This window comes from Botrytis fragariae, assembly GCF_013461495.1.
Source record: "Botrytis fragariae strain BVB16 chromosome Unknown tig00000000, whole genome shotgun sequence".
In the NCBI taxonomy this organism is placed as follows: domain Eukaryota; kingdom Fungi; phylum Ascomycota; class Leotiomycetes; order Helotiales; family Sclerotiniaceae; genus Botrytis; species Botrytis fragariae.
The window spans coordinates 33,074-94,021 of record NW_023500986.1 but is presented as its reverse complement, the minus strand read 5'-3'; the positions used below and the strand labels follow the sequence as shown (position 1 = coordinate 94,021).

Here is a 60,948-nt window from a genome sequence, read left to right as displayed (position 1 = left end):
GCATCTGGATAGATTTGTACATATATAGTACAATTGCGGTAGGGGAACAAAGCTTGCAAGAGGGGCGAGAGAACTAAAATTGACACCGAACAGGAAAGCAATACGATAATTGATATACAAAATTGATGCCCTCCACTAGAAATGCCTAACTCCTGTCGCTCTCTCGATGGTGTTCCGCCAATAATTACCAGTATTGTAATGCCTATAAATATGAAAATTCGCTCCTCTACTGCCCCTCAGATGATGAGCAAGGCTCTCGGTCATACTGCCGCATAACCTCCCCTACTTCCACCACCTTGTACGGTACTCAAAACTCGCCTGGTCCAGTCCTTCAATAAGTATGGAACGTCACGAATCGTATCTCCGTGAGGGAGAAGATCCCATCCACGAGCGCCATATCTATTGTAGTTGAGCCAAGAACCGAAAATTAAGTATGCGGCCGTTGAAAGGAATGCACTGTCAAAAATTTGTTAGCTACGTTCGCCACTTTTGTACCTGTGATGCAGAATAGAACGACCAGGGGACGGAAACACATACATAATAATGAACCAAGTAAAAAACCCCCAATGTGAACCTTTCTTGTCATCACCATCATCCTTCGGCCCATCCTCACAAGCATACTTTGTGCGCCAAGTCAACCTTAGGATATCTGCATCGCCTTTATCCTTATCCAACCTAACAAACTGAAGACTCGAATCGTTGCCTGGCGCTCCAATCACTTCATCATCATTCCCTTCTTCCTCCCTCTCATTGTGCTTCTCCTCATCCTTTTGCTTGTTTTTCGGCTCTGGTGGTACCCACAGATTTTCCAGTCCAGTTCTGTTCGCATCGCAAATAAACTCCACGATAGCTTTTTGCGGCCTCTTATTCTTCCCTTGCTCGATGAAGCCACCGTTTAGCTCTACACGTAATCCTTCTTTGTCGGCGTCTGAATGAGATTTAGAGTTGCTAAGTCGTTCCACTTTAGCGTCAAGAGGACCTCCGCCATAATTTTGTAATTCGCCTGCAAATGGAACAATTTTTTGCGTTGCATCTGATCCTTCCCCTTCATTGATAACATGTGTTATGCCACAAACTGTTCCATCAAGGATGTTAGTGAACCAAGACCCTTTGAGTAACACACGATGAATTGGCTAGTGGCTAAAATTTAACAAGACCTAGAATAAGGAGAGACATTACCTCTTGTCCCACCTGGACACTCATAGAACCCCTTCTTGACTATAGGGTTACAAAGGTCGATTGTGTATGTTGTATTTGTCCATCCTTTTGCTTCACCAACAGAATCTTTAACACTGTGTAATGCCGACCGTGGCCCACCTAATGCTTCCAAATTGAACGGCTTTTTGTCAACAACTATGTTCGTACAATCTAAGTTTCCGAGCGCGGAAGAAAGGAGTGGAAAGAAGAGGGTTGATAGAAATGCGGTTTCGGTTGGGAGGTTGTGAAGACGCATGATGGTTTGTCAGAATACCGTGGAATACACTGTAGTCCAGATAGATGGACAATAGTCTCAGATGTTTTATTTTATCAAACACGCCCGTAATATGTGTCGAATTGAAAGATACTGATTCTTTATATTGAGATGTATCGAAGGCGAGACGTCAATAAGTAAGACAGTAGGTATTCGTAGTGAGATTATCTTGGTTGCGAATTTTGTGATGCAATTGTTGAAGCTCATAGAGCATTTATTCAGACACGCCGGAAACTGCGAGATGAAAGATGACGGTGATTACCTAAGCTGTTGTTTTATCAATCAATCAATCACATGATGTTTGCGGCAATATTGGTTTCGAGGTCGCTTTCAACTTCCACTCGTGTTCTTTGATTTTTGTAATTTTGATTATATTCATGCTTCATTTACTCACCTGGTATCCCTTTCCACAGTCTTGACCTTCGAAATCTATGATCACTATGAAATCAGATAGAACTAATTAACACCACTTCTTCTTCGTATTGCCTACCAATCGCTCAAAATATTGACTGAAGATATGTCTCTTTCACAATTATTTTGCCTCCACGGCAGCAGTCTTCGCAAAGCCAGCGAAGTGTCAAATGTTGATGAAGCGGTATCGTAGGTTCAAGATCAAAGACCATCTGTTTGCACCGGTAAGATTAGTCTGGTAAATATGGTCGGCCTACCAGATTTCGGAACTTTTGCAGGCTATTGTAGGTCAATTCATGTTCCCATACTACCTCGTAGTCAATAGTGTCATCTTTGATCCCACCGCCGAAAACTTCAAAAGGGATGGTTTTCACTGTCAAGCTACCAATATTACTGGGAAAGAGTAACAAATTTATTATACATGCTTTTACCCTGCGGCCCATACCAGAGCACAAGATAAAGGCATTTTTGGGGGAGGGGGTGAATAGGAGATTTCTGGACATGTTGTCCTTGAAAGATATCTTCAACGCAGATTGAAGGATTGAGAGAAAGTAGCGTTCTATGCCAACGATAATACGTCTTTCATCAAGGCATCATCAATCCTTCAATCAGAGAAATTTTCGGTTGACAGACTTGAGCATGTCAATATCGAACCAAGATTTCAATGGTCAAATATATCAATCTTGGCAGTCTTCTTCCATTTGACCAAGTTACACACTCAGTACATCACGAACCAAGCCAGCCACGTTTCTACATGCAAACCAGTGGGAATGTTCCTTGGTAAGCATTTGAAACGCCAGCACAACTTTTCGACATTACTCACATTTGCTCGATGTGATAAGAAAACTCATTGCTGGAGCCAACATACCTTAGTATGTAAAAGCATGTGGTAAATCACTTATCTATCAAGAGGGGTTTTGCATGCATATATGAGCACGATAATGTTCACAATATTACTTGGCCACCTTGCACTGTTATCTTGTTAGTTGGTCGGTGACCTAAATTGTTCTAAGCCGACAAGAAGCGATTTACCAATTGAAGATCACGGTGGTCCAGATCTCTGCTACGAATCAGAAAAGAACAGGAGGATTGGAAAAGCATGACTTTGGCGTGTTTGACTATCAGCGTGGAGCGAGTTGCGGCTTCGGTCGAATTATGGATCACATCTTTTCGGGTCCAATCCCGTTGAGAACCGCCCCAGAAATACCGCCCAGAGGCAGAGTGGAGCCAAAGAACAATTGTTGGTATTCTAGGTTGGACCTACCGAATGTATTGCGACTAGTGTCAGCCCTTTTTCTCCACTATGTTTTAGGCTTGTTGGAGCGTGGTTGAAATTGTGAATCGTTCTCCTTGCTCCACTGCATAACTGCATAACTGCTTCGTTGGTGAAATTGAGCGGTTTAAGATGAATCTCGGTAGGGCAGATAGCTTCTGTGGAGTAAATGGCCGGTAGTGACCTGTGGAGGTAGTATTTATGTATCCTTTGTCCCTACAATTCCATTCCTTTCGTTTCTTTTGTATCTTTCAATTCCATAGTTTCGTCTGCATACTTAATTGTTGGCAGAGTAACTCACTCATCCGGAGCGCGCTGCGCTGTCTTGCTTTGCCTGGTATACTCTGTCCATCTCGTCATAGACAAATCAACCAACCCCTCCCGCAACCAATCATATCCATTAAGACATCAAGAAACAGACGGAGCCATGGTTGTACATACTTTCACCCCGCATATCGCGAAGTTTGCCAGGTTCTCTCTTGGAAGGTTCACAAACCGTTGGGCTAATGAGGAAGAATTGAAGTTAGTATCATACTCCCTAATGTCCCTCTGGTTCCTCATACTCGAATATGAATTGAGCTAGAAGTAGAGAGAGGAGCAAAAGAAAACTGTGATTGGTAAAGAAATAGTCAAACTGACCAGGCATTTTTTACAGCAAACCTGCGATTTTGAAAGAGAACAAGATACCCAAGAATGTACCAGCCCAGTGGAACGTTCTTAGATGGCAATATCAGAGCGAGTTGTTGATGGAGATTAAGAATAAAGATATGGAAAAGACGAGACGACAGCAAGCACAAGAAGACGGAGTGTTGGGGATGGCGGACACAACCGCCAAGATGAAGGGATTAATGGGCGATAATCACCTCTGGATGTGTGCGGTTTGAAGTGCTAGAATTCGCCTGGGGGGAAATAGACTGGAGTGTCATCGACTCATATTACACAGATGAAAGCGTCTGTTTTATACTTGACGATCGAAATGCATTATATGGCGTTTAATTGCGGATTGGAGGCTTTGTATTATACCAATGGCTTGAGGAAATTCTTTAGTACTCGTCGGATAGCATCGGGAGAGGAAAGGAAAAGAGGCATAAACATAGGCTGCTGGCAGCTTGCTTGGTTTGAAAGATGATTTCTCGATAACGATATAATATACAAATTGTTCTACAAACAGAGAGAGTTATAAACTGCACTTTGTCAAAATTCCTCCTGCTCCGGCCACCAATCGCTGCAATGATAACTGTGAACTCCAAATCCAACACCAAGGGAGTGACAATGCTGTATAAATGCCCATCGTATCACCTTGACGCAACCATAAATATTTCAAACTCGACCTGACCTCCTCGCAGATGAGGGAACTGTGGTTTTCCTAGTTCGTTTAACGATCCGTGGCTCCTAGTCCAAAGACACTTCTTTCTCTTGAATTTGACTTGTAAGCTTCAAACGAGACTCATTTTCTCATAAAATCACCGAAACCATCACGACCATATTATGATTCCGTTTTCTTCATGAGCGTGCCGATGAATCACTTGAAGTCCTTATCTCTATTTCCCGTGGTATCGTAGCACGCAGGTTTTGTAATTTATCTGCATCTCCGTTCGCGTGTGTGAATTGGTCCACATGGTACGTCTGAGGCTTGTTATATCGATCGTCCACGGCTTTCATATCTTGATAGCATCTGTATAATTCATTTGATTGACCTCGAAGCTCTTTGGCGTGAGCTCGACGTTCTTTGAGTCTGAGAGTTAAATTAGCATGATATTCTCACACGTGGAAGAATTGACTGAATCAAAAAAGGCTTATATATGGGCTATGATAAAAGAATATTCATATACTTACTTCTTAAGGCCAGATACAATAGTAGGCATTACCAATTGATTATCAGTTCAATATTCCGAGATTGGAAAGAATAGCTCTTCGTACGTTAAGGTTGTGAAGTCCTCACAATGGTGTGGGGTTTTGTGGGTATGGAAATGAGGGGAAGCTATTAACGTAAAGAGGAGAAAATTCCTATCTGCTTTTGTAAACCACACGAACGAGTACTTTACTTGGGTATAAATATCTACTCCAGTACCGCGTCTTTCAACACAAGTCAACGTCATTTTGAAAGAATTCCAGGTCCCCGGTTTCGCGGCAGTCGAAACTTTACTTGCCATATTTCCACTCCTTCATCCAATGATCATTTGACAAAATGAATGAATTGTCGGGGTTTGTTCGGATACTATGATCACTGCCTCTTTGGTCTATCAAACTTAACTAGATCGATATGAGTAATGTTGAGGCAGTGAAAGATAGTTTGGGTGTTGAAATCTGGAACCCGGTGGACGGAGGCTCGGGAGGCAACGAACAATCTGGACAAATTTTTGGCTCCGGCACTTGAATGGAGATTTTGTATCTCCGGGTGCACATAGATTATTTAGGATTCTCAAGCTATGCAATGAGCTTGGGAAGTATAAAAGCATACTAAGTGGCTCTATTGTAACACTAGTTCTTGTTCTCTGGAGTAGGACGTTATGTCTTGTATGAGATGGGATGGGAGGACTAGGTATGGGTATTTGACATCTGAAGCAACGGAAGAGGTGTCCATTGAAAAGTCATCACATATTTCAAATGCATGAGGATTGACTAGACGCTTTATGCTAGTATTCGATATTCTGAGCTGATCCCAACGCACAAATTGTGAAACCCATTCGACATGCGTTCCTGAACTCGGTTATGTTGGAATCGCCGGTTCGGTTCGGTTGACGAGCAGTGTTCAAGCTGACAATATTTGGGAGGTATGAATACTTGTAGTTTTTTTGACGATGAAGCTTATTGCAATTCAAAAGATTTATTGTTGGCAATCCGATGGGACATGTGTAAAGTGCCAATATTTTTTATGCTCAGGAATTAGGTTACATAGTCTCATTTTGGTGGAGGCAGTGAGAGGCTTCTTTGAAAGCTCGCGTATTGGAATCGAAAAGCATCTCTTGAGACAACTAGTTTTCAAATTTGTGAAATAACGCACTTCTCGGGTTCATATTCGAATTCTGGATTCGATCAGGATGACTCCGTCTAAAGACCGCCACCAGGAGACCATAATAGTGAAGCAATATATATGCCCACATGCTCATGACAAATAAAGGACAAGGACGCTAACTCTTGCAATGAATAGAGATTTGTGGCAATGCGAGATACTCAGAAGGATGGAGGGGAAAATATAAAATAGACACGTGATATACTACAATTACTAACAAATACTCGTGTTGCTCAGCAGGAACGAGGGCGGTGTCCATAAATAGTAAGCGGTGTAGAGATAAATTACGCAAAATATATATACATTTGTTCATTTGTTTGCTAGCTTGAGCCTCGCTTTGAATCAATGATTTCGCAATTCAACATTGATGACAACCTTGCTAATTCGTTAATGATGCCTCCATCACATACTCCTACTGTCAACTACCAGGAGCACTTTAGAATTGATAATAATACTAGGAGAAGACGTACGACCAACCCATTTGATCAAAACAATGTTACTCCCATTCAGGGTATGTTATCATTAGGTGGAGATGCACAAGATGATCTCGATTCAACCACAGGCACAGAAGACTTAAGTGGTGGAGAAGATGAAGAAGAAGACGAATCTGAAGGTGATCCTGTTATTGAAGATTTAGAAAACCTAGACGAAGATATAGGTTTGGACGATGTTGCAGTTGACGGTTCGTTTGACAATTTTATTTTTCCCGCTTCCCCCTTCTTTCCGCACACATCACCAACACATCGGGAGGAAAGAGTGAAGGCAACTGAACTCGTAACTAGAATCAGAACCAGAACCTCTTGAACTTAAAGATGTCTACTCTCACTCCCTCAACTCCAACCGGTCAACCTGCACCAGTACATCTTACAGCACAGCAATCCGATTGTATTTTGCATCCCGTTCCGAATATCAATGCACAACCTCACCACCCATTATGTATAATCGGCTAACTTATCACCTCATCTAGCTACCATGGATAATACACCATTATTCGACCCTGCCGCTCTCGGGCTGAAAGAAATCGGAAATTTGGCTAGCTGGACTGTTTCTAGTAGTAAACCTGGTTGTGGAGTTCTTGCACTCCGGGACGATGACACAAATTTGTTCTGGCAGTAAGGAGATATATGCTTTCTCGTCTCTACTTCTCATCTCTATTCGGTGATAGACTTGCACATTTACTGACATATCCCACCTGCAGATCCGATGGACCCCAGCCTCATTACCTCAACATTCATTTTGCCAAATTCGCAAAGATTCGAGCCATTCGAATATTCCTTGACTTCGAAGCCGATGAGTCTTATACTCCAACACGTATCCAGTTGCTTGGAGGTACAGGCTACCACGATCTAATTCCGTTTTCTGAACTATCGTTTGTTCAACCGAAAGGATGGATTGATGTCAACCTTGATCACGTAGGAGGAGGTTCAGATGGAAAAACGCTACGCGCATTCATTATACAAGTCAAGGTATTGGAGAATCACCAGAATGGCAAGGATACACATGTTCGTGGACTGAAGATATATTCTCATGACGAACGTCATGAATCTCCTCCCCCATCATATCTCGATGAGGAGGAGGATGACACTTGCTCTTCGATCGATCCGAACGAATTTGGAGGGCCTGACGATGATCTGAAGCGCGGAGATGTAGGTAATGATGATCAATTTTGGAAGGATTTTACGCAGGCAAAAATGGGTGGACACAAGATGCCGGACCTAAGTGGTTTGAGTGAGCCTGGGTTTATGTCCGAGCCAGAACTGCGTTGATTGTACTGCGATCGCTTGGTTAATACTATATTACGATTGGTGGTAGTCACATTGGGAGTTATTAGGAGTCATTAAGATACCCTGGGTTTGTATAACAACATTGAATATGTAGCTTCATGATAAGAAGAGTACAGCTCCCTTCCTTATATTCTCAGTCCTGCCCAACAAAAAGATGAACACTTCTCCCAAGGTCAAGAGTCTCCATGTAGCCCAGAGGCAAGTGCCTTCTGCAAAAATGCACCGTATCTTTTCAAAGGCGATTCCGTATCTCTTTGTGGGGTTGCTCATGATTGTTAAATTTTGAGAGTGATATTTCGTCGTATTACATTTGATTTGGTGGAAAGAAACTGTTAACTAGACCACATCAATCAAACTTCTACTGTTCTGGCTTCCTCATGCTTTCATTCGACTAAAGATTCGTCCCGCCTGTACCACACGCATCCAAGTATTTCGAACTTTTATCCATACCACTCAATAGGAGCACTGATGAAGTTACATTCCATTGGATCTTAGCAATCATCGTTAAATCGCCAGATCTGCATTATGAGTCCAACAAAAAGAAACGTCAGGAACGCAATAAAATTTATCACCGTCTTCTGACCATATTCAATATTCTCTCGGGGTCTGTCTCGGGTCGGGCAATGATATTTTCTAACACTTGCCGTCATTCGCTAGCAGTGATCGAAGCGGCAAGTCCCCCAAGGATGTAGAACTTCCAAGCTACGGCAGCCATCACAATTCGACTGCACCTTGGCATGAGAGTTTCCCAGAAATGGCTTTGTTTTCTTATGACAACAACAAACCCATGAAGATTCTTCGATTAATTTCCACATCTATATCTGAGATCATTGTCAATAGTTATGCGATGGAGTTAATCGATACGGAAGAACATCTACACGAGTGCGCACATCCTGTAAATTGGATGGATTTTCAGCTTTGTTCTTTCTGCTTTCACGGCGGACAGCCATCTTTGGTTTGGTGTGACTGACTAAAAGTCATTTTACGCTCGTTCGTGTCAATTTAAATGGCAAGTGTCGTACCAATTTTGTCTTTGACAATCCCGATAGGGAAAGGCAAAAGCTAGCCAGTAAGATCAAGTGAAGGCGCGTGGCCATCAAAGAGATTAGCGAATTACAGAAGAACGATGATAGATCACTTTCAACCCAGAGGTAGAATAAACCTAGAACCTAGGAATGATCGTACCTGAAATTCCATCGTATCGTCGAGTTAAGCCATAATGTGTCTAGCTTTACTATGCCCAAAATTTGCCGTGAGCATTACTTTCCGAGTCATGCATTGCAGTCTGATGCAAGATTCCATGTCCAAGATTCTAACAATAATACTGTCAGCTTCAAATTTTCAGTTCAAATCAATCCAGTAGCCTAATTCTTTTACTTGAAAAGAAAAAATGAATTTTCCGGACCCTTTCATTGCTGAATTACCAAGAAGCTATCGAACACCACTGATCATGAAAGGGACTCGAGAAAGATCTATCTCGGAAAAAAACGCTTCCACGTGAAAGAGACTCGGCAGGTTCATGGTGGAAAATGGTATCTCTGTCAAAGGAACTCCTCATAAAGTAACACTTTGATCAGAAACTATGACTCAAGCATCACAGCTACCAAAGTTTGACTTCGCCAAATACTGATTGTAAGCTTAATGCAACAGCCATATACCTGTGCAATAACTATTTCATTGGGATAAAATATAAGAGTTGTGCATTTCGTGCCTTGAAACGAAGATGAAAGGGATGAATAGTTTCTTTATTACTTGGGAAAAGCACAACAAAACTCAATGCTATAGGCACTGAGTTATATATTTCGCAGATATAACCTCCCGTACTTGAAAAGCTTGCCAAGGAATAGAATATTGAAAAGATGGTATATATATCCAACATTTAAAACCCTACTCCTCGCTTCGCTGCTTGTATTCACATCATCTCATTTTGCTTGCTTAAAAATGCCTACTCCCACCTACTTTGCCAAGTATCCTCCCTTTCCCTCCAATATCCCAGTGGCAGATATGCCCATTTTCTCCTTCGCTAAACTTGCAATCAATGACGGACACGAGTCCTGCGCTCTTTTCGAAGCCAGTCGTCATATAGGCTTGTAAGTAACAGCAAATCCTTCCTTCCAATCCTACGAATATCCTTCGATCTGTCCCCACGCAAAATCTTTGCAATCAAATGCATTATATGATTTGATAAGAAATGCAAATTATACTGTTTAATTGCACCCAAGTTCATTGCACGTATTGATCATGTGGTTCATCTATTTGTCTTTCAATAACTCTTCTCGAACAACATTCGTGCTTTTTCTTAGAAGCATTATTCGCGGCAAATTACTAATTCTCAATACCGTAGCTTCCAGCTTGACTTCACTGGGTGTTTGTTTGGTGATCAATTTCTCAAGAATACCGAGAAAATGTTCGACTTGAATGCAGAATTATATGCACTCCCTAAATTTGAGCTTAATGAATACGCCTACAATCCCCCAATTTCTCTCTTTCGGTACCCCCGCCTTCATAATTCATCACTTCTTATTCCAAATTTGTACGACCTTTCGAAAGTCTCGACTAACTTGGTCTCTTATCATTTTTAGCTACAAGCCCTTAGGTTATCACAAGATTGGCAAAGTCGGAGATCGAGTCGAGCTCTACGGAATCAGCCGCGATGATATAACTGGGGCTTCTGAGCCCCTTGCTAACCCGAGCTGTATCGAACGTTCTCGCCCGCAATTGAAGACATATATTGAACAGGCCAACAGAATTGTTAATGTCATTCTCGGGCATTTAGAAAAACATCTGAAACTTCCCCTGGGTACTTTCGCACAGTTGCAACCGATGACGGAGCCAAGCGGTAGTGTTTTACGGATGTTAAAGTATGAGCCTCAGGTGAGCTCGAAATCTCCTGTGTTTCCCATTATTCCACGTGTGTCATCATAGAATTGCATCTCGAAACTATCCTAATTATTGATAGCCAGCTGATGATCGCCGTACTTCCATGATGGGACATACCGATATCACTGCACTAACCCTTCTTTTTAGTACAACTGGAGGTCTCCAAATTCTTAACGATGACGCAGGTACGCAACTCCAATCTATAATTCCAAAGTTTCGTCTTAATAATTAATTAATTTTCATCATTTAGATCCTCATCTCGAGTCTTCTTGGACTCACATTAAACCTCGGCCATCCACCTGTATAGTCAACCTTGGCGACGCAATGGTTGAATGGACTGGTGGGATCCTTCGCTCAGCTATGCATCGTGTCACCTCTCCCCCCGGCGATCAGTCATCTATGACCCGCTATGTAGTTGGTTACTTCGCCCGCCCTGCTGGTGATTCCCTCATGAAACGACTAGCACCTCCCCAGTATCCTTCTTCCCTCATACCACCAGTCGAGGAAGGAGAGAACTCTGAAAATGATATGAACGCGAGAGACTGGGAGTGGCATAAACTTTCCTCGGTTAAGGCGGGTAATATAGGGGGAAGCTTAGGTGGTAAACCATTTGAGCCGAAGAGAAATTTAAATGATTTGTTCCCCGCTATTGTTGATGCGGTTTGAAGTATTGGTTCCTGTATTTGAGATTTGAAGATTTTATATTGTATCCAATTTTGGAATCGTCAATGGACATAGAGTTTTATTTCACCTGTTACTTGTCTCCGTCTCCACTTTGCCGCTCAGCACCCGAAAAGTTTTTGCATGTATCTTCGGTTTTGGCACCATCAGAAGTAATTGGATTGAACCCTATTATTGCTGGTGTGAGGAGTCTTTTTTACTCGATCCTATGTGAAAGATGAGGATACTGTATTCGCGAAATGCGTGAGTGAAACTGCTCTTTTGGTAAAGCCCAATGCTCAAAAAATTGTTGAATCATTAGCCTTCTAAGCAGTGCTGTAATTGACATTTTCCGTATTTTGGATACCCCTCACTTCAGTGGTGCGTATCGAATTTTTGAAATATATTTCAATAATTATTATCAAATTGAATATCACTAATAGTATTCAATATTGTTAAAATATTGAATATCACTAGTAACATTCCGAAATATGGGAATTTACATATTTTAAATAATCTCTTTTTTCATTAGGTTTAAATTCATTGAAAATATGTGAATTCCTGTATTTCAGTACATCTTCAGTATTACACCTTTTGGAAATACCTACGGCCGTAGATATCGTTGATTATGATACGTACTACAGTGCGTATCCTAACTGCAATATCAGCCACAGTATTACCACCGTATACTAATTTCAGCACTGCTTCTAAGTCTTAATGGCAAATTTGTGATTGATCAAATCAAAAGTCAAGCACTCGACACTTCCAGATCAAAAAGTGCACCATTTCGTCCACAAGCTATCTCCTTACCTCACTACAAGTATCCCAGTATAGGAAAAAATCACGCGTTCTTCCCTGCTCAGCTCAGCAAGCTGCCTCTCTTCGATTTCCGAGGCCATTCAGGTTTTCCATATCCTCTCTTCTCGCCACCAAAATCTCTGTTTCGGGTTTTTACTGTGCCCAGGAGATTCCGGCCTTTCTTTGGCACCAGCCATCTAACGACTAGAATTAGTATCAGAATTGGGCGTTCATACCCCGTCCTGCTTTGGTTCTTAAAGCTTTTAGAGTATTAAGTCTATTCTATCAAATAAAGCTGTATATTAAATCAACAGATGAAAACCCCGGGTTGACCTCAGAGAGTACTTCATCATTCCACATGACTTTAAAAAAGCACTACCCACTACTGATTACGCATTTTAGATGATTTGTGAGGCACTTTTGTGAAGAGGGTTTCCTTGACAGCAATCGAATTTTTTAAAGTACTAATTAGTATACTAATGTCGTTGCACTGCCAATTAACACTGATCACACAAGTATGGGTGGGTTCTTACATCCGTTTATCATCCAGGATTGATGCAATGCCAAATCAATATATTTGGATCCTGAAAGAATAATCAATAGCTCAAACCACGAGGATCTACAAATCTAAAGGCGGGAAGAAACTTCTAGACAAGTATTGCAAAGAAAAATCACTCAAGGACTCTCTAGGCTTATCTAAGTGCAACTTTGGACACCTTAAGGCATTCATTAACCTATGGAAATGCTTCACGGATGCTAAACGTCGCGTAGGATTTTGTGAACAGAAGATATGATCAAAGGGAGTACGTTTGAGCTTCTGGAAATAAAGTCAAGTCGAATACTCGTTTCTCGTGCCCACAAGAGATAATTCTCCTTTTTGAGCCTGAAAATGCGGTATCGTAGTTGTGATTTGATGCTTATACGCTTCTACCGCTGGTCAAATCCTCGACAAAAATATTGAATAGAACAAAGACTACTCACTGTTGAGGATGTCAAGCAAATCTAAACATATAAGAGCGAGCAAACCAAGTGGCAGAATTTGCCCAAACCCCCAAGTGTCCTCATCTCCAATTATCAAGCTTCGATTAGACAATTTCGTGTCAATAACGTCGAAAGTATTCCATGCTGCTAGTCCAATATATCCAATAACTATCAGTACCGATCCGTTGTCTCCCCAAGCCCATAGTGCCAGAATCCGCCAAAGTACATGCCAGATCATGTAGATTATGGTTTCTACAACTTGTAATAAGATACGTAAGAGAACTGGCCAACGACAGGTGCGCAGTTTCACCGCCGACCATAAATTTAAAGCGCGTTGCTGGCCCCCATTGGATACATCGTTTGACGTATCTGCAATGAAGTTCACTAAGCCCTTCAACCATCGCCATTTGCAAGACAATGACTGTACAAATTGTTGCATGGAATACAATAACATATATACAACTTCAAAGGAAATTCCCACAATCCAGAAATATTGCGCATTGGTTGGTGATGGTTCGTGGGAAAGATAACATTGACCACTTCCTTCAGAGTCCCAGTGGTTTTCAGCCTCCAGTGTGGTAACAATCTGGTAATAGATTGAGAGCAGATCACTGATAAGTATGAAAACCCAGCGCGTCCAGAAATAAAAGCTCCTGTCATGACCATAGTGTTCCGAGTTGAGATATCCAGCTCTAGCAGCCCAAAACGAATTTAGTGTGAGCAGCCAATAGCTTGTAATGAGAGATTGGTGATAGAATGACATGTCATGAACTTCAGCTATACCTGCAATGATGATCGCGGTTCCTGTAACAAGCTGAAGATCACACAATCGATCTAAAGCCATTTGAGAGAATAACTGAAGTCGCGGTTGGGAATTGCGAAAGAGACTTAAAAACATAGCTAACGAACATCGGATGACATAAAAGCTGAGATGAACGCCTTTGATTATGAGTCTTGGGATGTTTCGTTCGATAGATGATGGGATGGAAATTCTTGTTAGCTTGACTGTGTATTTGCCAATATGTTCAGCTGTGGTTCCCGACACAGAAGAAAGAAGTTGGAGACGGAATCGAGATGACACGACACAATATAGTTGGATACATGCAACAAAACATGTGACCCACGCGGTAATCAGGAAACTTGTCATAACCTTTGGAATTTGTTAGGAAGGGGGGATTGTCATGGAAATTCATTGAGCTACTTACCCCAGGACCTGCGATGTCCGGATCCGCATCGAAAGAGGCGGCACATACCCATTGATCACGAAGTCTGCTCGCCATGATGCTTTAGATTGAGAAAGATAGAGAAATGAATATTGAATGTTGTTTTGAATGAACCATTGAGGCTAGTTGGCTAATAACAACACCCATTGGAATGTACCAAGCCACACAACGGATTAAGATGAAAGAAAGGTAAGATCTTACTTTTATGAAAGAGCTCTACCGTGCATAGCTGAAGTATCCTTTAAGAAAATTATTCTGATCAACTTCATTGTTATTGTATTACCTGGCTTGTGTATCTTGAATCAGAAATTCGATCCTGGAGACGCTCTAAAAGATATGTAGAAAAGACCGAAAGCACGAGTAAATTGCGCAGCCTGGAGTTAGGATATGAGCTGACATATAACAGCGGGAACAATCAGCAAAGACCATACTCCATCTCATAGCAGAAAAGCCCATCTCTGAAATTGTTGATCAGATATTGTGTCAAGGCCCTTGAGCTCGAGCGTAGTGTACAAAATTCATTTCAAGTGATTTGTGCGTGCTTTCAATCGCAAAAATGTTCAATGTTATCAACAATCGGTGGCATCGTAGATTGATAGATGCTTCAATTAGCCAGATATATACTACTCGTGAAATGCGTTCTTGATGTGGCAGAAGTAACGATGGAGAACAGGGATGGTTGGATCTACCAACTTACTGAAAGAATTATCTGTGAAGTGACTAATAACATTAAAATAAGAGAAATGAACAAGCTATTGAAAGAGCCCCCAATGATGGTATCCAGAAAGAAATCAAACAACATAGTATTGTAACGCCGTATGCTACACATTTTTCGCGTTCAAGCTTGAATCAGCTGTCATATGTACTCATTATGATCGTTCATTAAGGCATCTCTTATACCAAAAACTCTACAGAAAGAATATAAGCTTTTTTACTCTTAAACTTTCTCCGCGATTCCCGCATTTGGGCGATGCTCTTCCACCAATTTGTCTCTTTGCAAGTTCTCCAACTCTTTGATTTTTCGTTCTTTAAGCTCCCGACAGAATACGCTCCCTTCCCTGATACGATCGCCTTTCCATGTGAATAATACCGGAATACCGCACATTAATAGGCTCAAGAGTGCAAGCAGGCTACTTGCCCATGGCACGCCCAGTTTTGTATACATGGGTTTCGCTGCAAACGGCAACACCGCCCCAGCTAAGCTTCTACAACAGCTCGATGCAGCCATGGCGCTAGCGGCGAAGACCTCATAAGCATCCGTCAAATAGTTGAGTAGAGCAATGAAGATTAATATAAAGCCCATTCCAAATGGTATACCGGCCAACATGGGAACATAAAAAGGAATAGAGGCGCGGGATGTCCAGCCTAACCAGAAAAGCGAAATAACGTAGAGTGGCCCCCCAAAATAGCAAGTGGTAGCCGCCGAGATTCTTCTTTTTGCGCCCAAGCTTTCTTAGATGCTTGAGCTTTGCGTAAAAACGTATCCCACCAGAGAAATACGATGATAGCTAGAATTGCACCACCACCAATGGGGAGGAACATAAGTCCAGACACGCCAGGCGATTGACCATATATTCCTTCGAATATAATCGGATAAGCTTCAAAGTACATATAGAATATCCCATATGCGAAGGCGAGGTAGGTGCAAGCGGCCAAGACGATGAGCTCGAAGAAGAACATGCGGATAGGTCGAGTAAGTGTCACAGTCATCATTTGTTTTAAATCTTGCTTTTCCAATTCGATCGGCGCGATTATTTCGGAATCGCCTGTTTCTTTTCGCAAATGTTTTGCGCGTTTGAGAAGTAGAACTGGACCGTAGGTTTCTGGAAGAAATATAAGAGGGGCCCAAGATGCACCAGCAACAATCAAGCCAATCCAGAAAGACCAACGCCAGCCAAGAACGGGAGATATAAAGCCCGAAATTATTGGAGCCACTAGAGGACCTACACAAGTGCCTGCAGTGAAGACCGCCATTGCTCTTCCTCTTGTTACTGGATCCTTGTATATATCTGCATAGATACCTCCACTGACGGATATAGGACTACTTGCGTTGATACCTGCCAGGATTCGAAATGCTAAGAGTCCACCCCACGTTGGTGTTAAGGCACAACCTAATGTAAAGGCGGTATAGCAGAAAAAGGTTGCCAGCATGATCGTTCTTCGTCCAAATTGTTCCGATAGTGGACAAAATACTAAAGGTCCAAGCACATATCCAAGGAGATACATCGATATTGGTAGAATTTCCGCGGATTCTGATGTTATGTGGAAATGCGGAGCGATGAATGGCATCGCGTTCGAAGGCAGAGAAGAACCCATGGTACTGTTGATCACCACAAGCATTCCAATGAGAACAATGTAACATTTCCACCTCTATGGTTCCAAATTAGACTCATCCTTCGTTACGATCAATTGAATACCCATCTAAACATTACCCAGGGGAAGAGATATGACGTACGGAGGACCAATTATATGGATTTTCTGGATCGCCCTCCTCCCAATGTATTACGGTTTTCGGCGTACCCAACACGCTGGATGCAGAGGAATCCGGAAGAGATACATGATTATCTCTCGCCTCAAGATCATATCGTCTTTTCGCATCGTCGTGATCAGTTTCAGAGACCATTCGAGAAAGTCTAGTTTGATACCTTTCTATATGTCCATTAGTATATCTGCAGCTCTACCCATGGAATGCTGCAACTACCAATTGATGTAGAGCCTGCTTCTGAATTACGCCCATATATCACGTCGTCGCTGACTCCCCGTGAGGCGATTGCATGTCCATGATCTGCGCTGGGCATGTTTACTTTGTCGGCTATCCTTACAAGCAATTGAATCTTCCTTGCTCCTCTCTGTGATGTCCTAGGAAATCTGGATGAAGTTGAAACCCATGAATGGGTTTGAATTTTGTATAGAGCTGGGGCAAAAGCAGAATAGGATTACAATGAAATAGAATTGTAGTAAAATATATGCAGTAAAAGAAATAAACTTAGCTTGTGATATACTTACCTGGAGATAAGAATACATTGGGCATGGAAATTTCTATGTGCCCACAATTACATGGCCCTTTTGAAAAACGAAGGATCATTGCTAGTTTGTAAATGGTAAATTCTACAACGTAGTGTGAAGCTCTCTCCACTGTCAAACTTCGGTGCGGGTCCACTGCATGCCATCGAGTCCGATTCATTGGTTGCAAGGAACGATGGTGCCGACGCAACCGTAGGGATGACTGCCTTTTTCAGAAATGTCATGGCAAACGGCAGATCTCTAAGGGAATTCGTCAAGTTGGTGTATCTGGTGAAAATGTCCCAAGTCTTATGTAAAGTCTTGCTTCCAGAAGAGGGAACGAAGACCGAACAAGTGTGAATTTAATACTCCAAGGCAGGAGGAACCAACCTCAACATCTGTTATTTAATATAAATTGACGGACTGACCAGGATCATTCGGTAGATAAGGGTGGTTCTGAAAAATGTGGAAGCTGGTTCTTGTCGGTAGATGTTGTCGGATGAGCTGATCGAGTAAGGAGTCTATGTGATATGACATATGCCATTCAACTCTCCCGAGCCATTTGTTGTAATTGGGTCACCGCGTGGAATATGTAGATGGAGCTTTGATGGATCCTTTGGATGTTCCTATGAAGATTATTTCGATACTCTATGTTTCCAGATTGATACTTCGACCAAATCTAGCATATAATTCCACCTTCAGTTGTGTCATCTCCTCCCTAATTATGCTAAGCTTTTCTTCGACCATTGTTACTTCCTCCTCAATGTTCTCAGTTGACTTCGTGAGGAGGTCTTGGACTTCGGGTAGTGGTAATGAAATAAATGAATCTCCGATTTTGTAACTTCAAGATATCAAGTCAGTATGCTTCGACGCATGGTAATTCTGTCAATAAGGGAGGTGGCATTTCATACGGTATCATGTCATCTTCATCTGCCAACTCAAGTTCCCCCGATACGTCGTCGAGGTCTTCCTTTTCTTTCTGTATAACAGGAGAATTAGAAAAGCATTCATCGCAGATTACTAATCGCAGTATTTTGGTCGCGGTCGCGCGAGACTCGACTGTACTGACATGTTTTGACTTCAACTCATCTTCCAGTCCAATTTCCCGTTGATGTAAACGACTGAACCGATTGATTTTGTCTTGATCCTCTCTTCTTACTTCGACCTCATCTGCGCCAACTGCTGCTTCGTCTTCTTTTGATAACTGAGCTATAAAGTCAGAAGATGTGCTCATGGAAACAATTTATGATGAGGAAATATTACCATACGGCGTTGCATGTTTGCGGTTGTAATGTTGTGGAAAATATTCTGGGAGATATCTGAGTGTGAATTGTCGATAGGTAAAGGGTACCGGGTAGCCTTCCCACTTTCCTTCAAGCGTGGTGGGGTGGAGGGTGGAAGAACGCGCCTCTCGCAGCCAGCCTCAAATGCGAACCTTAAACCTTAGGCGTCAACATTGGCATTTTCAACAGCAATGCAATCAATTTATCTATCCATACCATTCGCTTCACTTTTCTGCCTCTTTTATTATCCTTGCCTACATCGCATACTTATTACTCAGTAACTTGTCCAGATTTTATGTCATGTTGAGAATATTGCCCATGAAACATAGGTAGTGACAGCACTATTCAATAACAAAAAAACATACCAAGTGGTATGGACACATCCAACGTCAATCACCTCGGTATGAATCAGCTACCGGCGACTCTTGATGATCGTTTTGCATCTCGTCTCTCAATTTTACTCATTCTTTTGTATCTGGGTTCCGTTGTTGTTGGTTCAATTTTGGGACCCCTTTGCTCTGTTATCCCTGCCGCTGTCTCTGTGTTGATCTGTCTCGCTTTTTGTAAGCAATGCTTCGCTTGAGGTACGCCAACCTTCTGTCAAGTATCCTGAGACTGTATAGGTTTGTTCCTGGCCCATTTTACACTGGAGATATCATAACCTAGTGACAGCTTGGACGTCAATTGTGTTTTTAGTTCATGCGCTGTCTTGATCAGGTTGCCTAGTGTATGACCGAACCCGACACCCGACACCCGCAAGCGTGAATCATGATATTGAATGTTAGTGGAGAATGAGAAGAAACATCAAATCTTTAACAAGAATTAATCATCCCATTTGCTTCTCCATCAGTTTCTTTTTAGACAGTTGTTACTTCTTTCAGTTCGTGATCAGACCATGAGTCTTGACTTGATATTAGCGTTTCGCACCCCATACCACAATGCCCAACCCTAGGGAATATTTCACAAGTATAAACATGTGCATAGTTGACGGCATTTTCAGCAACGCGATTCCTCAACGACAAGTCTGATTGAAAATTTCAACAAAAATTTCAACAGTTGATAATAGCCGGAGATGAGAATCATGTCTCTGCACACAGGTCTCAAAACATTGTCTTAGATCTGTTCTCATCAAGCTTCTATTCTGTGAAAGAATTGTCTCAAGCTTGCGAAATCTTTGTAGCTGAACGTCACACATCTGTCTTTCATTTAGTAGGTCGGGTGCTAATTTAGAATGACTTATAATGGGAATACCTTAAAAAGTTGTATTATGTTCTGCTTTTTAACTGATGTATGATATCTTTTCCTCGCCGTTTTGTAACAGTCTTTTCCAAAATCAAAATCAAAAGTAAGGATTATCTGCGAAAGAGTCATACAGCTTCAGGATACACTTATTTTTCTCTCTTCCCAGATCATATTCCTGCTTTTGACATGACGAGACCAACTTCTCAATTGTTCCAACAGGTGCGCATCAGGCCAGAGGCTGAGAGTCATCAGTCTGTTCAAGAGTGTCCCATCGAAGGAAGTACCTATGTCCAAGAGCAAGCAAAGTTTGAAAGCAGCTTACTGCAGAGATGTCCTAGTCATAAATGGCCTGGGCAAACCTACCAGAAAGCGTGTCCCCGGCCGATTCTAATCAACAATAAGCACCAAAAACAGCTAGAAGGCTTGCATCAGGCATTAGTTCTAGCAATCACGGATATTGTCGAGAGATGGTGGACCGACCAAGATGCGCACTTTCCTGATCGTATGCCACTCGAACCACGAGAAGAACACCTTTTACGCGTGAGTTGACAAGCTTTCCATGCCAGCCAATAGGATTTTGAGTCATCTCACAGCTTTCTAACATTTACTCTCTCTTCTGAATAGTGGATGGAAGCTCAAATTGCTGACAATAAAATCCCGTTATACCGCGACCGTCGGGGTTCGTGGAGACCAGACTTCCTTGTTGAGGATGTGATTGACGAGAATGGTATGACCGTGGAAAATTATCGCATTACGGAAATCAATGCGCGCTTCTCCTTCAATGGTTTTATTCTGTCAGCTATCGCATATGAAAGCTTGCAAGATATGGGTATTGGAAGAAATGGATTGAGGTATGCGGCAGATCCAACAAAGGTAAGGACTTCTGAGATTCTCAAAGGACCGAATGACAAGTGAATTGCTTTTTAACATTAAGCAGATACTTGATGGGATCACCAGTCTATTTCAGACAGGAGTTCCATTGCATCTTCTCAAGGGCAAAGAATTAGGGATGGATATTAATATGTTCCTTCATGTTGTTCAACAGCGGCTCGGCCTCAAACCCAGGATCATCACCCCAGCACAGCTCAGGCTTTTCCCTCTCGCTGATGGTAGTGGATACAAGCTTTGCTGTCTGTTGGGAAAGAATGAAGAGCCCTCACCTTTGGCCTGGCGGACCGATGTGGGCGAAGTCGTGGAAGAAATTTACCAAGTCGGCCTTGAGTTACATCAATCGGAGCTACTACTCCTAGAGCCGGAAATGTTGTGTCAAATCAGTCTTCGTTGTTTCAATGATTTCAGATCAATCTTTCTTACACATGACAAACGAATGCTCGGTATATTGAAGCAGGAATTAAGTTCTCTGGTTTCACGCAGTGTAATAACCCAGACCCAGGCACAGATTCTTGATCAAGGGATTGCGGATACATTCCTTCCCGGATCAAAAGAACTAGAACGAATCTTTTGTCTCGCACAAGAATTTCCGAGCCTTCGGACAGATTTTATCTTGAAGCCCATTCGTAGTGGCAAAGGAGCAGGAATCGTGTTTGGTGAAGAATTTACACCTGAAGAATGGGTTTCTGCACTGCAGCTTCTAAGAAGCAGTCAGATTGTCTCTGGAGTTACCTGTGTAGTACAGCGTCGCATCAACCCAAGACTGTATAACCTTGCTTTAGAATCATCTGGCACTTTTGTTCAGCATCCCCTTGTCGGAACATATTTTGTCATACACGGAAAATTGCTCGGTTTCGGGATATGGCGGAGCAGTCCTGATAAAGTCTGTGCTATTAGTACTGGAGGATCTTGGATTAGCTCAGTTATTTCTCAAGATGACATTTAGCACCTGTATATATGCAATATCTCAATTATTGGAGCAATAAAAGCGCTGAAATCTGTTCGGCTTGTTCTAGAAACTGTCTACTATTCGCACAAATTCCAACTCCTCATAAACAAAAAGACTCTGCGAATTAAATATAGATAGGAAGAATGAATGCCAACCTTCCATTCAATCCAGACTCTGCTGTGTGGGATAAGGTGCGACTATTTGAATTCATACGCCAGTCATAACCATTTGATGGCATTGTCGATTTATTGAAATCAGCTCCGAGGAGAGAAACATCAGAAGTCGCGTTGACAATTTTCCACGGCTGAGCCTTGGAATCACAAGAGATAACTGTAATCCACGTCACTACCGTTTAGTCGCAGACAGGCTATGGAGAGTGTGATGACATAAACTACCCATCTTGAGTAGCTAAGTTGTTACTTGCGTAATCTGCTGAGGATAAACAAGCAGCAGATCACCAGTGGTTTAATTAGATTACTGCTAGTAAAACTTGATATTAAAAGTTTAAAGACAAAACACGCGTACGAAACAGAACAATCAACCGCTTCCTAAGAGTATATTGAAATTCCGAGAACTATATATATTTCGAATTTCAAACTTCTCTTGGATGAATATAATGCTATTCATAATATCATAGTAGTATGAGTGGTTTTATTTGAATTAATAAGTAGTAGTAAGATAGCTGAGATAAACAGAGCTTTACTTTCCTATCCTCTTCCGCTTTTTATCGATCTTTCGAACCAATACAGCCGATAACAATCAAAGGCATCAAATTCATAAAAAGGCTTTCAAATTGTTACAAACTTACTTTAAGATATATAATTTAATACAGTACTAGGCCACTTATACTTGGAGGACCCCACCTTTATACTGAAATATATACATTTCACCTCAATACATTGATAGAGGTATAAAGTTCATAAGAAATTCTAATTAAATTATTGAAGATCCGGATACAGGACTTTATATACTTAATATTTGAGGTATATATTAAAGGATATAGTTCGTGTAGTACTAAAACAGAGGGGTTTGGTTTAGATCCGCTCTAGCAGAAGCTCTGATATAGGTCAGAGTTCTTCTTCTTATAGTCAGCCACTATACTTAATTCAATCGATCTCCCTATATCTTCATATTCTAGTTTGTACTTTCTTGCCTTGCCCTATAGAGAGCCATCCTTGAAACGGTACATCGTTCTTTGTATATTTTCTTATACGATTTTTGTATTATATTATTATTAATCACTGCTCTTATTGTTATACCGTATCATTATATACGAAGTAAGATGGGCTACAATTTTTTTATTATAAAATCTCTACCGAGGCAGAAAAACATGTTAATTGTTATATTTTGGAGGTATTTAAATTTGACAAGTGAGAGTTTGAAGAAAACGAAAGGACTGGTGAATCTGAAGCATGATTCAAGGGTCCGAGGAAGACATGAATAGTGTTGAGAAACTTGTCAAATTGTCTTCAATAGTTTAGATTCCAGGATAGAATAGTGGATTAATAATACAGCAAGAACATTATGGTTTCAAGGATCCAAACGGACTTGCATCCCATCGAACTCGCCGGAGATGACGATTGGGGTCTTTAACCTCATTTCGTGAATGTAGCCAGCGCCGATTATCCATCATAATGATCGATCCCCTGGGGAGACTTTGGGGGGTCAAATGAAGAGTCCATTCTTGGACTCGTTTATCCAAAAGTGTCTTTTTCAGTTCCTCCAATGCCGCAGCAGCCTCTAAAGTCAACGGTGTTGTGATATCTTCCCGAAATCGTATTTGACTCCCACCACCTCCTGATCTCATCAGTAAGTTTCCCACGATGCACTGTTCACCGGTTTTCTTATTGAATTCAGGAGGAACGGCAATCATGTAATTGGGGCTAGAGAGCCACGTCTGTGTGCGAGGTGAAAGTAAGGCGAGGAGCCGATCAACGCCCAATAGCGATAACGTTCCACCCCCGTAGCGATCTGGTTGAAGGACTTGAAGCGCAAAATATCGAGGTGGATGACTTTCATAACTGCAATCCGTATGCCAGTCAAAGCAAGACATCGTCTCTGAACGGGCTTGATGTCCATGATTTTGGAGACTGCCTACAGAGGGCCGAACATCCCAAAACCATCCCCGCTCGGCACTATGGGTGATCGGAAGACCATGATTATGGTTTTTGTTGAGGTTGTGAATTAGGCTCTGGAGGTAAGTACTTTTTTCATCCTGAAATCCTAACTGCAATTGCAGTACCCCTCTCGTTTCCAAAACATCGTGGACGGCTCTCAAATGAGATGGTTGAAAAGCTGAATCCGGCTGGGGAACTTCAATCCAAGGGATGAGGCTCGAAACTTCATGGTGTCCTTCCTCAAGTTAGTATTGCGAAATGAAAAGCGAATCAAGAGGGAAAATTCAATTCATACTGATAGGTGAGGCTCGGGCAAAATGGCTGTCTGTTGCCTGTGTTGCTGTATGACCAACACGAAGAAGTCGGTGCATGATGTGAAAACAAGAACTACTGCGTCAACAAGTTTAAGTATACGAGGTAGCCACTGGGAGAATAGTTCACATTTTGATTATGTTTAAAGACGGACCGACTCATCATCTTTAATGCTGACGATTTGCCAACTCAATTTTATTATCAATTGCAAATTATTGAACGTTTCACAACAAAGGTTGTCAAGTGAATGAGATGTTGCTAGGATTGAATATAGCCAGCCATCATTTAGAAGATCTTGTTACATGATACTATCCACTTCATGACTCAAAATTTCTTTTTGGAAGGAATAGCATGGTCTCCATTAATCACCAAGACATAATGGTTGTTCCGGTCCATCAGAAAGATACATGCACTGTTTTCAGCTGTTAACATGATGTATTAGTAGCTCGAGGCTTGTACAAATCCTCCAAGCCTAAGCTTAATATTGAACAGGCACGTGACAGCATGGTTCCAACGAAGAAATTTGCATGACTCAGACATATGAGTCAGGGTAGTAATAATGAAGCCACTAATGCAGTAAGTAGAAACAGCGGGAAGTGGTGAGCACATGTATCGTCAGTAATGTCTTGCTCGATACTTATTGTGCCCTGTGTTTTTCATCCACATGTGAATCAACTTACTCATCTGGAGTACAATATGCTTTGACGTTGTACAGAATCTGTTTCAACCACAATGCATCATCAATACATTCTTCGGCTGTGAAATGTGATATCCGGGCACTATCAATTATCGAGTCTTATTTATAAGTAGTAACCCACAATGCACCCGACTTTGATGTTCGACAAGTATGTAGCGTTCTGGTCAATGGAACTGGTCTATTGTCAAGAACATCAACTTCCGTTATCCCCTATGCGTTATCTGATTATTTTCAAATAGATTTCGAACAGTTACTTCGAAATGTCTTTACCCAAGGGTTATAAATGGCGTTCGTCTAATTGGTTCATCCTCTTGACTATCGCAATTGCGTTGTTCGCCGGTTTGTTTATCCGACCTGTTGTTGTCACATTCAAGGAAATATTAATATTGAATAGAAAATTTTCTGTATGGATTCCTAGTCCCAATCTTGGGCTATATGCTTCGGGAGCGTCTCCATATAGACCCTCTCAAACTCAGATGTTCACATCTGCCGTGCTTGCCCTCCACGGCGCGCTTGCTATGCTTTCTAGCCCTATAATTGGCCATTTTGCCGATAAGAGCCCAAACCGCAAATCTTGGTTGTTATCTTCTCTTATATTGTGCATCATCGGCACTTGCCTGGTTGCTGTCGCTCATTCAGTCGGAATTTTAATCATAGGCCGCGCAATGCAAGGAGTTGCGGGCTCCGCCGTGTGGATCATTGGCTTTTCAACAGTCGCAAGCATCTTTGAGGAGAACGAGCGAGGTTTTGGGCTGGGCATGATGACATCATTGGCTAACACGGGGACAATTATTGGACCTGCTGTATCTGGTTTACTTCTAGAGGCTGCAGGTTATTGGGTGACATGGTCCATCCACTTGTGATTTTAACCATCGACCTTCTAGCACGTGTAATCATGATCGAACTTGTGGATACAAATGCTCCTTTATCTCTGGATGACAATTCACGGAGAACAGGTTCAGTTTCTACACGTGGGAGCGAACGAAAATTCAGTAACGATAAGGGTTTCTGGAGAATAATGCTAACTGATGGTCGTGCTCTTACCTGTCTGCTAATTACCATCACCAGTACGACCGTTACCACGAGTTTTAATGCCACTTTGCCACTGCAGTTCAAGAAATATATGGATGGGGCCCGACTATTGCTGGTCTTCTTTTCATCGGTCTTGTCGTTCCGGGTCTTCTCATTGGTCCATTGCCGGCTGGGCCCGTGACAGGCTTGGAGCCCGAAATCCCGCTGTTGTTTGTTCTATTATTCAGGCATTATTTTTAGGTATTTTAGGTATTTCTGGGAGCAAAAGCGGAGGTGGCATGATCTACATAGCGTCTATGATAGTTATAGGTACCATGCGACCATTTGTATCCGGAAATGCACCTGTTGAGTTGGTTGGTACGTCGGTTACGTCCTTGTATAATGTGGCTATCATGATAACAAAGGCTTTTTAGCTGCCGGAAAAGCACTCCAGAAGCAGAACCCGACGCCTTTGGATCTCAAGGCAGTTTATCGCGTGTATTTTCCATGCTTGACGCTGGTGCTACTCTGGGGATGATGATTGGCCCTATTATAGGTGGTTCATTGAGGACGTTGATTGGATACACATATATGAACTGGATCTGGAGTAAGATATACTTATACTCACTTGCCTTTTCTTAGTCGCTGAAAAATGGTGTTAGGTCTTTCTTATCTCATCATCGCCGTTCTTGCTCTGACATTTCTTGAGCCTAAAGAGACATACGAACCACTTGAGTCTGACGAAGAAATTAGTAAAAGCACACATGTGCTTGAACAAGAGGTGAAATAATTATTTGCATGATAAAGAAATTGCGCGAATTTTGTGTTCACTCTATTCTAGTCGAAAGTAGCTAGAGTTAAGTATGAAGCGAGAGGAAGCTTCCTAACCAAAACGTACTTTAATACACTGCTGTCTGGGTTGACACATGCAATCTGAATCAATACAATATAATACAGGTTCCAGACCTTTTGCTCGACTTCTATCATGTTAATTATGCTCTCCAATTTGGTATAATTATGAGCCTGTTTGTGTACCCCACGCCAACTCAGGACAACAGATCGCTTTCTGTCTTTGTCGGGTTTGACTGGATCTTGTAAAACATTAGCATTGTCATATGGGTTGATCTCATACTTTGTACTAACAACCTCAATTTTAGAGCCCTTAATGATGATCGTACGCGTGTAAATATGATCGGAAAGAGAGGGCTTCAAGAATCAGAACATATCATCCAAGCTCACATCAAGTAACAACGGTATCATCGGTTTGGATTATTTTTGCTATACGAGATCCTGAATTCAAAGTTTACCAGCTACTCGCAACTTCGTGACCTCAATTGTTAAATGAGCTCATTATCGCAATAGCGAAATATAGTTCAGTGCCAACGGTCCACAAATTTGATTACTTTTCCTGCGGTAATGCTTCGCTCAAACCCGTCCAAACTGTCCAAAAACACAATTTGTACCAGATGTTCATTTTCAGGTGTAATGAGAAAGAAGGTCTGCAATCGTTCCGTTATAGATTGGGCGGAGAGAACTCCATCTCTTGGAGGTGATCGAAGTAAGCGAATTTCCAGGGTCGCCTGTGGGGTATCATCCAGTCGATCCAATATGATTTGCCATTGCAGGACACCGTTATCTTTTTTCTGCATGAAAGCTTCGATTCTCTGAAACTCAAAATAACAACCATACCACTTAAAGCTGAACCGATTATCACGCCCTCGCATACGTATAATACGTAGGAACTTCCGATCAAGCTCAGGTACTACAGCAGAAGCAGTATCCGGAAGTGGATGAACGGAGCCGATATCGCCGGTGATATAGCGTACTAGTGGGTTGCGCAATCTTTGGAACGAAGTTTGTACCATGAGACCTTTCTCTCCCTGTGGAAGGCAAACGAGTGGAGCTATACCATCACTGACGGAGGGGTGGAAGATCTCGAGTAACATACTTCTCGTGTCAAAGATAAAATCGGTGGCAATTTCTTTGACATCTTGCTCTCCAGTCAACTTTGGACTGCTGATTGCCCAGGGACCCGCTTCAGCACTACCCATTATAGAAAAAATCTCAACATCACCCAGTACAGACTTTATAAACACGCGTTGAGGACCGGTCAATGGCTCCGAGGTGTAGATGATCTTATTCAGTACGATACGATCACGATCCTCTTTCGCCATCAAGGAGATGTGTTGGACAGTCTGAACAACTTGGCTACCGTCGCCAGTAAGAGCGTTGACATGGTAGTTAGCTAGAGATTTTGCAACTTCGGCGGGTGGCATGTAAGCACCGGCGCTAAGCATAGTCCCTCCTGCATTTTCTATCATTTCTGTTACCAGATCCAGTGATCTTGCATTTGTCAGTTTCTCAAGGATATGTAAGAAAAAGCTCTTTATTGACTAGAATGAGGTACCTATAAAATCCTCCAGCGAGGTGAGTAGACAACACGAAGTCTTTCGATTCAATAACACCACAGACTCTAAGCAAATCTCCCATCCGAGCCCGCTGTCGACGATTCTCATGCGCGTCTACGGCGAACATCATTGGAATTGAGCCAGATCCACCGCCAGTAATACTCATGTATGAGCCATGACGATACGTATTTCTCGGGTCCACATCATGAGTGAGTCTTTTAATTGATTTATACCTAATCCAAATTAGTTCCCAAATGCAATTAACGGGTGGAAAAATGACACACAGTGTTTTTTTATCAAGCAATGGCTGTTCTTCGAGATCTGCTTTCTTCTCTTTACTGAAAGCGGACTCCTGAAGTTTCGTGACTGATTTTGAATCGGCTGGGTACAGTATATTCTCATTGTAGAAAGGATGATTTTCCGCAACAGCCAGCACTTCTGCCAATGAGTACGTCCCTGTAGCCATGACTGTGAAAATATTAAATTTCGAAAATTGCGAGACTTTACGATCAATTGTGCCAAAGCAAAAGCTATACACCACGAAAAATGACAAGGTACCTCACTTAAATATGAAGACAAAAATGTGCAAAATCAATTTTGGGATGGTGAAGAGATATAAATGAGAGACAATTGACAACTGAATTGATTGTACTTCTTACCTGACTCAGTTTTTCGGGGGGGAGGGGCGCTTACCTTGAATCATATTGATTGGAACATTCAGCCGTGGTAGGACTACATAATACAAAAAGCAATAAGTTAATGTTTTTTGTTACGTATAAAGATTCAAGACATGGCAGCCAGCTCTGTTTCGGCTAATGGTATTATTGATTGATCGAATCTCATGAGCACAACAGATCAAATGAAGCAATTGTACGATGTACTATACTTCAACTGATTGCAAGGTGGAATGTATGATAACTGACAAAGTAGATCCACTGTGAAGGAAATTAGAAATCTTGAGTGCACCTGGTAGAGATTATCGCACTTAGGCTGGTTCTGCTTTTAGCTGCCTCACCGTTGACTCAATCACTGAGTATGCCTTCGTCGGGAGCACGATGTTCACCGAGAAAAGTGATGATAATTTTGAACCACCAATCCTAGTGGCCCCTCGGTGCTGCTGCTCTGGGACTGTGGGACTTGATCTACCAGCTCATCATGTGCAAAGTTGGGGACCGCACTCCGAAGGCTGCGGTCGCTACAATGAGTAAAGAGCTTGCAGCTCTAAGGTTGTTTAGTGTGATACACGTGGCTAAGGCGAACAACTAGGCTTACAAGAAGGCTGAGAAACGCGAGCTACTTGTCATATTTGACGACGAGAAGGCCGTGTTGGACGATAAACAAGTTGCTGTAGAGGTAATGGACATTCTCATTGCCGATTCGGAGATTACCGCTTTCACGTTGACTTTTGGCATTTGGCACATCGCATGTAATCTCCGCGTGGAGCGGATTTATGGAGGCTCTAGCGGAAGCCTTGTGAGATCCTGATGCAATGTTAGGCTTGGCCCAGCTGGAATCAATCCCCTATCAATCAGCTTCCGTTCACGAGGCTCTTCGAGTGACTATACCAGTAACCACTAGATTTCCGTGCATCGTACTAGGTGAAGGTCATAATGGGTCAGTCGTGGATGGCAAAGTCGTTTCTCCGGGCACTATGATCGGTATATCGGCCTATGCTATGCACAAGAGTGGGAATATCCGAGCTCAGGGTGTAAGGTTAGCAATTAAAGAGGCCAGGGTAGCCGGAGCGGGGGCGGCCGCTAGTTCCCTCTAAGTAACCAACACAATCAAGGAACGCTAAGAATTTGTTCATAATGCTTGACATGATTATTCTAGCGTTCTAGAAAATTGATCAGGGACTATTAAATCAAAGCTCCGTAGATTTATTATCCATTTTCCAGAGCAGAGCAGCTCGAGAGCAGATCATCTAGAGAAAGCCGAATTCAAGGCCGCCCTGAAATCAATTCATCCATGCTTTACAAAGACAGATTCTCCACATTCAATCATTCTTACAATGTCCGCATTCCAGGTACAAATTATATATGTCATGTCAGACCTCGAGTCGAAAGAATATAAGTGTGATTAAACCGCGATTCTCTTGTTGTTAAATACTCTGTTTACTTGACTCAAAATTCTTGACTCATTGATCTCTACATTCCATCTCTACGCATCCTATTGCGTTTCATTTAAAACCAAGACCGCTTCTTCTCAGCATGGCATCGCGACTTTTATGGTGCGATCCATTCTGGAACGGCAAGAGGAAGCCGTTTGGCATAGGCATTCTCATGTCTGGAATTATGATCACCCTCCTCTTTTTCACAACGATGTCGTACATGTACGGCATCCTTTTCAAAAGCGGTTATCGGGCGCATAGCTTGAATATTTTGGCTGTTGACTATGACGGAGGTATCATTGGCGAAGCATTATCAGTGGCATACGAACAGTTCCATGGAGATGAATTTCCCGACCTTCAATTCCATACCACTGCCAAATATCCCTTTCTAATTGAGGTTAAAAAGCTGTATGCCGTGGTGATTATTGGGGAGCTATCATTGCTCAACCGGGAGCCTCGAGTCGTTTGTCTCAGGCTCTGGGTGGTGGCTCTGCGGCGAGTACACACAACTCGAGTGACACCTTGACCTATATTCACAATGGCGCTCGATATCCGGCTGTACAGCTAGGCGATGTCTCTGGAAATCTGGAAATCTTATTGATGCTGTATCTTCAGTTTACCATACTCTCAACGGATCACAAGCTATTTCGTCACTCAACGCAAGCAACGAAAACGCAGTTCTTCCCTTCTTAAACCCTATAAAAGCATCTAACATCAACATCAAGCCAACAGAACAAGGCACCCGTGTTTTGTCTAATACCGTGAGCGTAGTCTTACCTATTATTCAACAGTTTTTCTTCCTCATGGCATTGAATGGCATCAAGAATCAGTTTTGTATTTATGGCCGTTCCAATTCTACACGAATTGGCTTGATGAGGCGTGTTATTTCGATTATGTACACGTTAATCGCCTCCCTTGCAACGACCGGTTATATTTGGGCCTTCCGAGAGTCCTGGGATGTCAGTGGGAGTCAGCTCGCACTTGTATAGATGTCATATTGGATTTATATGCATATCAACTTCCTTATTCTGGATCCAGCTACTGCTCTTATTCCTGTATCCTTTCTTACGTTTTTTGTCCTCCCGTGGGCGATTATAAATGTAGAAGCAACAATTTATCCATTCGAGCTGATTCTAGGCTTCTACCGCTGGGCTTACGCTCTCCCTGCTCACGAATTCTACTCATTGGTTATTCGAGTCGAGAGTGGATGTGGAGATGTGTTGTATAGAGTGCTTCCCATTCTCTTTTCCCGGGAGGTAGTAGGATTAAAGTTAGCAGTCTGAGATTCATCTTACAGGAATCGACACGCAGAAGCAGAGCTGATTGCACTAGGAAAGATACAGAAAGATGCAAGCAAGACTGACAACAACACATTACATGATGAAGAGCAGGAGCTAACTACAACGAAACGACTATCGCGGGTTCAATAGTGTAGTTATATGAACATTTTAGAAATACATATTCTATACAGTGGAATAGCACTATACATCGCAGCACTAATGCAAGCATTGAGTCCACCTGAACTTTTGCAATTTTAACCATAATTTATTTTCCTGAAATTAAGTACTTTCACTTATGGAAAATCTGGCAAGCTACTCTATTTCCGGTCAACTAAACTGCACTTCATAATCCCCGGTTTCGTTTCAATCAATGGATCACAAATGCAGCATCAAAGTGACTGCTCAGAGAGTATTATAATAAGAATCTCGCTGTGAATATCTGAGTCATGATCAGAAGATGAGTAAAGCCTGTCGAGTCTTATTGCGCCGCCCTCGCTGAGAGGCTGAAATTGAAATTCAGTATCTTGCATTCTGAATGCCGTAGGAAGATTGCTTATCTACAACTTTTCCTATCTTTTGCAAGGTGAAGTAAAAATTGAAGTTCTGATGAATCAAGCTTTAGGCAATCATGAAATTGAGTCTCTACCAAGGCCGATAACAACCATTTTGCCAATACACTAAAATTAGAATTCTGCCTGACGCAAAAGAATAGTCTATAATTTGTATAATATGCTCATACAAATCCTGAAGAAAAAGTTTGTATTATACAAAGTATAATCTCGTTATGTATTATTATAGAAATCATTTATAGTATATCTTACTTTTTTTTATTAAATAAAACAGTAATAATAGTAATATTATTATACTTCAACTCATATTATAAGAGTATTATAACCATCTATATATTATTGCTTAATTAAGTTTTTATATAAAAATAATAAACTTTAAAACTTACTTATAGCAATTGTATAAATAAGAATAAAATATAAAAACTAAAAAGAATTAAAGAAATTCTAATACTTATTGAAAAAAGAGATATTAGCTTACTAATAATTTGAAAAAAGAAATATTTTATTATAAAACAGGAGTTACAAAATGATATAACAATAAATAACCTATTTAACTAGAAATATATATCCTTTTACTATATATGCTTTTAACTTAATATTACGGGAGCTGCCTCTAGAGTCATGTAAAAGTATTTAGAAATCTCTTAAAATGATTTAAACTAAACTTCAAATAGGAATTTAATAAGGTTATATTCAATTGTAATTCTTGTAATCATAGTATAAAACTAATAATTGTTTTAAATATGAAGCTCTATATTATAATGAAACCTATTTAGTACGGGAATAGTATGAAAGAAGGACGAAGTTCTCATTCATACTATAGAGAGGCTATATATGTATCTGTGTACGCAGGTGCGCTAGTCTTAGCGTACTACTAAATAACTAATATTTATTATTTAATCTAGATTTACTAGCTAATTTATAGTTACTATACTTCCTATACTTATTATAAAATAAATATTAACAAAAGATAAATATATATTTTTTAATCATTGTTTATTTATTTGGTTATTATTATCTTTAATTACTTTTTAATTCTATTATTTCTTTAATACTATTTTAATAGATTTTGATACTATATTCTTAGGTTTATCTTATAATTTATGTTACAGTGCGGGTACCTCCGTAACATTTAGGCAGAATTTTAATTTTAGTGTATTAATAAAATAATTGTTATTAGCCTTAATAGTCTCGAAGAAACGGAAATTAGGCGAGGCACGTGGGGCATTATAGTGGTAACTAGTTGTACTCGATTCTTTATAATTATATAGACTTTAAAAATCTTACTTTTTTATTATTAGATTTCTATATCACCTACTTATGATATATTTAAATCGAGAATTGGACATTAATATAATGAAAATATTTTTAGAAGATTTGTAAAAGATATCGAACACAATATTGTTGATATCGATAATAGAGTAATAGTAAGGAGTGATATCTTATTGAGGGGGGTTAAGTTTATGTCTTTGTAGGGAGTATTATTGATTCGTTATTTTGGGGAATTTAAGATTGATAGAATTTATGAATAGCTACGCGTAGTCGTTTCTATCGCGGATTGGACTCAATTGTAATTCAATCGCTCACGTGCACATAGCTAGTGTAAATGAGCGCTCTACGAGCGCTACGCTTCCTATTCTATAGTTGTAGATTTCAAGGATAAAATGTACCCTGCTAATGTAGTTCTCTTAAGGCAAAGTGTCACAAGTTGTTCCAGCCAGCCGAACCCGAGCCCGAACCCGAACGTCATGATTTGTGTATATGTATAGAGTGAGAAGTGAGAAATGAAGACAATAAAGGGGAGATCACTATTACAATTTGAATGCCGAACTCTGATAGTGAAACTCTCTACTTATAATCTAACCCATAAGCCCCGGGATCCAGTTTATACTGGTTTTACGCGGACTCCTCAGTTAAATAATTTGAACCCTCCCGGAACTCCTTTTTGAAACACTTGCATCGGGTCGTATTTCAGGCTGACCCTCCTGAGCTCCTCTAAATTAGCCGAACCAACCCCACCATATACATCCTGCCATTTGGATGCATAATTCATGAATATATAATCATCATCAGCGCCCAAACTGACTGCTAGCTCGTTTCCATCCTTGATGAGCTGCTGTATAGCGCTAGTCATTATGTCGTCATTTTCAGCGCCTTGCCACTGTACTGTTAGGCCAACCAACACTCTATCACCATCGCTTGCATCTAGACCGAGAAGATTGCCTCCAGTATCTTTTGCATGAGAGCTGATGTACTGTCCAAAGGGCTGGTAGCTTGAGGTGAACTGTAGCTCGGGAATAGATATAAGGCTGGCTATGGTAGCGTTGCACATGTCTACAAACCCTTGTAAGTTTTTGGCGTTGTTCTTGAATGTCGTGGTGGCAAAAGCCTTTCTAACAGTGCCGTTGTCTGTTGGTGCGGCCAACTCAATAGTGAAGTTCAGAAGGCTGTCAACTCGAAAAGTGTTCGTCGTGTCTCCGCCGAATTTGGCAAAGACAGCCTCGGGTGGTGAGACGATCGACTTCGTGTAATGTTGATGCATCATAACGATGCTTGTATTATGATAAATTCCGTGAAGAAGTGTAATTTGAGAAGCTGGATCGTAGTTCTCGCTTTTGCTAAACTCTGTATATGCCTTGACGAGCGCGGGAAGTGACGAACTATTATATGATGCGAGGCCTCCCCAGAAGAGCCCGGTTTCGATGGCTCGTAGATCAAAGCGAGTGACGACTCCAAAGTTATTTGAGCCTCCCTTTAACGCTCGATATAGACTCGGGTGGGAAGTCGCATTAGCATTAACGATTGAGCCATTGGCTAGCACAATCTAGACCCACGTTAGAACATATCTTGGCGGTATCGTGAATGTTTAGCAAGCGTGTTATATACCTCGTAGTTATAGACATTATCACTACTCGAATTATCAGTATCGAAAAAGAGATTATACAAGTGAACGACTTACCAAGCCATACCATGTTGAGCTGACCAGAACGACATGCCGCCTATTTCACATTTTTAGAAAATTTCACAAGGCAAGTCTGAACAGCAAAAATCTTACCACTTAGCAATAGTCCGCCAACACCTACAGTTTCAGAGCGACCGCCAGCAACAGTTAGGTTCAAAGGATCCAGGACTGTGTAAACATCAGACCACCGGTTCCCAGGGCCAACGGCCACTAGGGTCTTCGCGGCATTTGGCTGCACAACATTCAGATTCTGGAGGTCCAAGGTGACCCCATCATCAATATTATTGATATTTGCATCGGGTGTATGTCTACCGGTGTTTGGTCAGCTTCAGAGTCTTTTAGTTGATGTCTAACTAACCCTCCGCTGCGAATAGCAAAGTGGCAATTGCTCAGGCCGTGTTTTAGTCCCATGCTCAAGATCTGCACAGCTGTTGAGACGTCTGCTGAAGTCGTGGGCAGAACGACACAGGCCGGATTCTGCTCTTGTGGCTGGGCTGACCAGTAATTCTCTATGACGGTGGTGAGATTGATATTGTCACGGATGAAAACTTTCCCGCCAAGTTGACTCTGGAGAATGTTGCACTAATGTTTGTCAGCGAAATTTCCGATGAGAACTGTGGTGTAAACTGCGGCGTAATAAAAAGGCAGTTGGACTATGGAGCTGAGAATCATACGCAAGTTGTCTCATTTGTTAACCCTCCATTGATTGAGGCGAGCACCTGAGTGGCAAGGAGTGCTGTAGTAGTTAGGCAATAGTTTCTCATGGTTAAGATTATTCTAAAGAACGCAGTCGATCTTGTAAAGGAGAACTATGGGTTTTGAGGATGAGCCGCCTTTTCTCTGTTATATACTAGGAATTCTTGTAAAAAGGAGATTAAGACGACTGTAGTGCATCGGTTTGTATCTCGATATAGAGTTCGCATTCGCACCGAATACGACCGAAAATCATGTCACTAGTACCTCACCGACAGCTCGTAATAACGCAGCTCATGCGATTGTCTTGCATCCTTGTTCACTGCCCTGAATCTTGATCTTTACCGCCCTAGTTTGAAAAGGAATAGGAACAGCATTGCCGTTGTCGTAATGGATAGATACCCTCTGGACTTCTCAGCCTTGCAAGTAAAGGTTTTTAGGATAATAGTGCTTGGTAAACCGATTGTGCAGCCTAACAGCCTGAATCTTAGTACCTACAGGAGGGAGACGCTATCAATCTTGCGGTGAATTACAGAGTATTACAAGAAGAAGAAAGTTAATCTGATTATCCCTTATACCTCAATAATATTAAATTATATACATAAGTGTTTTTAAAATCCCTATAAAACAAGTCTTTAGCTTCAAAAAGATTAAAGCTTGCTTGTTATGATCAAATTTATTCCTATGATATACGTCTGGTGCCCTAAGCATTGCCGGTGGTAATCGACTGTACTCAATTCTTCACAAATCTGTAGCTGTGTAATCTTCACTGTATTACTACATTATCAAGCAATTCGAATCCTTTACCATACAACATCAGTCCCAATTATAAAGCCCGGATTGTTCGGATTAAAAGTGGTAAGGTTATTGAAATAAAGTTTAGTGGTCCGCTTTTTTCAATTGGTTCCCCCCCGGGTTTAACACAGAGAATTAAGCAGGTGCCACAGAAGATACATTGCTTACGTGGGTGGATAAAGGGGTACTAGAGGAGATGATCTTTTTATACTCCACTTAATTACTAACATACAGGAAAGCACTCCCTTCAGTCTCCACTTTCCTTCTGTCACAGCCACCTTTTTGCCTTCAAACCCAGGGAGGGGAGAGTATTAGGCAGATTTGGCTGTCTCTGAAACACCTAGAGTTTAGTATTTATTCAACTTTGTACTCGGCGCTAAAATTGATTGATTAGGGGGTTTTAAAATTTACTTCAACTATATACAGATAGATATATAGATTAGTAATCCCTCTTTATATAAAGAGCGTAAACAAAATTATAATATCTTTTTATTCTATATACTTTGTATATATATCTTACTAAGTCTATTTAATACTATTGTTTTAATTAAAAAATAATATAATATATATATCTTTTTAAAGGCATTCAATCTGATATTAGCCTATTATATAATCAGATCATATGATCATTGCTTATAAGCTTACGAAAGCAACCATTAATCCGAAAACGACTATCAATCCGAAAACGACTATCAATCCGAAAACGACCATTAAATACGAAAACAGCTGTAAAATAAAGAAAACAAAAAAGAGCTTTATTTCGAAAGAATGAACAGATTAGAAAGAGATTTATAAGAGATTAATAAAAGCGGAAAAGCTAAATTAGTAGGAAAAAGCATAAAAAGAGGTCTTTTTCCTTTTGAATATAAAATAAGAGAGATTATTATTAAATACAGATTTATTAATATTATATATCACACTGCTTATATAATCCATTTTAGTCGTTAATCAGAGCTAGTTTTCATATTACATATTATTAGCCTATAATCTACAATAGGTTATAAGCCCGGTAACTTATATATACAATTAAAAAGAAGCATATGCACATCGAAATACATATTGAAATATACATCGAAAAAGCAAGAAAAGAGTGAAAAAGCCGAAAGACAATCGACTTCGCATCTAAAAGCAAAGAATATAAAGAAATTCATTTAATCAAGATATCTTATACATTATATAAACGATTCTACATACTAATACAAATTTACATCAATCTTAAATCTTTATTCAAATTCTAAAAATATATATATACACCCATATATATATATAATACTCTTATCGTACTATTAGATAATATAAAAAGAAGTACACATATTACTGAATATATATATCATTAATATTATATATTATTAAATATAAATAAACCCTCTCATTATATATTACTAAATATAAATAAGCTCTTTCATTATATATCACTAAACACATATAATATCAATATTACACATCACCAGATATATAATAATTCTTTTATTATATATTACTGGGTATAATAAAATTAAATATTATATCTCACCGGAGGTATAAAGCTAGTTATTACTTATATACAAATCCTTATTAATCTTTATATATATCTACAAATTATATATATACTATTAATCCTATAATATATATAAAATTAGTTAAAGACTTTCCTGATTAAATAATAAAAGAATATAAAAGAATATTAAATAATAAGAAATATAATATAATTCAATACGAAAAAAGAAGAGAAATATTAAAAGATTGGGTGGAAGAGGCCTCTATATTGACTATATTACTATGTGTATAGACATCTTAATCCCATCTTGCTTTTCTTTGAGGGGACCAATATATCTGTCTATAATTTGTTTAATCTAGCCTATTTAGGTAATTATATTATTAATTATAGTACATAATTAATATTAGTAATTTTTATTTCTTTTAATATTTTCCTATAGGAGTTATTATTTTCAATCTCTTTAATCCTCTATATTTTTATTATCTCAATTTTAATATTTCTTTAAACCTTTCGAATACTACTCTTATTAAAGGTTTGGTTATTTTATCTACTATTATATCTAATATATTAATATAACTAATTATTACCTTTTCTTTTTTAATAAAATTCCTAATAAAATAATAATATATATTAATATACTTTGATTATTTATATAAATACAAATTTTTAATTAAAACTATTATTTTTTGATTATTATCTAATAATTAAATAATATTTCTATATACAGATATATATTCTATCTTTTTAAGATTTTTGAATATTTGAGCTAACTATTTTCTTTACTTAATGAATATTATTATTAATATATATTCAAACTTAATATTTAATATTATTATTGAATTCTATTTTTTATTAGTTTACAATATTGATTCTTTATAAAATATAATAACTCCCCCAAAAATATTTTTTTGATTATATTAATTACTTATTTAGTTTATATTAATAAAAACTTTTATAATATTTACTAATAGATTATACTCCTTTGCAATTTGGTATTATATTTTTTTAGGTTTATATTTGAGTTTCTAAATAATTGTAGCTTTTAGGTATTATATTAAGTTCTTTATTCCTATTTTATAACATTTCACTGGTTTTGTTATATATTGTGATAGCCAACCTAGTACAAAGGAGATGTCTGGTTTTATGTATACTATTAAATAAATAAAACTATCTATGATTTATTGATATTCAATAATATTAATTAATTCATTGTTTTTTATAGTAGATTATAGATATAAATAATTAGTGGTAGATATTTTTTTAGTATAATACTAAGTATATAAGATTCCGAATTTGATAAGTATAATTTTCAGATATTCTTCTTAATTTAATGTAAATAATCTATTTACTTGATTTTTTATAATCCTAATATTTAAAATTTTATTAATTTCCCTCAAATTCTTAATATTGAAATATAAGGAAAATATTATAGAGAATTAATTGAGTTAATTTTTTGAGATCAAAAAAATAATTATATTATCAATATAAATTAATAGATTAAATTGTTAAGTAGTATATATATATAAATATAAATCAATAAGACTTTGAGTAAAGTCTCAATTAATCAATTTGGATTTTAAAAGTTGATTTTAATCTCATCCAGCTTGTTTGAGGCTATACAAACTTTGTAGTATATATAAAATATATTCATCTAATATATTAATTTCTTAAGATAATGTAAGGTATATTTTTTTTTTGAAATAGGATTTTATAAAAGTATTCTTTATATTAAAGTGTTAGTATTCTAAGTTTTCTTTTATAGTAATTATTAAGAATAAATAAAATATATTAAGCTGTATTATAAAAACAAATATTTTATTATAATTTTTTCTAAGAATTTAACTAAAACCTTTTACTACTAATTATACTTTGAATCTTTTAATCTTATTATTTTTTGTTTTTATTATAAATACCTATTTAATTAAAATAAGATTTTCTTCTTTTAATAGAATATATTCTTTTCAAGTACTATTTGTAACCAATAAACTGATTTCCTTTTTAATAATTTATTTTCATTTTTTTCTATATTCAGGATTCGAGACTACCTAATTATATATAATAGAAATAAGAATATCTAGAATTTGTTCTACAAGGAAAACTATATCCTTATTTATCAAACTTTTTAAAATTAATTAAAGATTTTTGAATAATTTTGTTTTAATACTCGAATCAATTTTTAATATAAAAAGTATAAAGATTATAATATATTCAATAATATTTTTATTTGGGTTTGTTAAAAGTATTACTATTATTACTTTTATTAGTTTTTGGATATACTTATTTAATTTATTATCATTTCGTTTGTATTTTTGAAAAAAGTATTTTTCAAGAGAATCTATATTTATATATATAATTAAAGCCTTGATTAAAGATTTGTTAATTGTAAATGCTATATTTAGTATCTCTATCTTTTTTATTTCTAAAAATAAAATTAATTTTGTAGAAGAATTAATTTCAATAATATTTTTTTTATTGTTTTTATTGAATTATTGAATATTATTAATTTTAAATATATTAGGAATTATAATTTTCGAATATTCAAAAATAGTAATATCTTATAATAATTCAAATAAAGATTCTTATATCTTTTATATTTTGTAAGGTTTGTTTTTCGATTTTTTATTAGAAATAATATTCTCTGTATCTTAAAGTTCTAATGTAAAGTTTTTTATTTTTAGGTTTAGATTTTCTCTTTTTTTGGATTTGTTTATAGTTATTTGACTTGTTTGTATAGTATAGTTTAGTTTTGATGAGTATATTTTGATATGTTTATTAATTGTATATAAATATCTTATAAAGATATCTATTTGGGTTATATCTCATAATTTGTTATACTATTAATCCTTTAGGATTATCTTTAGATTAATGTATATATAGTACTTATTTTCTTATATTCTATAATAATTAATATTCAAAATTGATTTTATAAATGTTTTGATAAAACTAATAATATTATTATTAATAATTAATCTAATATTTATTCTATTTTTATAATATATATTATATTTAATAGCTTTATTCCAGAATTCTAATAATAATTTAGTTTCTTTTAATATAACTTTTATATTAGTTTTAATAATACCAATATTTCTTTTAATAATTCTATTTTAATAAAATAATGTTATAATAGTTAGTTTCAATCAAATCCCAAAGTTTTATTTTTTAATAACTTGAATTAATTTTAATATATTATTAATTTAAATAACTAATATCTTATTGTTTATATCCAATTTCAATTTAGTTTTTTATTTCTTTAATCTCAATGTAGCTTTATTTTTTGTTTTTAGGGTCAAAATCCAGTTCACTTTTATTTAGCTATTTATAATTAATAAGAAATAATAGTTTTTTTATAAAGACTTTAGGAATAGACTAATAATATTGAAATAAATAAATTTTAATCTTTTTGTTTTATAAAAATTAAATTATTTCGGGATTAGATTTTTTATCTTGATAAGTGTGACGGCAACGGAGTCAAGTCATAGTGATAGGATGAATCAATTATCGTAACTAGAGAATAACAAACTACTGTACAAAGAATGAACCTGTAAGAGGCTTTTATAGGCCTGGAGGGGACCAGGAGGGGACCAAGAGGGGACCAAGACGAAGCGAGATTTGCCCTGCCAGGTGGGGCAAATGGATGACTAATCTAGGCCTGAGGCCGGATCGTCACATCACCCCCCCTTTGAGAAACGGCTTGCCCTCAAGTCCGTTCTTATCCCTTCCTTTGCTTCTTTGTCTCCGGAGACCTAGGCTCCTTTTTCACCACCACTTCTTCCTCCACCTTCCTTGTCGCCTTTCTTTTTCTCGATGGTGTAGCCGGCGGTTCGTCTTCCTCGCCACTGCCATCTTCATCATCAGAGATGTCGATCGGAGCATCATACGCTTGTCGCAGGGGGCTAGCTGCAGTCGCGCGAGTTGTTCGATTGTGGAGCGGGACATCGTTTATCACCTTCAAGGTGTACTGCTCATCTTCTCTTTCTTCTTCTCCGTCGAACCAGGAGCTGGTTATTCGGTGTGGTTCGTTGTTTTGCCATTCGTCGCAAATGCCTTCGGGCAGCATATGCATACCATACTTTCGTAGCAAGGAGAGTTTACAGGAGGGGCGGAGGGAGGCACGATGAGGGGCGTTTCTTAAGAGGGCTTGAGCTCTCTTGATGTCGGCGGTGGTCGGTCCGGGGAAGCGAACGCCACCTTGTTGATGATTTTCGATCTTCTCAAATCGTTCGATGACTACTGTGTTCAATGCACAGCAAGCGGTGAGGCCGTCTGGGGCGGCTTTAAGGAATCGGGCGAAGGCCGTGGTTCCAGTCACATTGTCCTTCCATCTGGCGTTGCTTCGAACGAGCTGACCCAGGCATTTGCTTCTCTCGTCCACAAGGCCATTTAGTCGCTTGGTGGCGAGTTCAATGTCTTTCTGTGAACGTTTGCCGCGGGTGGCCATAGCCGTGAAAACCGCATGCTTAGCTTCCGAGTCCTCCTTCGTCATATTCCAACATTTGTAAAGTTCCTCCTTCATCTCGTAGGCCCATAATCTGGCAGCGAAGCTGTCTAAGCCGGTGCCGAGCTTTACAGATTGTGTTTTGCCGAATTCGATCATTTCGGCTTGCTGGAGCTTTGGGAGGGTTGGATGTGAGTCAATGTACGCGAGGATGTCGGTGAAATGGATGGACTCGCCGGAGGTAAGAGTAAGGGCAGATGAGTCTGCAGGCGGTGGAGTGGGTGTTGCAGCTCGCAACTGCTGGTCTAGCAGATCTTGCTCCTCACCATCTGGTATTGGTCGCGAGGGGGAGAGCGCGGGAGATCTGGATGGTGTTGCCTGAGCTCGCTGCTCGGCGGGGCGTGTTGGGGAGCTAAAGACGTTGCGTAAAGCTTGAAACATCGCTAATTTTTTATTACTTCCGAGTTGAATCGAAGAGTTAATTTGGTTTAGGTGAAGTTGATTCACGAAAGTAAAATACAAATGAAAAAAACGTAAAAAATGCAAACAAAAAGTAAATATAAAGCAAACAAATTCTCGTGATGATGGGAAAAGGCCCGTGCGCAAGCCTACTCTTCTCGAGGTAAACTGGCTAGGTAAGTCTGTCTCATACCTATGTCCATGGGTTTTCCACTTGCCAGATTATCGTAGTCATCGATGCCGTCTTCCCAACTCTTTATCCACTTTGGTAAGTTCTCCGGAGGACCTGCGGCATGCGGGTATTGCGCATGGAAGCTTCTAACTTTGTGAGGTGCATACATCACATCTCTGCAGTGGTACCATACAGGGTCGTCGTCATAGCCTACCCACCTTACCTTGTAACGAACCTCTTTTCGGACAATCTTCGAGGCTAGTATGTCTTGGACCTCGAATTCAGCGTCTGCTGCGACTACGATTGGAGGTGGGGGGCCGACTTTTTGACCAGGCACAGGATTGTCGGGTGCTTTTCGAAGCTTGTCTGGAGAGAAGACTTTGTGCACTTTCATGCTGTCGGGCAGGTCAAGGCGATAAGAATGGCCCTCTTTGGAAAGAATGGTGTAAGGACCGGCCATCTGCAGATCGAGCTTTCGGCTAGGTCTCTCAGTGGCAAAGTTTTTTGTAGTAACGAAGACTTTGTCGCCAACCTCGAAATTGATAGCTCGTCTGTGCTTGTCGATGTCCCTTCTTTTTTTGTCTTGGGACTTGAGGATAATTTCTTTGGCTACTTCCCAGGCTTTGTGCATCCTAGATGCAAAAGCTTGCGCTTCTTCTTGAGAAAGTTTCTCTTGAACCGTAGAAGCGGAGAGGGACCTATCCCAATCAAAAGAGGTGACAGGTCCGTACCCATTCTGAAGCTCGAAGGGGGACATTCCCAGACTTTCGTGCGGAAGGGTGAGCTGGGCATAATCCATGATACACAAGAGCTCTGACCAGTTGTCCTGGTAGTAATTGATGTAAGGACGTAGGCGCTGGTCTAGATACTGATTCATGATCTCCGTTTGACCATCTGTTTGAGGGTGGTATGCTGTGGAAAGTTTCAACTTGACGCCCAAGATCCGGGTGAATTCTTTCCAAAAAAGAGATATGAATTGGGGGCCTCTATCGGAGGTTATGGTCTTTGGAGCACCTTTCCATCGATAGATGTTGTTTAAATACATCATTGCCATATCCCTGGCGTTGGTAGTCTTATAGCATGGTATGGAGATGGACTGTTTCGATAATCTATCTACTACCACAAAGACATTGTCGTAACCAAACTTGTCAATAGGAAATGTTTTGAAATCCATGGATACGTCTGCCCAGGGTCTTGAGGGTACAGGCAATGGTTGTAGAAATCCTGGCGTCTTATCTCTGGGAGTATGGAAGTTATGACAGGTGGTACAGTTGTCGACATACTGGTCAATGAATTCTGACATACCCTTCCAGAAATATCTTTTCCTAAGGATCAGCTTGGTCTTAGTTTTTCCAGGATGTGCTGAAGAGATTTGAGTGTGGGCTTCTTCTATGAGACTAGTACGCAGATGGTCTACATCGGGAACAACAAGACGGTCTTTGTGTAGGACGAGACCGTTTCTCATAGAGTATCCTTTCTTCAAGCGGGTTGCCAAATCACGTTCTGCTTGTAGAGAAGGGTGGTTTCGGTTGACTGTCAGAATTTTGTCTATCAAATCCATGTCTTCGGCATCGATAGCTAACAATTCTGACACCTCCTCCCCCTCCGTGCTGAGTTCATCGACAATCCTTTTATCGAGAACTGTGTCTGGCAGGAGGGTTTGAGTGCGTTGTTCCGATCGTTTAAGGTCTTGATCTGCAGTATCTTGTTCTCTGCGACTCAAGGCGTCCGCAGCAGCATTGCTAACCCCTGACCGATACGCAATCTCGAACCAGAAATTCGATAGGGTTTCAGCCCATCCCGCTTGTCTCTGATTCAAAGTCCTTTTTGTCATGAAGTATTCTAGTGCCTTGTGGTCGGTGTAAACTTTAATGCAATGGGGCGAAGCGGTACATTCAGCACGCCATGTCTTGAATGCTTTCACAATGGCAAGCATTTCTTTGTCAAAGATAGCGTAGTTCATCTCGGCCGGAAGCATAGTCTTGGTGAAGAAGGCCACAGGGTGCCATTGGCTGTCTTCTTGAAGCTGGGAGAGGACTCCACCGACCACTCCATCAGAGGCATCAGTTTCGATCATGGTCTGCTTCTCAGCGCAATAGTGTCTCAGCACAGGGGCATCCATCAGACGTCTTTTCAATTCCTCGAAACTAGCCTTGCAGTTATCATCCCATAAAAACTTGACGTCCTTTTTTGTCAACTGAACGAGAGGTTTGGCAATCCTACCGAAATCTTGAATGAACCGACGGTAGAAGTTGCAGAACCCGAGGAAGGACTGCACCCCTCGAACATTGGTTGGTGGCTTCCATTCTCTAATGACCTCAACCTTTTCAGGGTCGACTTCTACACCGTTGATACTGATAATGAAACCTAGGTATTTGGTCCTGGTGACTCCAAATTCGCACTTATTTATATCAGCCTGAAGGCCAGCTTTTCGTAAGCGATCGAGGACTTGAATGACGTGTCGCTCATGTTCTTCTTCGTTCTCCGAGTAAATGAGGATGTCGTCTAAGTAAGCGGTACAAGTAACATCGAGGAGATCGAACAGGACGTCATTCATGTATCTTTGATAAGTGGCCGGACCATTTGTCAAACCGAACGGTAAGACTTTACACTTGTATGTTCCGTATCGTGTGCGAAATGTAGTAAGATCTTCGGAATCAGGGTGCATTCGGATTCGATGAAAAGCTTGGCGGATATCGAGTTTGGTGAAGATTTTAGCTTTAGAGATACGAGCTAATGTCTCGTCAATAAGTGGTAAAGGGTATTCGTCTCTTTTGGTGATAGCGTTGAGACGTCGGTAATCTATACAGAATCGTAGCCCTCCATTAGGCTTCGCTACGAATAGAACTGGCGCAGCGAATGGAGAGGAACTGGCTTCTATGAAACCTTTTTTTAAGTTATCCATAATGTATTCTTTAACAACTAAGAGTTCTTCAGTCGACATATTATAGATTGGACTTGTTTTTAAGATTGTATCTTTTGGTATTTCAATACGGTGATCGTAGGAAGTGTGTTCAGGCAGCTCATTAGACCTGGTTTTGGAGAAGACATCAATCCAGTCATGGTAGACAGTGGGAATCCGAGAACGGAGTTCTTCGAATTCGGCAGGTTCCATATTTCCTATGCGATCTTTAAGAATGCTATCGACTTCATGTATGCTAGTGCCAAAAACCGTATTATCGCGACGACGAGTATATATTTTAAAAGCTTCGGCAGTGATAGCGGTGATGTCCATTGAGTTATGTAGAGGAGATTCAAAAGGATCGGAGTTGGTAAGAATATGGTTGAGGATAGCAGTCTTGGTGCCTGCGGAGGGGACCAAGATGTCCTTTTTGGTGCCCTCGGAGGGGACCAAAATTTCTTCATTCTTATATTGTTCGATCAATCTTTCCATCTTCCTAAGATTGTCTCTAATATCCCAGTTGTGTCGATTAGTGAACTTGGCTCGGGGTATGAAAGAGAGGTCAATGGAATTGATATCGAAGAATTGATCTCTTCGATCGGCGTCCGCTTGATGCTCTTCATGGCCACAGACTTCGAGGTTTCTCAGAGAATTGCGAGGGACATTGATTCCACCAGAGAAACTGGGTATAGCTGGCAGGTTGGCAGGCCAGATAAGGGTGTGGTTGTAGGATCGAGGGATAATATCGTGAGATCGAAGCCATCCATTGCCCAGGATTACGTCTCTTTTCATATCAATCAGTAAGAATGGTGCTTGGATAAAAGTTCTACCGTCTAGTCGTAGGGTTAGACGTATAGCTTGAGTGACAGAGGCCCCCGGCCGTCCGTCGTAGCCTTGAACGTCAATATGGCGGTCCAAGGTAAGTATGGGGGTGCTCGTGCGTTTGGAGATTTGTCGTGCAAACCGAGCGTTGATAAGAAGATAGGCGCTAGCGCCGGTATCCGTCAGTGCGTGGCAATGGACTTGGAAGCCGTGGGTTCGTAGGTAGCAAGTGACAGCAAAGCTGTCACCTCCCATGAGGCTCCTAAGATCAATATTCTTCGTATATTGAAATCCTTGGTGGGAGACTTTGCCAAGGATTAGTCTTTTCCCGATTCGCATGAATCGGTGTCGGAGATTGGATCCACTTCTGATTGGTCCAGATTAGTGGGGGCGTCTTCTTGCATCTCATCAATTTCTTGGATCTTCATTGGGCACTTGTGATCTTTACTCCAATTAGGAGCGCCGCACGTGAAGCACTTTCCTGGGGTTTCAGGGGGATGAGATTTCCGATTGGGTAAAACTCCGGGAATTGCAGAACTCTCTCTAGTGGGCCCGATAAGAGCGGATTTTTCTCGGTTTGGCGCCCCACCAGATTGTGAAGAATTTGAAGGTAATCTTTCTGAGTGTCGGTATGTCTGCTTTAACATTGTCGAGCTCTTTAGGTAGCTGGCGCGCATTCTCGCATCTACATTGGTTAGGTGAGAAACGTATCTTTGAAAATCGGGGTAGCTATCCATAGTAGCAATGGTTGCATTCTTCAATGATAGGGATATCTTCGCAGCTAGTTCTCTACGGAGGTTTTCCTCTGGTTGATCCGATTCCGCAGCTAACTCTAGGAATTGGGTATAGAATTGATGGAATGTGTTGCTGCCCATTCTCAAAGCTCGAAACTCCTCAATGGCTAATTCCAACCGGTTAGAGACTAAATATATGCCTTCGAGGTAGTCTAAAGGTTCTGTAGACGTTTCGAAGTCTTTGCGCATCATTTTGGGCTTAAGGTGTCTCTGAGCTTCCCCTGTAGTCCACCGGAAGATAGCTCTTACTTTGGCGCCTTCGTCCGGGTAATGATCGGCATTGTCAAGGAGTTTTCCTTCAACAAGCAATCTCCATGCTTCGAATGTAGGGTTAATCCCATCATTCAGGGGTTCCGGGTCTTTCACCCTAGCACTCAACCTCGTTCTGGAAGCAAGGGAGGCTACGGAGCCGTCACGTATCTCGACTGAAGGAAAAATTCCTGCAGGATTTTCGGAGGCATTCCTGTGCTGTAGATGGGGTTCCAATGGGTTCGACACCGTGGCCCGTCCAACTGCTCTTGAGCGATGGCGGCTTCTGCTGCGCGTTCCTTGTTCCAATAGCTGTTCCGAAAGTAGCTCTTGAAGCCTGGCCATCACTGTTGTGTTGGCACTGAGGAGATTCAAGAGGTCCTGTCTCGACAAGTCTGAAAGAGGAGGGTCGGGTTGATTGGGTTCCATCTCTTCGTTTCCTTCGTACGGCGCATTTCCCGTGCCAGCTTCCTGTTCTTGCTGAAGCTGTTGTTCTGGATCATGGCTTTCGTCATGTTGTTGGCGTGTTGGTATCCGACGGGGAGGCATCGTTGGCTGGTAACGGTTGAATAATATTGTTTAAGTAGGTCGTTAGTTCAGTGACCCCAGGGGAGTATAACTAGCTAGATATTGTGGCCTTCTCAGGGGATATTCTGTCCTTCTCAGGGGTGTTAAGAGTTTGTTATAATGTGACGGCAACGGAGTCAAGTCATAGTGATAGGATGAATCAATTATCGTAACTAGAGAATAACAAACTACTGTACAAAGAATGAACCTGTAAGAGGCTTTTATAGGCCTGGAGGGGACCAGGAGGGGACCAAGAGGGGACCAAGACGAAGCGAGATTTGCCCTGCCAGGTGGGGCAAATGGATGACTAATCTAGGCCTGAGGCCGGATCGTCACAATAAGTATATAAACTTTGTATATAAGGATTTTAAATAGGATTTTAATTAACTTTTCTAATATAATGATTTTATAAAGGTTTTATATCTTTTCTAGGCTGAAGTAATTAAATCATTTATATTATAGTAAATAGTTTTTTAGATCCTTGAATTTATTTGAAAAGATTTTTATTATGATCTTATCTGATTTTATATCATTAATAATCTTTATACTTTGAAGAGTAATGTTTTTATATCCTTTTATAATATCCAAAATCATATAAATTCCTTTATTTATTTTTGTTTTAATAATATTTATTCCATTTTTTTAAAAGTATATATAATCTGAATTGAATTTGTTTTTGAGTTTAGTTTTATAAATCTTTTTGTCAAAAAGGAAATTAACTCCTAATCCTAGTATATATAACATCTTTAAAAATAAAATTATACCTCCATTTCCTAGTTTTATTACAATAATATTTATCCAATTATAATATATAATTTTTTTATTAACTTTTATTATTTTTTTCTTTATTTTCTTAATATTTCTAAAAAAAGAAAGTTGGTTAGATATATATAAAAAAGTATTAGTATTTATATATTAACAAAAAGGGGTAGTTTTATAAATAAGTTTTTTAGAAATATGATACTTTTTATTATTGGATTTTTCTTTGTTTTTTGATAAATCAAAATCGATTGGAAAATTCTTGTTGTTTATAAGATAAATGTGATTGCTTTTTTTCTTAGTAAATAATACTTTAATTGTCTTTTTGAATATTGCTTTTTGTTGTTTAGCTTTATAGTGATTATGGATTAGAGTTTATATAAATATGAAATCTTTGTAATTATATAGAAAGTGCTTTTTTTGCTTATAAAAGTAGTAAGTATAAGTTTTGGCTTTATTATTTTAATCTTGTTTTATAAATAGATTTGATTTTTTATATTCTTTTTATTATTTTGGAATTATATATTTTCTATTAGTAATATGGTTTTATTCTATCTCCTGAATATTAAATTTCTTAATTATAAAATACTTAATCTTATTTTTTATTATTAATATATTTTGAATATTCATAATATTAATTATTATTTAATATTCGCTTAGAAGATTTTTAGTTAAAACTAAAAATAGAATTTCATTTCTATATAAATCCTTAAATATAGGGTTGATAGTATTAAGCTTATATCAATATTCTTTTAATTTATTCTAGATTTTAATAATAATTATTTCTGAATAGTTAATAGACTTGAAAATGAATATTTAAATTATTATCAAATACAAATTAATTATAATATTATTAATTCTTGAGTATTTTGATTTTAAATAGTTTTATAATATTTATATTATATTATATTTGTTAATAAACACTTTATTATTATTATTAAATGATTTGTATATATATAATAATATATTAACTTTATTTTTTAAATATTTAATCTTTTTATTTAAATTAAATTTGATATTTATAATTTTATTTTCTTTAAAAATCAGAAAAATTTTAGTATTATTGATTTCCATTTTAATTCTTTTAATTTTAGTATATTTTTGTAATATAAATTTAATTATATAAAATCAATTCTTTTTTTTCAATTATATTTTTATTTGTTAAAACTATTAATTATAGATCTCTTAAATAAAATTCAGAATGCTTTTTGTTTGCTCTTTGATTTTGTTCATTTTGATATCTATATAAAGAATTTACAAGATTTTTCTTTCTTTTTTTCTATATAAATAAATCCATATAAATTATAAATATAAATATAATTAACATTATATATCTTTTTGTTGTATTATATACATTTTATTTATAAATAATATTATATATTCTTTTAATTTTGCAAATTAATAGTAATAATAATTATAGTATTATATATTAATTATAGAGTAGTACCGTACACTCTTCAACTCTGTAAATTAAATTATAATAATAATTATATTAATTATATTCAGAGGTTATATTAACCAGGCTTATAATTTATTAAAAAATTGAATAAAAAAGGTTTTTATATTAATTATATTACTATATATATAGATATCTTAGTCCCATTTTGCTCCTTTTCAAGAGAATTAATATATCTATTTATGGTTCATTTAATCTAATCTGTTTAGATAATTATATTATTAATTATAGTATATGATTAATACTAGTAACTTCTATTCCTTTTAATAATTCTTAATATAAATTATTCCTTTTAGTATATTAAGCTATAAGAATATAGGTAGATTTTTATTTCTTATAAATATTAGTATTCTTTTTATTAAATATCTATTTAATTTTTTAGTTATTTTATTTTAGGAATAATAGTAAGAACTAATATATTTTAGTATAATTCCTTTAGATTTAATAAATAAATTCTATTAATTAGAATTAAATTTTTTAGTATTATTTAATCTGATTGTCTTTATTTTAATATTAAATTGATTATATATTAAATAAAATATTTCTTTTAATATATTAAAAGTATTTAATTTAAATTTTATAGAATATATCTATATGTCTTGTATAGCCTAATCTGTAAAAGTAATAAAATATTTTTCTTCTTTTAATTCTAATGTTTTAAATGGTTTACAAATATTAGTACTAATTTTATCAAATTTGTTTAATTCTAAATTTGATAGGAATTTACTAATATTTTGAGTCATTTTATTGTATATACAGGCTTTATAATGACTTAAATCCATTTTAGAATTTTTTAGATTTAGTGTTTTTATAATATAATCTTTATTTATATAATTTAAATACTTATGCTATAGATTTAAATCTTTTAGATTTATATTATTAGATTCTTTTTTAGATTCTGATTCTTCTTTAGATTTATTTATTTGATCTATTTTAGAATCTTTATTATTATTATAAATAATATTCTTATTTTGATTTAATAAATCATAATTTATATTGTATTTTAGATAGAAAGTATTATTAATCTATTTAGCATTCGCCTTTATATTTAAAAATTTATTCGAAAATTTATAAATATTACTGGGGGATAGTATTTCACTAGCCCAACCCTTTTTAGCAGTTTATTTGATACTAATTAGAATTAATTTTAATAATAGAATATACTTTATTATTCGAATAAATATTTTCTTATTATTTATAATAATAGGAATATCCCCTTGTTCTAATACTAATATAGATTCTTTATTAACTATATTTGTATATTTTGAAACTTTATATTCTTTATAATTTATAAATCAATTTTTATTTGGGTAATAGTACTCTATAGCTCCTGAATTTATTATAATATTATTTTTAGATTTATTAGTATAATTGGCTAGTATGGATATAGTTATAATATTATTTTCCTATTCAGAGCTAAATACTAAATTATAGTTTATTTGAAAGACTTGATTTATCTCATTATTAAAGCTTTCTTTATAATTTTTATTATTTTTCTTTTGTTTTTAATTGGAATTTTTATTATTTTTATTGTTTTTATAGGTCCTATTTGTGACAACAATAGAGTCAAGTTATAGTGATAGAATGAATCAATTATTGTAACTAGAGAATAACAAACTCCTGTACAAAGAGTAAGCCTAAAGAGGGCTTTTATAGATTCTATCGGATAGGGCCAGGATAGAACCAAGATAAAACCAAAATAGGATCAAGATTAGGCAAAATGATTTACTCTGTTTGGTAGAATAAATAAATAATTAATCAAAACTTAAAGCTGAATTATTATATTATTTTCTCTTCAAGAATTAATTTACTTTCAAATTTACTTTATTCTTTTTATTTGTAACAAATCTGGTTCTTTCTTTATTATTATTATATTTCCTATTTCTTATTTAGTCGATTTTCTTTTCTTAGAGAGAGTAATAAGGGGTTCTTTATTATTACTATTAAGAATTTCGATTAGAGTTTTATATACTTGATATAATAATATTATTACTATAACTCGAGTTTTTTGATTATGATTTGAAATATTATTAATAATTTATAATATATATTAATTATTATGTCTTTTTCCTTCTCCCTGGAATTGGGAGTTGATAAAGGAGTATAGTTTAAGGGCTTTCTATTTATTATAAAAGCTGAAGAGTAGTATATACATATTATACTTCTATAATAACAAAAGTTTGCAGGAGGGATAGGAAACAGAGAATTTGAGTATGAATTTGTGAGCTCTTTTGAAATCTGTAGTAATAATACTTAGAAATCTAATTCTATTATATTAATTATTTTCAATTCTTTTAAGCCACTCTATAATAACTATATTTAATACATAATAAGTATTCAAGTTATTAGATATTGAATTAAGAAAACAAACGAAATTTTTAAAGTTAGTAATATTATTCCTTTATCTTTCGTTATGTTTAATGATTTCTATTACAACTCAACTTCTTGAATTCACAAATCTCTTCAAATATTTAATTACAAATCTGAATTCTTTTATAGAATAAATTCCTCAGTTAATTATAATAGCAAATTAAAAATATTTAGTATTTGTATTCTTTTTTATTATATTCAAATATTTATAAAGCTTTTTTTTTTTATTGTAAATGTTTATTTTTACTACAAAATTGTTTATGAATTTTTTCAATTATACTATTTGTATTTTAGCTATATTTATTATTTCAGTTTGTATTTGTTTTAATAATTCAGGGTTTGCAGTGAAATAATCGAAGATATCTATAAATGTAATAATCTCATCTATATAAAGACTAATAATATTAGTATTTGCTACAAAGAAATTGATAGTATAGAGCTACTAGTCAAACAGGTTTTGTATATTATTATCTAGTTTTAAAGTAAGGTATAGAATTATAGAAGAAGAAAGAGATAAAGATTATAAAGAGATTTGAGATATATAGTTTGGGGAGCTAAATATATTATAAATAGCTTGAAATATTATAAATATTTTTATTTCTAAGTTAAATCGAAGAGTTGATTTGATTTAAGTAAAATTGATTTACGAAATAAATTTCAAAAGGGAAAAAGAGTAAAATAAGTATAGGAAAATTTTTAATAAAAAGCAAAATAAAGTAAACAACTTTTGATGAGATTTATAAGGTAATCTATACTTTACTTCTTTTCAATAAAAAGTAAGCTTATTAAATAGATTTGTTTCTAATATAAACTCATAGGTTTTCTATTCAAAAGCTTATTATAGCTATTAATATTCTCTTCCCAGCTTACTATCCAATTGAATAGATTCTCTAATAATCTAATAACATAAAAGTATTATAAATGAAAACTTCTTACCTTATACAAGGCATACATAATATTACTATAATAATACTATACAGAATTATTATTATAGCCTATCTATTTGACCTTATATTGAACCTTATTTCAAATAATCTTAAAAACTAATATATCTTATACTTCGAATTCGATATCTACAAATATTACAATAAAGAATAAGAAATCTATCTTTTAATCAAAAACAGGATTATTAAAGATTAAACACAACTTATCAAAAGAAAAAACCTTATAAACTTTCATACTTTCAAATAAATCTAAATAATATAAATATTCTTCTTTTATCAAAATAATATAAAATCCTACCATTTATAAATCCAATTTTCTACTAAATCTTTTAATAACAAAATTCCTAATAATAATATAGACTTTATTCTCTATAATAAAATTAATAGATTATCTATATCTATCCATATCTCTTCTTTTCTTTTCTTGAGATTTAAGAATAATCCTTTTTATTATTTTCCAGACTTTATACATCCTAATTACAAAAACTTATATATCTTTTTGAAAAAGCTTTTCTTACATTATAAAAATAGAAGATATTATAAATCTATTCTAATTAAAAGAAATAATAAAAAAGTATCCATTTTGGAATTCGAATAAAGATATTCCTAAACTTTTATAAAAAAAAGTAAGTTGAGCATAGTCTATAATATATAATAAATCAAACTAATTATTTTGATAATAATTGATATAAAGATATAAATATTAATTTAAATATTAATTCATAATTTCTATTTATCTATTTATTTAAAGATAATAAACTATAAATAACTTCAATTTGACTTTCAAAATATAAATAAACTCTTTCCAGAAATTTAAGATAAATTGAGGACTTTAATCAAAAGTTATTATTAACAAAGTATCTTTTCATTGATATATATAATTAAGATATATAATTGTTATATCTTTAGCTATAATTGTTTTATAGTATAATATAGATATTGATTGTTTTAATAGTTTATCTACTACTATAAAGATATTATTATATCCCAATTTATTAATAAAAAAGGATTTAAAGTTTATAGATATATTTGTTTATAGTTAAAAGAGTATAAACAAAGACTAAAGGAATTTTAGTATTTTATTTCTAAGAATATAAAAGTTATAATAGATAATATAATTATTGATATATTAATTAATAAAATCTGATATATTCTTTCAAAAATATCTTTTTCTTAAGATTAATTTAATTTTTGTTTTATTAAAATAAATTAAAGAGATTTGAGTATAGGCTTTTTTTACAATTTTGATATATAAATTATTTTTATCTAGAATTATTAAACAATTTTTATAAAGAAGAAATCTATTCTTTATTAAATAATCCTTTTTAAATTTGATTATTAGATTATACTTAAATTGAATAGATATATAATTCTAATTAATATATAGAATTTTATTTATTAAATTTATGTTATTAGTATTAATAGATAATAGCTTTACTACTTTCTTTCCTTTTATATTAAGTTTGTTGATAATCTATTGATTAAGAATTATATTTAGTAAAAGGGTTTAAATTTATTATTTTAAGTATTTAATCTTTTGCTTAATAGTTTCTTATTCTCAATGGCTTAGAGCATTTATTATAGTATTATTTACTTTTGATTAATATATAATCTTGAATTAGAAATTTAATAGAATTTTAGTTTATTTAGTTTAGTATTAATTGAGAGTTTTTTGGTTATAAAATATTCTAATATTTTATAATTAATGTAAACTTTAATATAATAAGGAGTTACTATATATTCAGTATATCAAGTTTTGAAAGTTTTTATAATAATTAATATTTCTTTATTAAATATTATATAATTCATTTCTACTAAAAGTATTATTTTAATAAAGAATACTATAGAGTACTATTAGCTGTTCTCCTATAATTAGAAAAGAATTCTGTTTATTATACCATTAAATATATTTATTTCAATTATAATTTATTTCTTAATATAATAATATTAAAGAATAAATATCTATATTAATTTATATTTTAATTCTTTAAAGCTTTTCTTATATTTTAAGTTTTAAATAAATTGAATATCTTTCTTTATTAATTAAATAAAAGATTTGATTATTCTTTCAAAGTTTTGAATAAATTATTAATAGAAATTATAAAATCCTAAAAAGGATTATATTCTTAAATATTAATTAATAATTTTCATTCTTTAATTATATTAATCTTTTTTAGGTTAACTTTGATTTTATTAGTATTAATAATAAATCCTAAGTATTTAGTTTTTATAATTCTAAATTTATATTTATTTATATCAATTTATAATCCGGCTTTTTATAGTTAATTAAGAATTTAAATAATATATTATTTATATTTCTATATATTCTTAGAGTATATAAGAATATTATTTAGATAAATAATATAAATAATGTTGAAAAGATTGAATAATATATTATTTATATATCTCTAATATATAATAAGATTATTTATAAGATCAAATAATAAAACTTTATATTTATATATATTATAATAAATATAAAATATAATTAGATTTTTGAATCAAATATATTTTTATTTAATAAAAAGCTTAATAAATATTAAACTTTATAAATATTTTTATTTTAGATATGTAAGCTAAAGTCTTATTAATTAATAGTAGGGATATTTATTTCATTTAATAATAGTATTAAGATATTAAAAATCTATATAGAATTATAAGTTATTATTTAGTTTAAATATAAATAATATAGAAGTTATAAAAGAAAATAAGTTTAGTTTAATAAATCCCTTTTTTAGATTTTCTATAATATATTCTTTTACTATTAATAATTTTTTATAAATATATTATAAATAAAGCTTATTTTGAAATATATATTATTAGGGATCTCAATTTAATAATTATAAAAAGTATATTTAGAAAATTTGTTTAATTTGTTTTTTGAAAAAATATTTAATTATAAATGATATATTATAAATATTTGTAAATGTAATTCTTTCAATTTTATAGATTTCATATTATATAAATAATTTTTTAATATATTATTAATTTTATATATATAAATAATAAACATAGTATTATTATGATAATAAATATATAATTTAAAAGTTTTAATAATAATAGTTATAATATTTATAGAATAATTTGATAAAGAATTTAATAATTCATTTTCAGAGAATAGATAATTAAAAATAAAGGTTTTAATTTTATTCGAATTTTTGAAGGGGATTAAGATTTTTGAACTTTTTGTTTTACAATTAGTTTATTTATAAATTTGAGATTATTTTTAATAATTTAATTATATTATATAATAAATTTAGGTTAGAATAATTAAAAGAGTTAATAGAATGATATCAAAAAGAGTTTTGTAATAATAAAGATTTACTTAATACTTAGTATTATTGAATAGCTCTAATTAGTTTAAAGAATTATAGAAATATTAAAACTATTTAAGAAATTAAATATTATAAGAAAACTAATAAGCTATATTAATATATAGTTATAAGATTATAGAATAATATCATAGGATTTTAATTATTTATTTCCTAGAATTAGATCTCTTTTCATATTGATTAATAAGAAGAATACTCTAAAAAAAGTTTTATTATTTAGGTGTAAAATAAGATGGATAGTATAAATAATAGAGGCCCCTAGTCGTTTATTATAGCCCTAAATATCTATATAGTGATTCAAAACTTATATTAAGATACTTATATATTTAAAGATTTATTAAGTAAATTAAGTATTAATAAGAAGGTAAATATTAATATTAATATTTATTAATATATAATAATAAATTTGAAAATTATTAATTTATAATTAATAAAAAATAGTAAAACTATTTCTTTTTATGAGATTTTTAAGATTAATATTTCTAATATATTGAAATCCTTAAATAAAGATTTTTCTAAGAACTAATCTTTTCCCAATTTGTATAAATTAAAATCAAAGATTAATTCTAAATATAATTAGTTATCTATAATAAGGAAATTTTCTTCTATTTTGTTAATCTTATTAATTTTCATTAAATATTTATAATCTTTATTTTAATTAGAAGTATTATATATAAAATACTTTTCTAGGGTTTCAAAGAAATAAGATTTCTAATTAAATAAAACTCTGGGAATTACAGAACTTTTTTAATAAACCCAATAAAAGCGGATTTTTCTTAGTTTAGTACCCCATTAGATTATAAAGAATTTAAAAATAATTTTTCTAAATATTGGAATATCTATTTTAATATTATTGAGCTTTTTAAATAGTTAGTATATATTCTTATATTTATATTAATTAAATAAGAAATATATTTTTAAAATTGAAATAGCTATTTATAATAATAATAATTATATTCTTTAATAATAAAAATATCTTTATAATTAGTTTTTTATAAAGGTTTTCCTTTAATTAATTTGATTTTATAACTAATTCTAAAAATTAAATATAGAATTAATAGAATATATTATTATTTATTTTTAAAACTCGAAATTTCTTAATAACTAATTCCAATTAATTAAAAATTAAATATATATCTTTAAAATAGTTTAAAGATTTTATAAACATTTTGAAATCTTTATATATCATTTTAAATTTAAAGTATTTCTAAACTTTCTTTATAATCTATTAAAAGATAGCTTTTACTTTGATATTTTTATTCAAATAATAATTGATATTATTAAGAAATTTTCTTTTAATAAATAATCTCTATACTTCGAATATAGAGTTAATTTATTATTTAAGAATTCTAGATTTTTTATTTTAATATTCAACCTTATTTTAAAAACAAGGGAGATTATAAAGTTATTATATATTTCAATTAAAGAAAAAATTCCTATAGGATTTTTAGAGGCATTTCTATATTATAGATAAGGTTTCAATAAATTCAATATTATAATTTATCTAACTACTTTTAAATAATAACAACTTTTACTATATATTCCTTATTCTAATAGCTATTTCGAAAGTAGCTCTTAAAGTCTAACTATTATTATTATATTAATATTAAAAAGATTCAAAAAATCCTATTTTAATAAATCTAAAAAAGAAAAATTGAATTAATTAGATTCCATCTTTTCGTTTTCTTCATATAATACATTTCTTATATTAGCTTTCTATTCTTACTAAAGCTATTATTCTAGATTATAGCTTTTATTATATTATTAATAGATTAATATCTAATAGAAAGATATTATTAACTAATAATAATTGAATAATATTATTTAAGTAAATTATTAGTTTAGTAATCCTAGAGGAATATAACTAATTAGATATTATAATTTTCTTAAGGAATATTCTATCCTTTTCAGAAATATTAAGAGTTTATTATAATATAATAATAATAGAGTTAAGTTATAATAATAGAATAAATCAATTATTATAACTAAAGAATAATAAACTTCTATATAAAAAGTAAATCTGAAGAAGGTTTTTATAGATTTTATTAGATAAAGCCAGAATAGAATCAAAATAGAATTAAAATAGGATTAAGATTAGGCGAAGTGATTTGCTCTGCCTGATGGGGTAAATGAGTGACTAATCAAGGCTTAAGGCCGAATCGTTACACTATTGGATTTTTTAAGGTTATTTAATTTTTTAATAACTTTATGAAATTGTTTTTTGGAATTACTCTTATTATTAGAGTTTTTAGATTTTTTATAATTCTTATTATATAGTTCTAGATGTTTTTTGAAACACTTTTCTTCTAAATACCCCTTTTTATTGTAAAATATATAATTTGGAATAGTATTTAATGGTTTTATAACCTTATTAGACTTTATAGAGCCTTTTATTCTTGATTCTTCGAATATTAATTTGAATATAAGCTTATTCAAATCAATATTATTATTATTATTTAAATCTTTTAATAATTCTTCTGTTTTTTGTGATTTAAATAAATCAAATGAGTCATTTAGATTATTAAATATAATCCATATTATATAAGATTTTTATAATTCAAATTTTAATTCTTTTAAATATATGTATAATAACAATATATAATTCGTATATTCATCTATATTATTAAAATCATTATAATTTGATTCTATTAATTTATTAAAATATTAGCTTATTATATCAAGTGAAGTTTCATTATAAATCTTATTTATAATATCCCAAAGCTCTTTTGGATTTGTTTTTTCCTTAAATCTTTCTATTAAATCTATTGATATTATTGATTTTAGTGTTACTAGAGCTCTTTTGGATTTATCTTCATATTCCTTTACTTTTTCGCTATATTTGAAATGAATTTCTTTTGAAATAGATATATTATTTTCTTTAAAATATAGGGATCGATTAGGGCCTTTTTCTGAATCGTCTATATAGGGTATAAAACTATTAGCCTCTAAAAAGAGCTTAGATTTATTATATCATTCTATATAATTAGAACAATTATTCAGTTTAGGATCTATAAACTTGATTTCTTGATTTATATTCATTTTTATATATTTTTATTTGATATATATAAATATTTTATTATAATATGGTAAGTACTATATAATCAGAATCTTAATATAGCTTTTATAAAACTTTATTTCGGGAAGTGATTTAGATTTTAGTTGTTATCTCTTAATATAAATCTATATAAATCCTTATATATAAATCTATTTAAGCTAGGGCACCTTCATATAAGATATAATACTATACGATCCACTATGGATGATGTACATGTATATGTATAGCTTCTAGAGACCTAGTTTTATTCTTCAACTAGATTTAGTTTTAGGGATATAAACTAATAATAGGTTAAAAGAGCTTAATATCTTTATTAAATAATATATTTATATATAT

The 60,948-nt window shown here is 35.6% G+C and overlaps 17 protein-coding genes across 17 annotated transcripts; 8 read left to right on the top strand and 9 right to left on the bottom strand.

Annotated features, from left to right (window-relative positions):
* Positions 1-260: 260 nt before the first annotated feature.
* Bfra_006227 (putative autophagy-related protein 27 protein) lies at positions 261-1,453 on the bottom strand (the record flags this gene model as incomplete). The annotated part of the gene is made up of 3 exons (XM_037336601.1): positions 261-456; positions 538-1,075; positions 1,180-1,453. 3 exons carry the CDS (start codon positions 1,451-1,453, stop codon positions 261-263), a joined length of 1,008 nt encoding a protein of 335 aa, XP_037197967.1.
* Positions 1,454-3,582: 2,129 nt separating this feature from the next.
* Bfra_006226 (uncharacterized protein) lies at positions 3,583-4,039 on the top strand (the record flags this gene model as incomplete). The annotated part of the gene is made up of 2 exons (XM_037336600.1): positions 3,583-3,677; positions 3,811-4,039. 2 exons carry the CDS (start codon positions 3,583-3,585, stop codon positions 4,037-4,039), a joined length of 324 nt encoding a protein of 107 aa, XP_037197966.1.
* Positions 4,040-4,658: 619 nt separating this feature from the next.
* Positions 4,659-5,020, bottom strand: Bfra_006225 (uncharacterized protein; the record flags this gene model as incomplete). Its single annotated transcript, XM_037336599.1, has 2 exons — positions 4,659-4,890; positions 4,992-5,020. 2 exons carry the CDS (start codon positions 5,018-5,020, stop codon positions 4,659-4,661), a joined length of 261 nt encoding a protein of 86 aa, XP_037197965.1.
* Positions 5,021-6,513: 1,493 nt separating this feature from the next.
* On the top strand, positions 6,514-7,934 carry Bfra_006224 (putative anaphase-promoting complex subunit 10 protein; the record flags this gene model as incomplete). The annotated part of the gene is made up of 3 exons (XM_037336598.1): positions 6,514-6,850; positions 7,136-7,280; positions 7,367-7,934. The coding sequence occupies 3 exons, from the start codon at positions 6,514-6,516 to the stop codon at positions 7,932-7,934; spliced, it is 1,050 nt and encodes a 349-aa protein (XP_037197964.1).
* Positions 7,935-9,893: 1,959 nt separating this feature from the next.
* Positions 9,894-11,498, top strand: Bfra_006223 (putative 2og-fe oxygenase protein; the record flags this gene model as incomplete). The annotated part of the gene is made up of 5 exons (XM_037336597.1): positions 9,894-10,042; positions 10,297-10,485; positions 10,535-10,826; positions 10,912-11,017; positions 11,083-11,498. 5 exons carry the CDS (start codon positions 9,894-9,896, stop codon positions 11,496-11,498), a joined length of 1,152 nt encoding a protein of 383 aa, XP_037197963.1.
* A 1,621-nt stretch (positions 11,499-13,119) lies between these two features.
* Bfra_006222 (uncharacterized protein) lies at positions 13,120-14,551 on the bottom strand (the record flags this gene model as incomplete). The annotated part of the gene is made up of 3 exons (XM_037336596.1): positions 13,120-13,223; positions 13,272-14,421; positions 14,477-14,551. The coding sequence occupies 3 exons, from the start codon at positions 14,549-14,551 to the stop codon at positions 13,120-13,122; spliced, it is 1,329 nt and encodes a 442-aa protein (XP_037197962.1).
* An 880-nt stretch (positions 14,552-15,431) lies between these two features.
* On the bottom strand, positions 15,432-15,821 carry Bfra_006221ib (putative mfs multidrug transporter protein; the record flags this gene model as incomplete). Its single annotated transcript, XM_037336595.1, has 1 exon — positions 15,432-15,821. The coding sequence occupies one exon, from the start codon at positions 15,819-15,821 to the stop codon at positions 15,432-15,434; it is 390 nt and encodes a 129-aa protein (XP_037197961.1).
* Positions 15,822-15,859: 38 nt separating this feature from the next.
* Bfra_006221ia (putative mfs multidrug transporter protein) lies at positions 15,860-17,292 on the bottom strand (the record flags this gene model as incomplete). Its single annotated transcript, XM_037336594.1, has 3 exons — positions 15,860-16,864; positions 16,950-17,143; positions 17,196-17,292. 3 exons carry the CDS (start codon positions 17,290-17,292, stop codon positions 15,860-15,862), a joined length of 1,296 nt encoding a protein of 431 aa, XP_037197960.1.
* Positions 17,293-18,145: 853 nt separating this feature from the next.
* Bfra_006220 (putative prefoldin subunit 4 protein) lies at positions 18,146-18,775 on the bottom strand (the record flags this gene model as incomplete). Its single annotated transcript, XM_037336593.1, has 4 exons — positions 18,146-18,338; positions 18,409-18,476; positions 18,567-18,701; positions 18,761-18,775. The coding sequence occupies 4 exons, from the start codon at positions 18,773-18,775 to the stop codon at positions 18,146-18,148; spliced, it is 411 nt and encodes a 136-aa protein (XP_037197959.1).
* Positions 18,776-20,208: 1,433 nt separating this feature from the next.
* Bfra_006219 (uncharacterized protein) lies at positions 20,209-21,859 on the top strand (the record flags this gene model as incomplete). The annotated part of the gene is made up of 3 exons (XM_037336592.1): positions 20,209-20,562; positions 20,647-20,895; positions 20,960-21,859. 3 exons carry the CDS (start codon positions 20,209-20,211, stop codon positions 21,857-21,859), a joined length of 1,503 nt encoding a protein of 500 aa, XP_037197958.1.
* Positions 21,860-23,384: 1,525 nt separating this feature from the next.
* Positions 23,385-24,350, bottom strand: Bfra_006218 (putative taurine catabolism dioxygenase protein; the record flags this gene model as incomplete). The annotated part of the gene is made up of 2 exons (XM_037336591.1): positions 23,385-24,214; positions 24,275-24,350. The coding sequence occupies 2 exons, from the start codon at positions 24,348-24,350 to the stop codon at positions 23,385-23,387; spliced, it is 906 nt and encodes a 301-aa protein (XP_037197957.1).
* An 898-nt stretch (positions 24,351-25,248) lies between these two features.
* On the top strand, positions 25,249-26,789 carry Bfra_006217 (putative mfs transporter protein; the record flags this gene model as incomplete). Its single annotated transcript, XM_037336590.1, has 5 exons — positions 25,249-25,819; positions 25,873-26,055; positions 26,100-26,229; positions 26,434-26,606; positions 26,662-26,789. The coding sequence occupies 5 exons, from the start codon at positions 25,249-25,251 to the stop codon at positions 26,787-26,789; spliced, it is 1,185 nt and encodes a 394-aa protein (XP_037197956.1).
* A 583-nt stretch (positions 26,790-27,372) lies between these two features.
* Bfra_006216 (uncharacterized protein) lies at positions 27,373-28,873 on the bottom strand (the record flags this gene model as incomplete). Its single annotated transcript, XM_037336589.1, has 3 exons — positions 27,373-28,342; positions 28,407-28,640; positions 28,692-28,873. The coding sequence occupies 3 exons, from the start codon at positions 28,871-28,873 to the stop codon at positions 27,373-27,375; spliced, it is 1,386 nt and encodes a 461-aa protein (XP_037197955.1).
* A 689-nt stretch (positions 28,874-29,562) lies between these two features.
* Bfra_006215 (putative cytochrome p450 protein) lies at positions 29,563-30,178 on the top strand (the record flags this gene model as incomplete). Its single annotated transcript, XM_037336588.1, has 3 exons — positions 29,563-29,643; positions 29,674-29,833; positions 29,904-30,178. The coding sequence occupies 3 exons, from the start codon at positions 29,563-29,565 to the stop codon at positions 30,176-30,178; spliced, it is 516 nt and encodes a 171-aa protein (XP_037197954.1).
* A 439-nt stretch (positions 30,179-30,617) lies between these two features.
* On the top strand, positions 30,618-31,506 carry Bfra_006214 (putative nitrosoguanidine resistance protein; the record flags this gene model as incomplete). The annotated part of the gene is made up of 2 exons (XM_037336587.1): positions 30,618-30,925; positions 31,086-31,506. The coding sequence occupies 2 exons, from the start codon at positions 30,618-30,620 to the stop codon at positions 31,504-31,506; spliced, it is 729 nt and encodes a 242-aa protein (XP_037197953.1).
* On the top strand, positions 31,507-31,947 carry Bfra_006213 (putative nitrosoguanidine resistance protein; the record flags this gene model as incomplete). The annotated part of the gene is made up of 2 exons (XM_037336586.1): positions 31,507-31,787; positions 31,815-31,947. The coding sequence occupies 2 exons, from the start codon at positions 31,507-31,509 to the stop codon at positions 31,945-31,947; spliced, it is 414 nt and encodes a 137-aa protein (XP_037197952.1).
* A 2,328-nt stretch (positions 31,948-34,275) lies between these two features.
* Bfra_006212 (putative fad- protein) lies at positions 34,276-36,092 on the bottom strand (the record flags this gene model as incomplete). Its single annotated transcript, XM_037336585.1, has 4 exons — positions 34,276-35,190; positions 35,375-35,636; positions 35,687-35,895; positions 36,003-36,092. The coding sequence occupies 4 exons, from the start codon at positions 36,090-36,092 to the stop codon at positions 34,276-34,278; spliced, it is 1,476 nt and encodes a 491-aa protein (XP_037197951.1).
* Between the last annotated feature and the right edge of the window lie 24,856 nt (positions 36,093-60,948).